Source organism: Balaenoptera physalus (genome assembly GCF_965194825.1).
Source record: "Balaenoptera physalus genome assembly, chromosome: 21".
Classification (NCBI taxonomy): Eukaryota; Metazoa; Chordata; class Mammalia; order Artiodactyla; family Balaenopteridae; genus Balaenoptera; species Balaenoptera physalus.
Genome location: NC_138902.1, coordinates 40,348,664 through 40,420,752, shown reverse-complemented (window position 1 = coordinate 40,420,752; position 72,089 = coordinate 40,348,664). Strand labels below are relative to the sequence as shown.

The 72,089-nt window shown below is 39.1% G+C and overlaps 1 protein-coding gene across 4 annotated transcripts; it reads right to left on the bottom strand.

Annotated features, from left to right (window-relative positions):
• Positions 1–27,407: 27,407 nt before the first annotated feature.
• Positions 27,408–68,644, bottom strand: NEIL3 (nei like DNA glycosylase 3). Of its 4 annotated transcripts, XM_082444099.1 has the most exons (10): positions 68,471–68,644; positions 59,973–60,100; positions 52,382–52,516; positions 51,858–52,071; positions 47,983–48,057; positions 46,234–46,400; positions 36,708–36,877; positions 34,842–35,259; positions 29,024–29,198; positions 27,408–27,618 (listed from the first exon to the last, which is right to left on the bottom strand). In XM_082444099.1, exons 1-10 carry the CDS (start codon positions 68,624–68,626, stop codon positions 27,436–27,438), a joined length of 1,821 nt encoding a protein of 606 aa, XP_082300225.1. In that variant the 5' UTR covers positions 68,627–68,644; the 3' UTR covers positions 27,408–27,435. The 4 variants fall into 4 exon arrangements, with proteins under 4 accessions (XP_082300225.1, XP_082300226.1, XP_082300228.1 ...); XM_082444100.1 differs by lacking the exons at positions 27,408–27,618; positions 29,024–29,198 and adding an exon at positions 32,781–32,899; XM_082444102.1 differs by lacking the exons at positions 27,408–27,618; positions 29,024–29,198 and adding an exon at positions 32,810–33,975.
• Between the last annotated feature and the right edge of the window lie 3,445 nt (positions 68,645–72,089).

Below are 72,089 nucleotides of genomic sequence, written 5' to 3'. Positions count from 1 at the left end.
AATTTGCTTTTATGTTCAATGTTTTATGTTTTATGTTCTTAATTTTGATTAAGAGGAGGACATTCTAAAATCAGTCAGATCTACAAAGACTAACTACAGAAGAAAGTGATAATTTCAAAAAGAAGAAAAAAGCAGGATCACAAAGCTTGCTCTTAGTAACTCCTGTTGCTCTGTGGTCAGCTCAGAGCTTTTTTGTGAATGAAACATGACCTCTGCATAAATGACAGAAAGGATAATGGAGTAAACATCTGTGAAGTTTATATAATCGTTATCAGTTTTTTCCTAATGACAGTTCAGTACCTTTTTCTAAAACTGAGTAGAAAGAAAGTAGCTCCCCTAGTTGGATTTAAAGCATTCCCTCTAACTAATGGTGCTATGCAGTGAATGATAATATTGCCTATCTCAGGATGCTCTGTAGCTGGTTCAACATCTTTCAGACAATGGTACCCACACACGACAGGCCACTCCATGTATCAATTGTTTCTTAAACTCAGTTGACTGCCTAGAAATGATAGGTGGGAAAAGCCATTGCAATTACATTTAAGATAATAATTTTATCCTATGCAACAGTTTACATCTATGTTCTGTGTCAAAGTTTTGAAACGTTTTTGATCAGATTTTGATAATATGATCCTCACAACAACCTTGGAAGGTAAACAGAATCACCATTTGCAGTCCCATTTTAATGCTAGCTATATGAGGTTGGTAAATGTGCACACAAACTCCTGAAAGTAGATGAAGGGAGGACTAGAACTGGGGCCTGACTCCCCCAGTACGCTTTCCAACAAATTACTAACAGAGGAGGCGCCACCGTGACAATGGGAAAGGGGAGTCTGCTGGTTTTGTTATTTGGCCAGAATAGGTCTGAGCTATTTCAAAAGCCCAGGTTATTTGGAAAACCCAAGGTATTTCAGGAAAGAAAACATATAGTGGTTAAAAAAAGGGGGGAGGGGAGCATCAGTCTAAGAATTGAAGAACATGCAAATCATATCTTTTCTGTTATTCTCAAGTTTAGAAGGTAATTTGCTGCATTAACATTCATGGGCTTTGAGAAAGAAATGGAACAGTCAACAATGACTGCAAATATGTGAAATTATGCAAGTGAAAGATAATATGAACAAATAGTTATCGTTGTGGTAGTTAGTACCCTTGGGAGATATTCTGTTGCTTTTTAATGTTGTTAATATATGGTATTTTCAACTTAAAAATAAATCTGATTGATTCCTCAAAGTCTAACTTTTGAGGAAAATGATGATGTTGAAAAGCTGGGGAGGTATAAGACATGCACTGCATCCTAAATAACTATGTGACTTTTGCTCTACTTGATAATTTTGGTGATTTTTACAAGCAGGTGGTGGAAAAGCGGATTGTATGTGGCTCTAAAGTTGTTTCTACTCAAATGAGGATACGTCTGAATCCACAAATGCCTGTGTGCTAAGCAGTGTTGTTTACTTGAAGACAAAATTAGTCTCTGAGCCCCATTCTGACAATCTGGTGGCGAATTCCATTTCAATAACTATTGGTGTCTTTCTGTTCCAAGGTCCTCAAAGTTCCTTGGGTGTGTGGAGACTCACCCAGAGCTGACCACATGGGGATGTTCCACTAGTCACCGATTTTGGATGCCTCAAACACGTTCATGTTCCAGTCCCACATGGTCCCCGAGGGTCAGCTTCAATGCTTCGGAGCCACTCAGCACCTCTGACAAGGTTGCGGACTCTGTGATTACAGTCGGGTATCTCTGCGGCTCTTTCCTTCATGCTCAGAGGCGCTGGTCTCCTGCCCTGGTATAATTTCTCCAGGGGCTCAGGATTCTTGGAAACAAAGGCCAGGTTTTAAAATCTTGCTTCTGCCACTTTGCTTGGAAAAGTTATTTAACTTCTACAAGCTTCAGTTTCCTCATCTGGAAAATGGGGATAATAAAATTGGGTTATTGTGAGGATTAAAGGAGTTAACATGTTAAAAATATTTAGAATGGTCCCCGGTACATGGTAAGCGCTAACTATTGATATTATCATCATCCAAATAAGATAGTTCCTAGAGTTCGAAGGTAGCGAAGCAGATCAGTAAGTTTTGAAATCTCTCTATATAGAATGTGTTTATACGTAATATTTTCAATACCTAAATGTATACTTTGTTCAATTAAGCTTAGAAGAATAAATAGAAAGAAACAGCAGTTTTTAAAGCAGCTCTGCACTCATGCATGATTTGGGGAGAATCAGAATAGAAGTATTATTTGTAATGTCCTCCTTACTGCTGGTTAAGATGGTAGCAATGGATCTAGGGATATATTTAAGTTGACAGGAAATAATAAGACAGCAAGCAGGTGGCTATTAACCCCTCTTGCCCAGTGAGGTAAGTATCTGATACTGAGTAACAGGAAAGTATTTTAGAGAAAAAAATTTTTTTTCTGAGGAAATCCAATCTTTTGTGCAACAAGATAATTCCTCCTCAAGCCAAGGCTCTATCTAAAACACCTCCCATCCCAGGAGCAGTAGAGTCACAGAGGTCCTTGTTAGAAAGTCAATCACAGCAAATGTTGTGGAAAAAGGAATCAGATCCTGTGTTTTAACATTAGAGGAAAAAAATTAGAAAACTAGGACTCTGTCCTAAACTAATGCAGCAAAGGCAAAATAGAATACTGCTTTTGTTTTTCATTGAAGTAAAAAAACATTTACTAGAACTAATGAACTAACACTAATGACATTTTGAAATCCCGCTTGTTAAAGTTTATTGTGTTTTGTCTTTACATACAAATCACAAAAAATTCTACTCAGTGTATAACAGGATCATTGATCAAGTTTTACCAGTTAGATCTTGAGTTACAATATCAAAACAGATCCATGTCTAAAAACTGTTGACCCTTTAATCACATTCAGTTCTCCAGGAGGATCTAGTGTAATTTTTTTCATTTCATTTTTACCCCAATTATAAAATTTATAATGAGAATGAAGGAAAAAATTGTATTAAACAATATATTGGGAACTCTCATTTCCTTAGCATTCTCTTTTCCCGAACTTCTTGGCTCCCCTGCAGACACCAAGTATAGTCGACTTTTTCTCTTGCACTGTGCTTCACATCTCTTTATTTTTATTACCAGAATAGCCACTCTAGCCTAGACCTTTACCATCAACCTCATGACCAAATTATTGCAAATGCTCCCACTTTTTTTCCCATTTCACTCTGTACAGTATGTTGCTCATAGACTATACTTTATAAAACTCATCTCTACTAAAACTCTTCAGTACTTTTCTGTAGGGTTAGATCTAGTTTCTTGAATGACTGGGTCTCATCTCACGTCGTTTCATATTCAAGATCTTACATCAATCTGCCTTCCACTATATAATTTCTTACTGTCCTCAAATTATGGCCTCCATCCAATCAAGTGGGCTTCCTTCCAGCCCTCTGCATATGTGCCGTGGAGACCCCATCTCTGTGCCTTTGCTTGAGTGGTTTTCCCACGCCTAGAACAACTACCTTACTAAACTCACATTTCTTTATGTCTCACTAGCTTCCTAACTGGTGTATGAAAATTATTTGCAGAATTCCAACTCAGAGCAATGTCTTCTTTTTCTGAATTCCTACAGCATTTCTGGTAACAGTCTGTGTTCATATTAAATAATTCTTTACATTGATTTCTAATTGTTTCATTAAAATAAAACATTCTGTATACTGTGAGAGATGAGTAATTACTCCCAGGATGTATCTATACGGTGAAAATGAAAAGATTAGTTCAGATATCTGATGAATTTTAATATTTCTCTACAACCAATTCAGACCTTTCAGAACAAGTTGTCCAAGTAGATCAGAGGAGTGGCTGGAGAGGAAAGGAGAAACAAACTGAAAAGCACAGCCTCAAGCCCACCTACCTGTACTTAACCAGATCACTGCAGGCAGCTCCTGCGGGTGTAGTTTTGGTGCACCTTTGTCTCAGAGGTCTTCTGTTGCTGCTCCCGTCTCCTCTTTCCCCATTTTCAACAATCATGAATGCTCATCAAAGGTATTTTTGTTCTGATAGCAGCAAAAACAGTTCAGTTATAAAAATCAAGCTTTACGTTGGTTATGGTCTATGGTCTAAACTTAGGAATATCTGAATAGTTTTTCATTACAGAATTTTACATATTTATCTCAGAATGACATGATAGGCTTTTTTTTTTTTTTTTAATCTGAGATTGATTGAGAGAATCGGAAGTGCATGCAATAATCTCTCAGGGTTGCAGGGGAAATAGGATAGTGAGGGTAACCTCCAGATGACAGGGAAGAACACAGGTATTTTTGATGTAGCTTACCTTCTAGCTATTGCTTCAGTGTTAGTTAAGGAAGGGAACTTTGAAATAAAGTTATGTAGTAGAAGGAATTGTGGAATCACAAATGATTAAAATTACAATAATTGTAAAATCTGAAGGATGTGATTTCCCTACCAGATACAAATGTATCAGACAACCATAGAGGAGACACAGGGAACAGTAGCCATTTGAATGAAGGAATTTCAGTGGCACAGAGAAGGTGCCCTGCCACTGGAGAGGCTGATGGTCCATTCTGGTTAATAGATTGAAGAATCAAATCCAAGACTTCTGAATGGTATTTCTTAAGACAACATTTAATAAATGCAACCCAAATAAATGCAACCAAAAGTTTTAATGCATGAATGGCAAGCATATTCAGGAAAAATATGTGCTTGCTGTACTAATTAAGGAAAGATGAACTTTGCCTGAAACAAGGTTCAAATTAGCTTCTGATAAAATCAATTAAATATAGGGAAATAATTCTTGAATTAAAAATTCCAGAAAGCCAAATTTTAAAAAAACGTGAGATGTAAGATTTTTAGCTTCCAAGGCTCAGTTGAGAGTAATGCAGGAATTTTATAGAGTATTTTATAGAGTATTTAAGGAAAATAGGAAGGACTAAATTGTTTATTACATTGGCCAATTGAACTGTGGGAGGAAATAGAAAAGCCCAGCTGGGCTGTGTAAATTCTTCAACACCTGTGTTAAAAGCCCTAATGAAAACACATTAGCAAGGGAAAGGAAAGCCTGCATAAAATTTGAATGTCAGATGTTTGGAAGATGAAAGAGGATAGAGAGCATGCCGATTACAAAATCACTAGGAAGGCTACCAAAAGATGGGAGGAGGAATAGCATTGCACGGGGAAAAGCAGAAAGCATCACGGTATTGAAATCTTACTGTGGAAAGTATGTACTTGGTGTTAGGCCATCTACTATTTTTTTTAAATGGCAATGGAATATATGACAGAAATTTGACAAGGATAAATCATTCTAAGCTAGGAATATGAGTACTAACAGGGAGAAATGCAAATTTTAAAACACAGTGATTGTTTATAATGTAAGACTACCCTAGTACTCCATTGGTGAAATTTCTCCATTGGGCAAGAATAATTTAGGGAAGGATAAATGGCTACAGCCTTGAATCTGAGCCGTGAACAGAAGTCCTCGCGGGCAGTATTTGTGAATTAAGCCACAATATAATAGGAATCAATGTCTTCTTGGAGAGCAAGAAGATTTTAAAAAATCTACCACTTGGTTACTCAGCTTTAGGAAACAAACCATGATAAAATACAGGTACTGTAAGGCAGAATCAATAATCAGCAGGAAATCTGTACACTGTTTAAAAACACTCTGGAGCAAACCCAGGAAAAGTGTAAGCTATGCATCAAAAAGAACCGCCTCCTATCTTTCTTCCTCCTACCCCTTTGGCTAACTCTGACTCTTTTTCTCCCACCGGTTACTGCCCCACTTTCCCAACTTCTTACACATAGAAACTCACAGATAGCACAGTTACCTGGCAAATAATAAGCCAGTATTATCAAAAATATATCTTTTCAAAGATGGTTATTTTTCCAAATGAGAACCAAAATCCCATATATTGAGGCAGACTAGGAACAAACTAGAAATCTCGAAGGCCAGAAATAATTCAAGGTGTATTAATATTATCCCAGTCTCTCAGGATGAACATCTTGGAGTTCTTTTTCATTCTTTTTCTCCTTCATTCCCTATATCTCCCTTTTTAACCTAATTGTCCCAAATCTAGATTGTAATAAGTACAACTTCTGGAGTATTTCCTATAAATCTGTATGAATATATTTCCTCTAATGCTCAAAACAATAGGTAAGGTAGACATTACAGCTCTCTTCCTGGAAGTAAAAGAATTAAGGCCCAAAGACCTACAGTGTTTGCCCAAGGCCATTTAGTGGGCAAATGCCAAGAGCTGTGTCTTAAGCAAAATTCCTCTCATTAATTTGAGTTCCTTTTCTTATAACCCATCCCTGTCCCCCCCCAGCAAGGCCTCATCACCTTTTAATTATTGCAAGAGCTTTGTGACTTTTAGATGCGTCTCCCTTTTTCAACCCATCCTTCACAGTAGTTCCCAAGCAAAGCTTTCATATCAGAAATAATTTGTGACATCTGTTTGATCTGTACTTTCAGAAGAATATAATCGATGGGAAAAGGATCCAAAGGAGGGCAATTAGAGACATCAAGAAGAAGTAGAGACAACAGTGTAGTAACAGACTGACTGAATTACGACTCTGAAATGTCAAAGCTTAGACGAGATAGGACAGATACCAATAATATGAGAAGAAAGGAAGGGAGTGAACACAGATAAGGCAGCAAGTCAGAGAAATGCCATGAAGCTCAAAGGAGTGATGAGTGGAGAACTTTTAAAGGTCTAAAAGGAAGAGCAGCTTAATAGAATGAATAATAAACTTCTGAAAATTCTACTCTGTGAGACGCTAAGTATAAAAAGCATGAATGACTTAAAGACGGCTTTGGATAAATCTACAGATAATAGCCTTGTAAAGAATCATTAAGGGAAGCTTCTGCGATTTGGAATACATTTTAATTCTTTTGAGGTTAACATCATCTATATTAGTTAATAACTAATATTAACTTCCTTTTTTAAAGGACACTCTGTGGCTATGGTTAGAGACAGAATCATAGGCAGAGCAGTTAAGAGTCTCATTCTATAGGGAAAGGCAATGTAGCTTGATTCCACCTATGACTCTGCCACCTACTATCTTGGTCAATTCACCTGTTCTTTCTAAGCTTGAGGTTGATATCTGCAAACTGGGGGAAATGATAATTCCTACCTCAGAGTATGATTGTGAAAATGAAAAAGATATCTATATCTATGTCTATATCTATATATCTCCATGCCTAGGACATGGTAAATATTGAAAAATAGTTAGAAATCTATGAACCTTCCCAATAATTTTGAAATAACGATGAGAACCAGGGAGCAGGAAAGGAAGGGGAAGGGAGGGGGAAAAGGGATTGTAAAAATGGAAATAAGCCGGGATATTTCAAAAAGTGAGGAAAGCCAAACAAACTAAACATCAAAATTTCTCAGTTAACAGGAAAAGTGGAGATGAAAAATTAGTAGAAATGATTGAAACAGACAGTAACCAAATAATCTGACAAGTTAATGAATCCGTTAGGTGACCCTCTGCAAGGAGATACCAAATTGTATGCAGATGTAACTTTTTTTTTTCCCATGGTAGTCCCCAAATGGTACTAGGCGCTGTCACAGATAAAAGCGTAGGGAGCTCACATGCACACTGCTTTGAAGTCCCATCTCAGTGGTCCAGTAGGAGAAGAGAGGACCTCAATTCAAGGTAAATGTGGCCCATGAAGGGAGCACCATGGTTGGATTTGTTTAATGTTACTTCCCTATGTCATAGAAATTTGATATACTGATAGTTTAAATAAATAATTTATTTGAAACAATGATAATTTAAAAGAGAGTGAAAATAACAATAAAAGAAAATTGAATATTAAGTCAGTGAAACCTCAGGCCTGACCTTTCGCGATTTGTCCACAAGCATCCAGAGAGTTAATTTAGCAGATTTTAATGGAAACGTTAACTGCTTCGTGGTCATTCAGGCTGTGAAGCTGTTCCCCGTGGCAGCTCTGAAATGCAATGGCGGAAGACGCAAAGGTTGAGACGTTTATTTCTAGCCATTTCCTGTGCCTGCCTGAAATTCCTCTTCATTTCATCAATCTCTTGATAGACTCTTAAAAAGCATTATCCTCTTCTTCTGACCTGGAGGACTTCTCTCCTTCTCTTCCAGACTCTGAGTATCAGTCACTCTTTGGTGTCACATCAATTTGATAACCGTTCAGAGCTACAGTCCGTATGAAGGGAGAAAAATAATTTTTTCCCTCCAATTCCCATCTTAATTTCCATCTAGTAAAGTGTTCAAATGACATTTTGTGAATAGTTTTATCAGCCATGCTAGAGGGCTAGTGTCCTGTGGCCCACAAGCTGGATTCATGGATTTTTGCCATTAGCTCCCTTGGTGTCATTGGTCATCTGAGACTCTCTTGGCCTTTTTAATTTTTTTAAGGAAGGAGAAAAAAAGTGTGCGCAGATGTGGGAGGGTTAGCATAAAAAACGATAAGTTATCTTTAAAAGGGTTTTATATTTTTTCATAGGAGAAGATGTCATAAGCAGAAAATTTATTTTTATAATACTGTTAACCTTTGATTTATGGCCTAATATTTATCAGGAAATACTGTCACTTATAGAGAGCTATCATGTAATTTATATCAACAAGCTCAACTCTTCACCTACTGATGCCAGAGTAGCCTATCCAGTGAAATTCAAAATCGAGTGAAGTGTTATGTATATGAAGGAATTTAATAAATTGCAATATGATTTTATTTGCTTATTAGAAAATACAAAACAAAACAAAACAAAGCTGTGGATTCTTTCCCAAGAACAAGTTCATGTAGTAATCAATAATCATCTGAAAACCCAAAGGAAAGAATAGAATACGTTCTCAATAAACCAAATGGCTTCAAGATAAAGTGTTGTGATGAACTAAGAAGAAAACATTTAAAAATGGATCCATTGTTAGACGTGTTTTAAAATTGTCCTAGTACTTCTCTGGGTATAGTACAGAGAGGGGAATGTACCCTTCTTTGTGATTCAGATACTTTTGTTCTGAGAGAACAGCCTTTTGACCATCATTCCCATCATGGGAGCAATTACAAGAGAATGAGTTAAATCGATACTTACTCTAAACTAGTCCCCTGACTTTTTTTTGAAGAAAAAAGTGAAGGTAAGCTTTTTATTTTGATATTTGTCTTTTAATAAAAAGCAATGAAATACAGTAAAAAAAAAAAAAAATCACCAATTAATTGCACAAGCTAGGTGAAATTTCATTAACGTTTTATTTTTATCACCTTCTTTAAAGTCTGAAAAGTTTTTTTACAGAATATAAGATTTGAATGAGTTGGAAGAGTGATTGGTAAGTATTCTTGGCACATCAAAGAGTGTGGGAAAAGTCAGAATAATAAAGGAGAAAAGAAGAAACATAGACTTGAAAACAGGTTCAAATACCACTGAGGCCAGACTGAAGTTTCTCAACTCTGCTGACAGTAGAAACACCTGGGAAGCTTTTAAAACATACTGATGCCTGAGCCCCACTCTCAATGGTTCTGACTCAATTGGTCTGACTTTGGACCTGAGCATAGGTATTTTTAAAAGCTTTCCCTTCTTTTAATATGCAACCAGTGATGGGCATGCCCTGTATTAGGCCAGCACTTCAGGTGTGGTGCATGGGCCCTGAGGGTTCCTGAGACATTCCCGAATGGTCCATGAAGTCATAACACTTTTCATAATAATATTCAGGCATCATTTGCCTTTTCCACTGTGTTGACACTGGCAATGATGGTGGAAAGGCAATGATGGTGGAAAGGCAATGATGGATAAAACGGCTAGCAAACTAGCATGAATCAAGACAGTGGCACCAAACTATGTTAGCTGTCAACCTATTTTTCACAATCACAAACTTGAGGTTAAAAAAAAAGCCAGTTTCTCTTAAGAATGTCCTTGATGAGGCAGAAAATAGTATTAATTTTTATTAAATGTCAACCCTTGAATATATGTTTTTTTAACATTCTGTGTGACAAAATGGGAATTACACATAAAGTATGTCAGCTCCATAGTGAAGTATGATGTTGTTATGAGGAAAACATTGTGATTGTTTGAATTGTAAGCTAAAATTAGCCAATGTTTTTATAAAAGATGTTTTATTTGAACAAATGATTAATAGGTAAACTATAGTTATACAGATTTGGGTATTTGGCAGACATTATATTGAAAGTGAATAAAGTAAGCCTGGTACATCAAAGGAAAACAACTGTCAGTATGTGTTATCAGTGATAAAGTTTGAATTTTTATGTGAAAATTACATTTTGGAATACTTACCTTCACAACAATGAGATTTAACAGCATCTCACAAGTGCTTGACTTTTCTTATGAGATCGGTAGTTATAATAATAAATATTACTTTTTGATATTGTATAATGAAATCATAAATATTTGTAAGAGCTGCATAAATCAGTTACTCAATATTTTCCAGATGACCAGTGCATGATGTTACAATAGCATGCATGGGTAAAAGATGCTTTCAAGTACAAGATAAGCCAATGAATTTCAATGTAATAGAGTAAAAGAAGTTCATTGATATGGTATCAATTTCTACGTTGCATATAGCATTTAAGAAATTACCACTTGTCAAGATTTGGTGTTGTGTCAAAGAAGAAAATCCCAAATTAGCTGATGAGACAAAATACTCTTCCCTTTTCCAAGGACACAGCTGTGTGAGGCCAGTTTCTTCTGGAACTTCAATTAAAAGAACACATTGCAACACGGAATTCAGAAAGAGAAACAAGAATCCAGCACTCTTTCTCTAAGCCAGCCATTAAAGAGTTTTGCAAAAATGTAAAGTGATACATCACTCTTCTCACTAAATGTGTGTTTGTTTTGAAAAATCTAGTTGTTTTTCACAAAATATTTTATGTTAACATGTAATGGGTTTATTATTTTTTACTTAATAAATAGATGTTTATAATGTCTCCATTTTAAGTTTTCATACGGTAAATATTGATAGATGTAACACGCACCTACATTGTGGTTCTCAGACATTTTTAACAGTGTGTAAGGGGTCCTGAGAACAAAATATTTGAGAACTGCTGCCCTAAACCAGAGGCAGGTATCAAAGCCTGGTCAGACGGCTGCTCTGACTAAACAGAAGGAAACTGAGCAAGCTGATGTGGAATCTGACACTAAAATCCCAGAGAAGCCAGGAGAGTGTTGAGGAACCATGTGACATTGTCAAGGGAAAGTGACAGACCAGAGAGATGGCTTTCACGGTGGAGAAAATGACAGCGATTCAGGCACGAGAAGACTGAGACCTGAACCCGAGCTTTGATTCGGATCTGTGGAAAGGAAGGTGCAAACATTCTGACTGCTCTAGAAGAAATCATTCTGATTTTTCAGGCAAGGAGTCAGAATTCACTCTAAGAGTTTGTCTTGGGGTGACTGCTACTGACACACACACCGCATGGTTGTTTAAGGGGCTGGGAGGCCTGGAGGAAGAGCATTAGAAATTAAGTCCTGCTTTGCTCTGGTGAGGTTTTCCTGCCCCCAAATTCTTTGTGATAATTTAAAATAGCCTGTCTCATTTTTAGGATTTTACTCTCTGTATGAGGCTCTCTGAATACATCCATTCAGTTCTATTTATTGTGTCGGTCTTGAATGTGTTATATGATGTATGTTCACGGGTTTGACATCTCTGGGAGCGGGAAAGAGAAACTGGCCACGGAGCTCTTGAGTGGAGTTTGAGGCCCCTCAACCTGGGGTCTCAGAGCATCAAACCATGCTCCAGGAAGGGCAAAGACTTCAGGAGGTGAGCTAAAGATTACGGAGAATAAGACAAGTTTCGATCTTTGGGATACGATCGGTTTTGCAGAAAGTTGAGAGCGCTCCTTTACTCTGGGATTCTTCCCTGGGTTTGATACAATACATTTTCAAGAGCTGACTGGCTTGCTGCTTGCTTAACCATGCTTCCTATGAAGTGCTCCTTGAGAGTCAAACTGCCATGTTACATTTGCATTGTGTGTTATGCCTGGAGTGTTGTCCTTTGAAATAGATTGGTCAGGGCTGCTATTCACAGAAGAGCAAAAAGCAACCAGCTTGATATTGACACTGAAATTGTGCTCTCGCGGAGAGAATGCCAAAGTAAGTTATCAGAGGCTACTCTTGAAAAATAAAAGAGCTGAGTAGAGCAGGAAACACACACACACAGCCCTCTCTCCTTGACTAAACACGTCTTTATTCAGCGGGAGTACTCACATTCTCAGGCACAGCTGAAGAGCTCTCCTATAACCTCGGAGCGAAGGCGACATCTCCCTGACTTCCCATTTACAGCTTTGCTTCCGACCCTCTTGTGCTAGTCATGTTCACGCATCATCGTCACCTGGCGTTGGATGTGCGGAGGCTGCCTTTACGGCCTCTAGGAAAAGGACATTCACTCCAGTCCCTGAGGGACAGATATAAAAAGTCAGCTTTCAAGAAATTTGCTAACTGACACGGGCTTCTTCATTCTGTAACCCCATTTGGGGGAAAATAATTTCAAACTGGCCTCAGATATTGGAAATATATCAAGTTCCAAGAGGTCAATATTGTCCATCAAATATTTTTCTGAGAAAGGCAATGCTGAAGGCAGTATCATGGACCCAAAAAGCTACTAACACTTTGTAACTTTGTAATATAGCATGATGTTTAATGAATTTATTTACCAGTGGTCTTGAATATCTGAATTAATAGCATTATCGTGAAATAATAAAATTTTATGAAAAGATCTGATCAAAATAAAGGTTTCTTTTCCAACTTATTGCTTGTAAGAGATTTTCTGATCATCAATTAAGACTTTGGAGTTGGTCTCGGGACATGAATCCACCACCTTCTCCTCAGGTTGCCAGCTTTTCTGATTAAAGGACCTTTCCTTTCTACTGACACTTGCTTCTCGAATTATTGGCTTTTGAGTGGCCAGTAGCCAAACCTGAGTTCGGTAACGTTTTGATGATATTTGTGTGAAGAAGGGAAGGAGAAGAATCTGTCCTTCTCAACGATAAGTGCTTTGGTTTTCTTTAGTCTAAAACATCTTCATTTCTTTAAATATTTTACTTGAAATATTTCAAGTTTTCAGTTAACAGAAATGTCTCAAGCATTATGCTGTTGTCATAAATCACTTAAATTGCCAGGTTATATTTTACAGCTTCAGTTGCTTGAATATTTATTGTAAAGCACCAAGTACAATAATTTCCATTTTTGTAATTAATGAAAAGATCTGGGAAAATAATTCTAGTTGGGAAGGCAAGAGTGAATGCAACGTATTCTCAAAATGCTGTCAAAGTTCTGAAGTATCACGCCCTTTCGTGATCACACTTTAATTAGAAGAGCAAAGGGGGTGTACTTACTAAAAGCTGAGTCACCGCCACTTTGACGTTGTGATGAGCCACCAATGACAAGATGCTGCTTGGCCATCTTACGAATGCCCTTCTTTTCAATGCACAACTCTCTTTTTTGGTGCATTTTTCTATAATTTTCGAAATACTTCCTCAGTCTTAACTCATTAAATACTTCCTTCATGAGGGCAATTAAGCCTGAATCTGGATCTCCCAGTGTAATTCTGATGACAGTATTTAACAGCTATACTGGTCTCCCCAAATCTCTCCTAGTCTCCAGCTACCCGGTCCTCACACCACAGCCTTAGATGTAGGAGAGTCATACAAGTAGTTCTCAGCCATGGCGTTCAAATCACTCACTTTGGAAATGCCCCATTTTAACATTCTTTATATACACATTATTCTTGACCTTGTTTTCTCGTCTGTGGAGTGATCATAATAAAATCTATTTGTATATGTATATTATATCAAGTATCATATGGTATACCTCAAATATGTAAAACTTTTATTTGTCAATTATACCTCAATAAAGCTCAGGGGAAATCTTACCAAAAAAAATCAAAATTATACTTGTCTCAGACCTAACCTATCTACATCTTTTATTCTTTAGTTTGACTCTGTTATCTTCCTGAACTTCTATGTCTATTCATTCTTCATTCTTTAAAGAATGCAGTCTACTTCCTTGTTATACGAGACAGCAGTTTGCTTGTGCTCTTTTTCTTCCAAAAGTTCTCCTTTTATATTGCTCCCAAGGCCCCAGATAGTTCAGTTACCCTTGACTTGAACCTACCATTTCCTCCTCTGCCTTTTCACCTGTCATGCACCCTTGTACATTTCTAATACATGCCCTTACCAGAGGCTTGCCTATGCTGAAATTCTTATTTATATCTTAATCATTTTCTATATCAAATACTACCTCTACCTCATTTACAGCCTTCTTAAATCTTTAATCTGTGAGTTTCAGAAGATCTAGGATTCTGCTGCTACACCATGTTACCTCTGCATTTTTCAAAGCTCTATATTCTCGACCTTTTCCTATAATCATTAAAGATTATACCTCAAGGCTTTTTCATCCTTTTTTTTTTTCCCCTAAACTCTCAGTTACCAGCTCACTTGGTTTATTCTGGATATCTTTTAAATTTTCTTATACTCTACTCTTGAAATGGTCCCATAAAAAAAAAAAAAATCCCAATACAATGTACCTAATCTCCATTGTGTTTCTGTGAAGTTTATTTTCACAGTATTATTCAACATACAGCAGTTGAATTCCTACAGTCTGTGCTAGAAAATGTGTAGGGCACTGAATATAAAACGTTATGCTGTATATAGGGCATCTGTCATTACGTGTTTACTGAATTGATTCCTCAGTGTCATCTTTATGAACTTAGATTCCTGTTCGAGGCTATAATAAAGGGTTGACTTTACAGTTGAATGAGACAGTAAGGTCCCTTACATTTTGAATTCTTGATCTCTGCTTTTTGTGGTTTCCTGCATTTCTCTGTGTTTTCTTGCTGTTAACAGTGTGGATACCAAGAAGCAACCTCTCTCCCTAACTCGTATTTCTGCTTTTGTCTCCCAAAGTCTGGAATAATAGACATTTATAACGAAAATAATGCACAAAGAGTAAATAGGCTGAGAAGCTGATCCTCATTTTTAAGATGGTAGGAGTTCACCCCGAAAATAAGTTGTGGAAATTTAGTGCCTAGACTTGGGGAGCTGCACTTTATCTCCTCAAAAGCATGTTTTGCTTATTCCATGGTGTTCTACTTCTGTATGACTGTTGCATACACAGGTTCAAAATACAGATGTCATTAAATCTGTTAGTGAGGTAGCTAAGGGTATGCTAAAAATTTATTCACCCCTAAAATGCACGTGTCATGGCCACTCCTTTAGGTGAAGAGAATAATAATTTAGGGACAGACAGTAGGCAAGGAAGAAAGAGGAGAGTGGTTTCTGGTCTCCACAAGTGCCCCCCCCACCCCCAGTTATTTGCCAGGTGTGGTTAGTCCAGCAGAGGGCAGGAGAGTCACCCCGGGGAGTTTGAGATAAAGTTGTCCTCCAAGAATAAAATCAGGAAGATTCAAAAAGGTAATGGATGAGATTAGTTATCTGTGGAAATGACATACCCTAAGGAATAGCCAGAAAGATTATGTGGAGAAATTTAGAAACACCCTGAGGAATTTGACAATGGCATAAACTTGATTGTATCCGTATATTTCCAGCAACAATCGAATCAAAGTAAATGGATGAAGCTGTAACACAATCAGGCAGGAACCTAATCTGTTATAGTGAATAGATTAAGTGCTCTAATCACAATCAATTGTATTGTAACCCACCTGAAGAACGAATGTACTAGAGGATGCTGGGGGCGTGGAGAGCCCAGGAAGCCAGGATTTGTCTGTGACCAGCTCCCTCCAGCGTGAGAAAGGCAGCCTCAACCTCCACTTCCAAAACTGAACCCGGGGCTGTTTCCATAGCAATTTGTATTTCAAAGGCTTAATTCACATGTAGATTTGCCTATCGGGAAGAGCCAGCTTATCAGCAAAGCAGACTTCCCTATCAGTTTGGAGGCCAAAGGATTGCATTCTTAGAATTAAAATAACAGCCAGTAAATCTAGTAAAGTAAGAGGATAACATTAATTCAACAGCCACTATGGAACACCTACCATATTGAAGCCGCTGGCCTAGGAGCTGGGAATCCCGTGTTGAATAAGAGAAAACCCGTGCCTGTGTAGAGGGTTCCGTGGAGGAAGACAGACATTAAACAGTTAATTATCCAGTACACTATTTTGTTACAATTGTGATTACTTCTAGGAAGAAAATACACAGGATTTACTTGAACAGAAAAAAAACAAAAAAACAAAAAACCCGCAGAGGCCCCTGAACTGATCTGAGGTTTAGAGAAAGCTTTTATGAGGATCCCTTTGGTTGATTTACGCTTGTCTTACAAAGGGGAAAGGGATGGAGGAAGATGAGAATAAACACAAGTTGAGGGAATAAAATTAGATTAATACTGTGCATATAGTGGTGACCTGTGACAAAACAATTATCCACAGAGAGACTACTTAGAGGACTATTGCAAATATTCCTTTAAGAGTGGCTCCAAGAGAGGCTTACAGAGTGATCCACATTCCGGAGATGATGTACTCTTCAGAAATGAACGCCTTCCGAAATATTTAGGCCAGACAACAGCTTTGACGATTTTACACCCCTGGAGTTGACCAGGGATCAGAATTACCTATGCTCGCTCCCGAAACAAAATGAAGAGTTCTGGAGACGTGTTCTGGACGCATGCAGCCCCTTTGCAGAGTGCTGGACAATCAGCTACAGCGGACAAGACCAATCTGAGGATGCAAGACCGGAAGACGTAAAGGTGGAATGACTGCGAAGTGATGCTGAAATAGAGCATTCTCCTGTACTTTCCTATTCGAGGCAGAGAAGGGTTACTGAAAAGTTTTAGATCAACCAAGCACATGCTCTAAGTGGGTCTCAAGGGTGCTCGAGCAGAAGCTGCATTACCCAGGAACGTGTTAGGAGTGGGGTGCCGGGACATAAAACATGGAGTGCCAACATCCTGTGCTGTGTAAGAGAGAGGAGAGAGCCCGCATGTGTCAGCTCCCCAGCCAGAGAGCGCATCAGAAAGGGAGCAGGGGCAGATGAAGTAGCAAATAGATGAATCTTGCAAAAACACAGAGAAAATATTTTGGAGAGATGCTCCAAGGATTGTAAAGGGAACCAATCTTACTGGGGCTAAGATTATAAGGCATTAAGCATTGACTCTTTAAGTCTGTATCCCTTAAACTTTTATTAAGAAATTATTTGTTTAGAGTGTTATGCTAAATGTTATGGGGGGTTTACCAAATCCTGCCTTTTAGAAGTTCACAGTTTCACATATGCAAGATTTGGTGCCAAAGCAGCTCAACAGAAAGCAAATCAGTACAAGACAAGATGGATGGAAGGAAGGAAGGAAGGAAGGAAGGAAGGAAGGAAGGAAGGAAGGAAGGGAAATTCTAATGGACTGTGTACAAAGGGAAGGGTTAAGATTTTTCTCTAGGTCTCTAGCTTCTGAAATCTTAACTTTAGTGAAACATTGTTTTCTTCTTAGTTCCCATCCCCTGTGAATTGTTCACTTGACATTCAAGACAGAATATTTCACACTCCAAGATAAAGACTATTTGTTTTGTTTTCTTCTAAAAGTCTATTGGGGAGTTTTAATCAAGGAGCCTTCAGGGGAGTTTTAATATGTATCAGAGTAAGGGGATCCCATTTTAAATAACTATGTGGTGAATCAATCACTGACCCCAAAGTGGGAAGGTAGAAAGAAAAGGAGGTTTAAAAATGATGGACGGGAAACACAGCAGAGAGCAAGGACTGGACCGCTTTCAAAAGACACAAGAGGAGAACACAACTGAAGATCACCTGCAAAGAGGCTGGCATGTATACGTTATTTAATTATGCAAATAATTAATGTTAAAACCCCTTCAGAACCACAGTATTTTAGACTTGGAAAGGGATTTTAGAAATCTTCCAATATAACCTCTTCGTTTAATGGCTGAAGACCCTGAGGTCCGAGAGAAGTTCAGTATCTTGGCGGAGTGAGACTTTATTTAGCGGCATTTATTGTTACCATTTAGAGGCAGGGCTGGAGTTAGAAACGAGGCGGCCTGACTCCCAGCGCATTCACTGTTTTCTCCAACCTCACGTCCCCATTTCACGTCAGATTAATTTACCTGTTAGAGCACACTTAAAAAAAAAATTGTCACGTGTTTATTCTAGTATATTAGATTAAATGTCTAAAACACACGCAGATACTCTGCTCCAGAACAGCGGTTCACAAGCTTGAGCTTGTAGAGAGGTTACCTGGGGAGCTTGTTGAAGCGGGCCTGCCTGGGCCTGCATCCTGCAGCGGTCACCAAGCTCGAAGGCGACGCTGATGTGGCGGGCTCACATTTTCATCGGCACGTTTCCTAGCACTGGCCCTAGGGGACAGACAGTAGTGACAGTAAACCGTTCTTGGAAATCTGGATGAGAACAATCAACAACTTAACGATGAGTGAACAACACGGGAAGAACGACCAGCGCCAGAGTTACTTGGTTAGCTCTAGCCATCGATCAGAGAGGCGCCATCAATAGCCGCTTTCCAGGCCAAAGCGCCTTGCACAAACCTTTCTCTCTGCCTACAGCCTCCTGCGTTCCGCCTGGCACACTCCTCATCCCCAGCCTTGCCCCCTGGTGTCTTGCAGGTTGTCATGGGAGTTCTCTCCCCTATTTTCTCTTCGAACCCCGTATCTCTGTCACTCTGAACCGAGACTGCGATTGCCGCTTTGAACGCTCACTTCCCTGCGAAGACTTTAAACTCCTTGAGGCACTGTTCTTCATCTACACTTTCAGCCTCGCCCAGCAACAGGCACAGAAATAACATCTGTTGAATGAATGCTTTTATAAATGAGGATAACTCGAGAGAAAACAAATATAAAATACATATGATAGAACTAATTCTCTGTGAATGAAATGCATGGTTCTTAGTTGTATGTTTATTACCTTTTATTTATGTATCTGTCTATCCATCTATCCATCCATTTTATCCTTAGTAGGCCTATAAATAAAATGAAAACTTCTGTCAAAAAACAATAAGCATGTGAACATGTGTAAATGTCATTTCACGTGATATCAAATCTTTAATGCAAGTATTCAGAAAGTACCACCCAAAAGTTTAGCACCATTGATAATATATTCATTTATTGCTGTACTATCTCCTCTAGAGATGGGACTTTACAATGTACCTTCTCCTCTAGGGTCTGAGATTACAGTGGGAAAAAAAAACCTTTGATAGAACCTGAGGTCCTTCTAACCACATCCAGCCTTGCAGGAAGTCAGGCACTGAATTTAGTTGATGACATTCCTGGCAGGACCTAAGCACCTTCCAGTATACTCATTTCCACTTGAAGAACTCTGAAAATTTTTGGAATTTTGCCTTGTTATTAAATCTATCACCTCATGTTTTTCTGGACTTGTACGGAATGAACAGGATTCTTTTTCCCGTCAGTCCCTCAGATTTCTAGATTGTTATCATGGTCCATCCAGCATGTTTCCTTTAGTTAAAAAGGGATAGAAAACAATGAAACTGTGTTTTTTGCATTTTTTAATTTAAGAAATACTTATCAAGTACATTTATTAATTCAAATGCAACTATATATTTACTGCATATATCATCATTCAGATACATATCTGAATATAATCTCATTCAGAAGGGATATATGGGAATGATATACACTCATTAAGAGAACTTTACAAATTGACTTCTGTCTTATCCTATTTCAATTTCCAATTTTACAGGAGCTTTTTGGTCATTGGTAGTATCCTTGCTTCCATATTTCTCATTTATAGAATTATATCCACATGAACATTAGGAATATTATCATCAGAAGAAAATGTAAAGTGGCCATCTGCCATCCAGCCTTAGAATCGTCCTTGATTTTATTTCATGGTGACGGTCCCACCCAGTTCAAGACATAGCTGATACACCTCCCTTCCACTTGAAGTCTCCATGTCTGTTAAAAAATGAGATACTTGAGTTTATGCAGCTGTTCACGAGCTAATTATCTGCAATCACTTCTGATTACTTAATAGGCCATGGTAGGATGTGTGTTTGCTGCTATGCGGAGTTTACACATTAGGCTTTAATGCGCTGATATGGTTAATTGTGCTCACTGCTGCCTGCTAATAGACCATTCCTGAAAACGAGACCATATCTCAATGGAATTTGCTTGTTTATTTAAATAAGTAATAACTACAAACTCAGATCCTAGATCTAGTGTTTACCGTTTTAAGAACACACTTTTCTTTTTTTTAGTGCTGGTCATTCCTAATGCATTCAAATTATTCAAGTTTGGAGAAAACGAGTTATTAAACTAATGAGTCCATAACCAACTCAGATAGATTTAACATTTTTCCTGCTCTGTTCAGTTTCCTAAATTGTTTTCTGCCATTGACAGCAAAATAAATTCTTTTTAAATGGAGCTAAACACTCTGAGTATAATAATATAATGAGAAAGATACATGCATATGAAAAGCAGATGAATATTTATTAATATGTAAACCAAGATGCCAAGGTGAGCGATTGGGAGTGATACAGAGATGTGCACACGGACAGTAGCTGTGAAATTGTTGTAATGAGACTGCTCATTTGCTTTGCAGTTTTGCATTTTATGATAGCATTTAGTCCAAAAGCTAGTGCTTAGTTTTAAAAATTTACAAGGCTGTTCTTTTGTTGACTATCCATATATTTGTGTTTCTGATTGCTAAAAATGGAGGCATAGTGTCTGTATAGATGCTTTAGACATTTCTTTTTGTCTTTCCCTTTCTGTTCATAAGATCTCTTTTTTCCTACCATCACTTTTTCATTTCTTCATCTCTTTTAATTTCCTGTGTTTTCCCCTCCTTCACTACTCTTTTATTAGAGAAGCAAATATGATTTGAATAATAAATAGAAAGTATTTCAAGCCCAAAACCCTTGGCTTTTATTCTGCAACTTCCAAGAACAGTAGGGTTCATCCACTCTCCATGTGTTTGGGGGCCTTGCTCTGCCTTGTCAAGCACTGGATTTACCCCTTTAAAAATAGATTTCAGTGAATGGGACTCTATGCACTGCTGGGGCCCATCACTCTGGGTGAAACTGTGCGACCCAATGACCTGCTTTCCCAGAAACACTATATGCAGTGCTTCCATGCGCTCAAAGCCAGAATCTCTTCTGCAGTCAAAGAAATAGGGAGAGAAGGGGATGCGAGTGATTGTGGTTGATAAAGATTTATACTCATTGTTGGGATATATGATTTCTATCTAGAATAATGGATGCCTGGATTACTATGAACCTTTGGGTCTCTCAATTCTTCATGAATGAAGGCTTTTCATAGTTTTTTCATGTTTTGTATTCCTAAATTTCTGATGCGTCACTGGAAACTTAAAACTGAGTCCACTGTCTTCTTCCTAATACCTTCTTATAAAGTTCCAGGCTCTCGGTTCCCCAAACACAACTGCACTTCCTCCTGCCCCCAAGCTTTCCTCCTATTGCTCCCTTCCATCCCGAGTCCTTCTCTGTCTGGTGAAATCCACATCCTTTTTTAAGGCCACCACCAGTGCTATTTCCTCTCTGAAACCTCCCAGATAACCGTTGTAAGGGGAGGAGGAGGAGTAGGAATAATGAAGATAAAAAAATGAACTCTTGTGTTTTGATGACCAGGGATTGTGCTCAGCCCTTTAAACAGATACAGCACTTTATCCTCAAAACAGCGTTGGAGATGGTACCCTCGCCACCTAACAGGTGAGGTACCTAAGACTCAGCACACAGTATTCCAAACCTAATAAAATATCACGTTCAAGGTCACAGGGTCAAGGTCAGGATCAGGGGTGGGGCAGGCTTTGAACTAGCAGTCTGACTCCAGAACTCAATTGTTTTCTAGAATCTAAGTAATGAAACACTATACATACCATCTTGCACAGCATTGGCAGAATAATTCCTTTTTTCATTTGTTCAGAAGGCCCACTGGTTGCATCATTAACCCAGCACAGGTCCCGGTGTGCACTGGCTTGCTTCTCTGCCATGGGCTCCCTAAGGGGAAAGAGTGACTTTTTATTTTTATATCCTGGGAACAAAGAACTGGCCAATCTTAGGAACTCCATTTGTAGCAGTGAAATGGAATGAATTCTTCCTTTACAGATTTTCCCCCTGTATTCTCCTTCATATTCCCTATAATCTAGCCAAACAGGACTCTTTGCTATTCCTCACACATTCCCTGTGCTCTGAGATTCTTTGCTTACGCTGCACATACACTCTGAAATGCCCTTGCACATATGCAAATCTTCACCAAGGTGAAATTCCAGCTGCTGTCTCTCCTGAGGCATCTCCAGCTCCTGAATCAGGCATGGGCTCTCCTTCCACACTCTGCTTACAGAGCTGCTATCCCTTATTATCTCTCCCTCATTTAGGCATTGGCAAGATCTACTTTAAAAATACGTATCATTGAATTTTTCACATAGTAGGTGCTCAATAGAGATTACTTGAATTAAACACTAAGAAGTAATTTAAACCAGTTGACTTGGTTTCCTACAAAATGAAGAGGTTAAAACTCATGGGCGTTGTAAGGGGTACTCACATTTTTTTTCGTCTCTATATGTTATGAAACACAGGGTAGCACTAAGGCAGCCTTATGCTTTCTTTCCTTTCCAGTGAATGCATACCCTTTGATCTGATTAGTTTGGGCCTGTCCGTGAAGACTTTCATTTAAATTACCAGGAAGATTTAACAGCTTTTAGACACCAAGGAATTTCTTTCTCTTTTATAATAAACCGGTGACACTCTTTTCAATGACATTTAAGTGACTTCATGTTTGAATAGTGGTAACAAGGTTAACAATGTTCAAAAGACTGACATGATATTAAACCTTTATCTATTAGATTCATCAAATGTTTACCAAGTTTCTATTGTGTACAAGGCACAGTCTTTGGTAAGAGTCTGTGAAGAACAAAGAAGGGTTACATACAATCCCTTAGGTGAACATCAGGAAACGCAGACAGGACAAGTAATACAACACAAGGCAAACACTAGCATAAGCTCCAGAAGAGATATAAGTGCTGGAAAGATATACCAAGAAAAAGGAGGTTAAATTTTTTGGAAACTCATTGGAACATTTGTTCCTTCATCCCACACCCCAACTTGCTAATAATGGTGGTCTAGCGTATACGATGGCAGGTACCTTTAGAAAGTACATGAAAATAACAGATTTTTAAAAAGAATTTTAATAGAAATTAAATAAATAAAAGCAATGGAAAGTAATGGAGATTTCAAATAAATTTATAGAAATTTTAACATGACAAATTTTAGAGAAAAAAAATGGCCACCATCTTATTGTCATCTGACAATTATTTTCGTTTGTGTACGTTAGATATTTGTACATATCAACAACACGCAATTCTGGGTACAGCCAATTTTCTTTAATACATGGAGAGGGGAGAAGCTTATTCAGAGCATGCAAACTTCATTCAAACCACAGGCTGCGTGACACATATTTCTGACTTAACCTACAGCAAGCCAGCTTTCTTAAAGTGTAAAATGAGAAATAACAGTAATAGATGTCACAGGGCAGTCAAGAGGATGAAATGAAAGAATCTATGGAAAGTGACAGCAGCTGTCACCAAATAAGGGCTCAGAAACAGTGGCTCTTAAAATCATCTTCCTCATTTTTACCCTCTCATTGTTTTCCCCCAATCATGAAAAGCCTTTATATTCATATGCTATGGTTTGAAGTACCAAGAAATAGGCAGGTAAACTCCAGAGAGATGAATACCAGCAGACCACACGGCAGCTTCCAAAGGTTCAGACAGTGATGAACAGATGCAGCTCTGAAGGCTGACAGCCCGGTCCTGGTTCTGCTTCGGTGGTAACCAATGTTGTTGATGCGGAAGATAACAATACCAGTTCCCCCACCCGGTGGCATAAGGAGACACAGCACAGTGGCTTCTGCCCACACCCCTCTGCAGAAGATGTCCTAGAAGCACCAGGCAGCCCAGGGAATCACCTTCTGTGTCTGCAGACAGCACCAGAGGGCTTGATGAGGACCCACAGCTAAACCAGAACAAAGCAGACCAGAACTGGATTGCAAAGGCTCTGAAAACTAAGCTGTCACTGGAAATAAAGCCCACAATGTAAGTCAGAGCCTACACACTTAACTAATCTGGACGACTGCATGCTAAAATATAATATTTACATAGGACCTAGAGCCTCCTAACATAATAACAAACATCCAGGATACAATCAAAAAATCACCTGTCCTGCCCCAAACTGAAGAAACCACATCTGAAGGAGAAAAGACACTCAACTGATAAAGATACTGAGATAAATCAGATATTAGAATTATCCGATAAGGATTTTAAAGCCGACATCATAAAAGTGCTTCTGGAATCAACTATAAATTATCTTGAAACCAATGGAAAAAATGGAAAATCTCACTAAAGAAATAGAAATTATAAAAAAAGGACGAGGTGGAAGTTATAGGTATGAAAAATACAATTATTGAAATAAAAAATTAGCTGGATGATCTCAATAGTAGAGTGACGAAGACAAACAACAGAGTCAGTGAACTTGAAGACAGATCAATAAAATTTACTCAATTTGAATGAGAGTGGGAAAAATAGACAGGGAAAAATAAATAGAGCCCAGAAATCTGTGGGACAATAACGACCTAATGATCTAATATTTGTATCACTGGAATCTCAGAGAGGAGGAAGCGTGTGGAACTAAAAAAGTACTCAAAGAAATAGTGGTTGAAAACTCCCCAAGTCTGGTAATAGATATCACAAGCAGACACTTAACTTTTTACAATTAGAGTTAATATAGAACCACTTCACACAAAATGTAGAAAACTTGCAACTGTACATAGCTCCTTTGACCTCTTTATGCTACAGTTCTCATATCTACATGCATTATAAATCTCACAAGACTATGTTGTAACTTTTTTTTGCTTTGAATAGTCCCATGTATTATAGTGAAACTAAGAGACAAAAATAATATTTTATATTTATTTAGGTATTTGCCATTTGAGGGTTTCTCTATTGCTTCTTGAAGATCTGAATTTCCATTTGGTATCATCTCCATTTAGCATTTACTTCAGTGAGCACAGTTATAATGGCTGCTTTAAGATCCTTGGTAGATTCCAACATCGTGGTCATCTTGGAGTCGGTCTTGGGTGTTAGTCTTTTCTCTGAATCTGGGTCACATTACTCTGGATCTTATGTTGCATAATTCCCGACGGAACCCTGAACATGTGAATATGATGTGGTGGAGACTCTGGATTTGGCATATTCCTCTAGACAGGAATATGATCTTGTCTAGAGGAATGTTGATCCTTTTGTCTAGAGGAATGTTGATCCTTTTTTCCTAGAGGAATGTTGATCGACTTTTGTCTAAGGACAAGTGGATTCAAAGTGCAAATTCTCTTGGTTCAGTTCTTTTATCTATCCAGTTCTTTCAGCTGCTCTGTGCTGTCTGCCCCACGCCTGTGTGTGTGGTCCAGGGGTCATTCAAGGTCATGGGCAGTTTAGACACAGAACTTGGGCTCCCCATCTTGGAATCTCTTCTGAGATTTCCCCCTTCCCAGTGGCTGTGGTTGGCCAGACTGTCTGCTGGCTCTTCAGCCCAGGAAGACTCTGGGTTGAAACCGACTTTGTGCTGCCCTCAGGATAAATACTGTAAAACCTGGGAAATTACCTCCAGGCAGTCCCTTCTTCCACATTTTACACGCCTCCAGAATCTGCCTGCTTTTGTTCACTCTCCAGTATTGTTTATTTGTCCAGAATCTGAAGCTGGGTTCAGCTGGAGCTTACTCCACAATGGAAGCAGAAACCTCCTTAAGATTTTGATGGGAAGTTTCCTTAAAACTCAAAATTAAGTTTGGAAGAATGACATTTTTTAAACATCCATTCTTTCCAGTCAAGATCCTGCTTTGTCTATCCATCTGATTCTTTGATGTTTGTTAGTAAAATTTTCTTTGTTTCTTAGTAGATAAGTCTCTAAACTTATTATATTGACATCTATTGTTTCACTTGCCTATATTTCCTTGTAATTAATTTGCTAATTTTTGGAGACTGGAATTTATGGAAGCTTGATTTGCAGTAGGCCTTCTCCCTTGTTGTTGTACAATTAATTTGTAGTTGTCTTCTGAATACACACTATGTGTACTTCACATCATGTCACTAAGACCATCAATGGTCCAGTCTCATTCCTGGTTTGCTCTGTAGTTATTACCCTGTTGAGCAATTTAGGTGAAGACCACTGGTCTTAGGTTGGTTCTAATTGTGTCTCTTCAGGGTAGAGTTCAAACACAGGACGATGAAATGCGCTCTGTCCCTGCTGGTAATTTCGTATGCTGTTAACTTCTGGAGCTCTGCATGGGCCATTTAGTTTTAGAAGGGGGGAGGGTTCCAGCCATCTTCCATGTTGTCTTTTTTTTTTTTTTTTTAAATAGATTGAACCACCTCTGAATGGAATTTTCCACCAACATGCAGAAATGCATTGATTAACGTTTTTCTTTTCTTTTGGGAAATAATAATACCTGAACTAAATTTTTAAAAAAAGGAGAGGAGTTAAAATAGAACTAGAAATAAAAAAATAATATCACATTAAGCTTTTGAAATGAACCTACTTTAAAAAATTAATTAATAGGTATTAAAATCAAGATCAGAAAAGTTTAAACCAACTTCTCTTTTAAAGATATACAGATGACTTCTTTTCTTAAATGTTACTTTTATATTCTGAATCCCCACAGCTTTTCACAAAAATGTATTTGAAGTTATACAAGTGTTTGGCATGTCTCTAGCATCTAGAGGAACTTGATGTTTTTATTTATTTATTTGTTTGTTTAATTTATTACTTTTGGCTGCGTTGGGTCTTCGTTGCTGCATGCGGGCTTTCTCTAGTTGCGGCGAGCCGGGGCTGCTCTTCGTTGTGGTGCACGGGCTTCTCATTGCGGTGGCTTCTCTTGTTGCAGAGCACAGGCTCTAGGTGCACGGGCTTCGGTAGTTGTGGTGCGTGAGCTCAGTAGTTATGGCTCGCGGGCTCTAGAGCGCAGGCTCAGTAGTTGTGGCGCACGGGCTTAGTTGCTCTGCGGCATGTGGGATCTTCCCGGACCAGGGCTTGAACCCGTGTCCCCTGCACTGGCAGGCGGATTCTTAACCACTGCGCCACCAGGGAAGCCCTAGAGGAACTTGACGTTTGTTAAATAGAAAAAAAGAAGAAAATATGATTTTCTATAACGAAGATCCCATTTCTTACATTTCATTTAGGAAAACAAGAAATTTCTTTAATCATATGTTATGAATAGTGGTGATACCTGAGAAATTATTCATTTCAGACAGAATACCTTATTATGTTATTGTACTGCATACTCCACTCCTAAAAAAAAAAATCACTGCTTCCCCAAAGAAGTTACAAGAGACCAAGAGCATACTAAAAATACTTTATTGTCATAACTAAATGCATTAAATATACATTCTAAATGGAATATATTGTATATTTGATAAAACACATATAGCATTCATCAAGGCAAAAAAAAAATTGAATGAAAAGATGGCACACAAATAAAATGAAGAGTTCTCCAATATTGCAATAACTTTAGCATCCTGGAATAATGTTTATTCCTGGCCCATTTTCTGCCCATTGGAAAAAATTGCACTGTTTTTCCTTCCCAAGAGGGCACACAAAAAAATTCTTTCCATTATTAGGTCCAATCTTCAACACTGTTCTCATGATGGAGCGTTTGCCATGGCTGCAGAATGGGAAGGACAAATCTGCCCACTGGGGGGGAAAAATATTGTAGAGTTTAGATGGAAGGTAGAATGACAGACAGGCTGAGCCTCGGCGCATTTGATTAGTACTGTACTGTCTTCACTGCTGTTCCTATTAATTTGACATTGTAAGATACACGTAAGTCATTAGTTGTTGCCCCTAAAAAACCTTATATCCTATAAGAAGCATCTCTAACAAATTTGCTTGAATCACACAGAAAATTGTCATAATTCTGAGTTTCCCTCTATCCAAAGGCATACTTACAGAAGTTCCTTCACTTTATTGAAAATATCTCTGTAAAGCAAATCACCAGTGTTCCTGCTATAGCTCTGTTTAAGCTATTAAAGTCAAAGATTTGTTATGATTTTAATATTAAACTTCCTTAGTCTCCTAGGAAAAGAAAGCATCCAATACAGAATTACCAGGACTAATTCACGCAAATTCCATTGTATTATTCTTATCCTTATTAATTTTGGCCTCAAGAGAGCTACCAAGAAGGCTGTGATATTAATATTGCTAATAATATTTCCTCCATTACATCTATACAAGCTTTGAGGGGAGGAGATCAGGAAGTTGAGTAGGAGGGAGCCACATCTCGGGCAGGGGTTATGCTCTAAGATCATGATCAAATTTTCCCTGGGGAATTTCTTAGGAAGGTATCACACTGAAGACAGATCATTTCTCTCTCAGCAAGCCCAACCAGAAAACTTTTGCTCCCGTGCTGAAACAGATCCATATTTTCTTCCTCTAGTTAGGCACCAGATGAAGCAGCTGGGAAAAATATGTATCTTTAAACCTTCGGATCACAGTCAGAAGTGAGAGGCTCTCGTTCTGTGGAAGGCAGAACGACTGACCAAAAGCACCCAGATTCCTGTCTTGTATCTCACACTCATTTGCAGGGACAAACTCATAGACTGAAAGGTTGGGGAATCACCTACATCTAAACTGTTATTGTGCCATCACTTTTTTTGGTTAAGCCTGTGCAGTAGGATTTGCTAAGTTTACTGTAAATCCAGGGCATGTAAATTATTTCTCTGGGTTCTTCTATCCAATGCATAAACCAAAGGTTTGGATGTCACACTGAAGTCAGGAAGAGCAAGTATCTATTTTGGATTATCAGTCACCTGGGTGACTCAACACCTCTCTCTTTGTAAACCAAGGGGGCAACACTTCTACCCTGTGGTTACAAATATGATATACTCTAATAATGGAATACCTGTCATTTGATTAATTTTTCTTTTTGGGATGAACCTCTTTGAATTTTCAGTTATTCAACATTCAGGTTTAAGACTAAATGTCAGTCAGCATGGCTTTTAAATTTAAAGGTAAAACCAGAAACGGACTGCTATTTGTGACATTTTAATAACTGAAGTATTCAAGGACACTATCATTAAGCTTGAGGTCGTACACGTACTTCGAAAAATCCACATTGTGCTTCTCTCGGTAGAGGACAAGCATAAAAGTGCCTGCCCTTGTTTTCTCCATCCTTCCTCACCACTCGGAGAACGCAGGGGCGGTCATGTTTACTGCAGCGGGGACTGCTGGCATTTAATGAACGAGGACCATCTGTCGTGTTACTTTGCAGTTCCCTGTAATGACAAGTTACAGAATAACTGCAGCATGATAGTGCTAAAAGGGGTCATTCACACCACCTCACCCCTGCATCGGAATCCCGCCCGTACAAAGAAATGGTACCAGAAAGTGACCACGGTCAACTTCCCGCAATTACTGGGTTGGCCAAAAAGTTCGTTCGGTTTTAAGTAAAAATAAAAGACATCTTTCATTTTCACCACGAATTTTATTGAACAATGTATTCACTAACTGAACGATCTTTTTGGCCAACCCAATACATAGACTCCTACATCTTTCTAATTCTTGGTTTTCCCAGGTAATTTCCTTCCAAAGCTACCTATTTATGTAAATTAAATTTAAATTAGACATATCATTTAAATTTCTCAAGAATAAAAGCAGCTGAATTGCACATCCAATCTTCTTAGTTTTCATTTGTGACACTTGGTTCTTTTCTTACCCAACATGACAGGGTGGCCACTTTTATTTCTCCTAAAATATTCTCAAGTCCAGCTGTCCCCTGACCCCCAAAGGAACTAGAGTCACAGTCTTCTCCAATTATTTCTCATCGGTAGCAAACTCTCATCAATGGCTCTGACAAGGCCAAAGAGATCTACTGTCCAATTTAAAGACAATTTTCTATGCTTTTCTTTGATCAAGTCTACCATAATAGTTGCAATCATGTTTCAGCAAGTAACAGGCTGCCTGGCAGAGCAGAAATGTGTATTTTGTAAAGCTAGCAAGGAAGCTTTAGTCTCCCCCCATGATTAGATCAAGAGTGTCTATTCAGGAGGTTACCCCTGAACACAGTGTATAAAGGCCAGAAGCCGGGCTTCCACTGTAGCTGTCTAGGTGGAATGTTTTCTTTGAAAAGGAGCTTCATGATTATTTTTAATTTTTTTATATTTTGCATATTTTAATAATGCCTTTATAAAAGTCTTTTTAATAAACCAATTGAAGAGAAAAAGAGCTCTTATTAAAACCAGAAGTCCTTCCCCTTAATAGCCCCATTTTTAACTTTTTAATGATAAAGTTCTTCCTTTCTTTTTTTGTTAACTTCTAAAGAACAAAATACCATTCTTAAATGATTTTTTAAAAACACTTATAAATCAGAGGTTGGTTCCCTCTTCCTTGCTTCCTAAACCACATTCTTCCCATACTTGTTCCTATAATGATGCCTTGAAGCGTCATATCTAATCGAAATGTTCAGAGTGTGAGATATTGTTTCCAGTCTTATTGAGATAGAATTGACATACAAGGGATCTTTTAGTTGCGGTGAAATTGGCTTACACTCGTTTATAAAATAGATGCTTAAATATATTTCTTTAAATGGACTCAAGCATCCTGATATCTGGGATGGACTCAAACATCCTGAAGTTTCTGCAGCTGCTTGGGCAGCGGGCGTCTGCAAGATGAAAGCAGCTGTGGCCACTGCTAAGGAAACTGTTATAATTAAATATTTCTCCAGCAGCTATTTTGTTGGTAGCATTTTCAGGGTAGGGGATAGTGGCTTACATTTTAGCATCACGGGGGATGTTAACCAGAAATAGGGAGGGTGAGGGGCAACAGACTTCTCTTTTCCAAACCCCCTTCACTTCAACAGCCCCCCTCCCCAAAAGGGGCAATATTAAAACGTTAACTTCAAGAGAAGCTGAACATCTGGGTGGTTGTAGAGAAGTTGAGTGATTTCAAAATTGAAGCAAGTGGGTCATAAACAGTGCTTAAAAAAAATTTAGAGGAGGAACACAGAAGGTTAAGAATCTTAACGGAAAGAAAGAAACTGATGCTTTCGTAAAAAAAAAAGTACACCCATGCAAACAGTTTTATATATTATTTGGAAGGCTGTCTGAGGTAACAATTAGTGAAACATTTGCAAACCCACTTGCTTCAACCCAGAAATCTCCAGAGTTTTGCAAATCCAGGGAGATGTTCACATTTTCTTACTAGTAAAGCTTTTCTGGAGAGGAGCACAGTGGAAGGCAGGATGAAGGCAGAAAGGAGAGATCCCAGTGTTTCCTCCAGGTTCCTCATTTCTGTCTGCAATCTGTTTCCTCCTTGGTACAGAGGTGAAGGAGAAGAGAGCCACCTGCTGTCTGATCCCGGCCCTCAGAGTGCGGTCCACCTGACCAGCAGCGGCAGCATCACCGGGCAGCTCCTCACAAGCACGGAGTTACCCTCCCCTACTCCAGCCCCTCCCCTACTCCAGCTCGCTGGCAGAATCAGCATCTGCATGTTAACAGGACACCCAGGTGATTCGTATACGCATTAAGTACAGAAGCACTGAGTTAATGTAACCAAGACACTGATGCCATCTGTGAACACATCAGCTCTAAAGATGTACAGGGAATCTTAATTTTATGAGAGCAAACATTATCCAGGGTAATTAAATGTTCTGATTAATTGAGGACATCTTGGTTCCTCTTTGTTTCAATCATTACTTTAAAAACTTCCGAAAATGTAGCAGAGCATCTTCTTGGGTAAACTTAGTATATGGGATAGTTTAACTTATTTTGATAACTAGGACCATCATTTTGAATACTAATACTGGATTATAAATGGTCAATATAATAGATCAGGGTTGGAAAATCTTTTTCAGAAGGGACATACGTTTAGGCTTGTGGGTCTTATGGTCTCTGTTGCAAAATACTCAAATCTGCTGTTTTAGCATGAAAAGCAGCCAGAGGGAATATGTAAACCAATGGGAATGGGATGTGTCCCAATAAAACTTTATTTATAAAAACAGGGGGTGGGCTGACTTTGGCCCTGCTGGCTGTAGTTTACTGAGGTAGAGGTCGTCATTAGAACCAAGAGTAATGCTTAATGTATAATAGGTTCTTAATAAATACTTATTAATAAATAAACACTGAACATGTTCAATAAGCATTGTTCAAGTAACACTGAACAGAGATCAGATAAAAACTATTATCAAGAAGGAAGACATTACCAAGCACAGGTTTGTAATTTTTAAAACGGGTATTTTTTCAGTGATCAATTTATCATGGTTTAACTTATTTTACAGATAGGGTGATTCATTATAATAAAAACATTGAACTGATCAGTCTCACTGAATGTAGATTTTGTAGTTCAGCAGTATTTCAAGGATCGTAACAAACAAACAGAGGTTAAATGACTCATCCTGGATGGTCCCAGGTGGTTCTGACATCCTTGGGGACTGAAAACACCAAAAGGTGAACCAGAAGCATGAATGAGAGGTGAGGGCTTCACTGGTGATTAGAGGTAGAATTTGGCAACCCTGATGGCGGCAGACCTGAGAAAATGTTAGTGATTTTATTTGTTTCATTTCACTCATCTACGTGAACCTTTGCATCAGCTCAGGAAAAACTTCAACCCAAAACACATTATGCTTCTTTGAAGCGGTATCACTGTGTTTTGCTCTGCATTTACAATAATTGGATCAAAGACTTAAAACTGTCTAACAGTCATTCTTAACTGCTTAAAAATTGGTTCAAGGATCTAATTTATAATCCAGTAGCTGGATAAAATTCAAGTCTATCTAAAGACCAATCTGAAAATATGCCCCAGCAACATAGCACGTATCATGTGGGGATGAGAGCAGTAATTAAGAGAACAAAAGGCAAATTAATTAGCATACCATTATTAAAGAAACAATGAGCTGGCTTTGAATTCTCTGAGTGGACCACCTGCTTTAACCCTATTATGTTGTGAGCTTCTGCTCGGCATCTTGTCCGCAAGATGAACACTGTAGCAGCCAGACAAGGAGAAAAATGAAATAAATGACAGTAATTTGCAATTTATTCCTTGTAAAGTAGCTGGGTGCAGAAGGGCTGCTGGGTGAATGTATTTCATCACTTGACATTTATTCTGCTAGTTGATGTTGATTGATTTTGGAGTCTCATTCCTGGGGTTCTTATATTCAACACATATGCACGCTGCAGTGTTTCTAAGTAAAGCTGTGTGCTGTGATTAATCATATGACCCTATTCCTAATGGCTTATGAAGAAATCTTTAAAATTTAAGGTTACATTAATGTTTTTTTAAATCCATAATTCATTAGTTAAATTGTCTGAGATTTTCTACAAAGCACTAAGGAAATAAAAATATGCCAAGATACTTCATTTGAGTACAACAAAAGCCACAATATTTTTAAATGATCACATCTGCTTCTTCCCACTTAAGCTACACAACAGAAAAGGCTGTTCAAAAATGATTTTCCTACAGCATAGCCTCCCAACTCAGACACTCTTAACTAGCTTCTTCATGAACTTTCGTCATGACACATTAATTAGTGTTCAGTGAAAAGGTGGTGTACTGATCAAGTCAGTTAAAAGTTTGCCCTCCATAGCTTAACTCAAATGTCTATATTTTGTGAGTATTATGGACAAAAGTCAAACCAGTTATTATAAATGATTATGAACAACAACAACAACAAAAATCAGCCAAGGATAAATGGTCAAGATTAACTGATGGTAAAATTAGAGTCAGTACAAGAAACTCGAGATTAAAGCATCTATTGACCAAAAACCGTCTCAGAATTCTGTTATTAAAGGATTCCCAGAGGTCGGTCTAGGTTTGTGCAATGGTGGTCCTTGATCTCACTGCCCAAAGAATCTTTCCATCAGCAAAGACATAGCTCATCAGATGAGAAGTTGGAAGTCAGAATCCCTCCTGAGATTATTTTAGATCCCATCCACAGCAACTCTTCCTCTTCTCATCCCCCGTTGGCAAGAAAAGGCACAGGGGAAGAAAACTCACCTTCACTCCATTTAAAATAGTCTTCCTTTCATTTAAAGATGCTGGATATACAGTGTCTGCTTTCTGAAGGAAAAGAAAATTGTGGAGAGATCTGTCTCCCTGACGGAGGCATAATATCAGGTGTGATAGGAGCCCCAGATAAGAAATTAAACAAGGTTGGGGAAGAATAGTTCCAGGATCTGCCAATAATCATTAAGGAACAAGGATGACATTGTTTATGAAAATTTCTCTATCTCTGATGACAGCAACTGGCGGTGGGGTGGGGGTTGGTCCTTCTCCTGAATGTGTAGCTGGTAGTCTCATAAAACATATCTGATCTGGTAGCATTCATTAATTGGAATTCCAACTTTTTAATTTCAGGTCCAAAAGTAGTACTCACGCTCTTTGAGCCTCTTTGGTTGAAACAAAGACCACCCTCCCTGCCCCCTGGCTGTTTGAAATACAGTCACTTTCTTTAGCAGAAATGTCACTAAAAATATCTCAGATCCCTCTCTTTAGAACAGAAGACATTTACTAAACGTTATGAATGATAGTTTCCCTTCTAGAAGAACTATCTTTCATTGGAAGAAAAGCTTAAACAAAACTGCTAACAGTGGAGACTGCTAACCGGTAAGATTATGGGGGATTTAATCATTATTCTTTATACTTTCCAATATTTTCCAAACATTCTGTATTAAGCATGTATATGGTTACAGTCAGAGAAAAGCAAAACAAAACTTTCTACAGATGGAGGAAATTCTGTTTTTCATTCCCTTCCCTTCTCTAATATTATAAGCTAGAGGAGGCAAGGGATGCAAATTACTGTAATAGTCTTTCAGGGTTTGACTGACATTTCCAAGATCAATTCAGCTTCCTCAGCAATGGATGATCTTTCTGCATTCTTAAAACTTAAGCAAATACCTTAAAGAGCAAGGTTAGAAGCATCATACCTGTTAGATAATCCAGGGTTGCCACTTTTGAGATCCCGTGATGAGTAGTGGGTTGTTTTAAATTTTTTATATGCTGGACTAAATAATTTAGATGGAGAGCAGACCACAGATGATATGCTTACTTTGTTAGATAGTTGAGTTCTATAGTTTGTTCTCTCCTTGGAGGGGTGCACTGTATCACTAAAACAAATGTTAGTAGGATGGTTTAGAAATTCCCCATCTAGTATCTGGTTTTGGCTTTCTTCTCTTTCCAAAGCACTGGATTTATTGCTGAAATCCGTCAAAACAAGGGTTGCAGTTCCAAATGCAGTTTTCCTGTTGATCTTCACTTCCGTCCTTGGCTTTCCAAAGCTATTACAAGGGTATTTCACTAAACTGTTAAAGGCAATAGGATTTTCTTCATTCTTGGGTACCGAATCTGGAAGGAGAGACCAGTAATTCTGCATTATTCCTATAAATACATTGACTGTTTGAAACATCTTTTCATTTGATTAAAACATTTAGTTCATTTATTACAGTGACCTCATGTATAGAACTAATAATACAAAGTTAGCTTGAGCAATTCAGAATTAACCACCTTCAGATTAGGAAATAAAGTACCATATGAAGTGCAAAATTTCCAGGGACTCAGAGGTGGGTTTAATAAAGATTTCTACTTGTTGTGCTTTATGTTATGTTTAAGCATTTAAAGGTTACTGAGCTATCAATTTTGTTGCTATTAGGCCAAATATTAAAGCAGTGTAAATAAGGGGTGACACCCCACAAAGCTTTAGATCAGCAGTTAAAGCCTATATCTAGATTATCAGGAATGCTTCTGTGAATGACAAGACCAAGTGAAAGGCCTATTAAAATTAAGTAAAGATGAATTACAAAGATTTACATTTATTAAATATGTTTCAAAAAAGCATCCTAGGATTTTGGAATCTGTAATTTATTCTAAATTGCAGTTATCTGCCTTTCATACTCAGAAAAAAATAACAAGAAAATAATTAAGATGTGTAAAGGCATTTCAGAATGTCAGAATAAATGTGGAAACCTAAGACTGGGGTTTTCTGAGGGCTCTCTGTTGAATGATACTGCAGAGGGAGGGACAGAAATAGGAGACACAGTCCCTTCTGCTACCAGCAAAGCTGTATAAGGGGGGTGATGCCTGCATTTCTGGCCCAGCGAACAAAACACAATATGACAGCTCACACAATGGGGGGTCCAGAAGTCAAGAATGAACTTTCTCCTCTCTAATTGAAGAAAGAAAGAACACTTTGAGAACACAATAGAAGCTGCATCAATGAGATGGTTCTTAATCACAGGTTTCCTCTGAGGTTCTACATCCTCTGAACGCATGAAATTGTGAGCTATAAAGAGTTATTCTGAAGGATTTCAATGAAATCAGTACAATTGTCTGGGTAAAGATTTTAATAACAAGGGGTAGGAGGGATAAAGAAGAGAAAAAATTCAGCATTTTTCTCTTCCACCTGCAAAGATATTCTTACAGAAATCCTCCCTTCCAATTTTTGAAACACTTGGACTGAATAACAAACTCAAAAGTTGCTGAAATCTGCATAAAACAAAGCTTTATTGAATAATTCATTAGAAACAGTAGAGAACAGATGTGATCATCTCAGTTTTTTGAGATACAATGGCACATACTCTTTTAGCACAAGCGTGTTTTCCCCCCGTTAAAAAAAAAGTGCTCAACAGAATGTCAGCACGGTTTACATGCAAAGGCTGGCAATTCCTTTAAACCTTCCAGAAAGAGAGCATTTTACTTCATTATGAAATATCAAGATGGAACAAGATATGTACCTGACTTTGTATAATTAACCCTCTTTGAAATGGAAGGAACTCGGAATCAAAATTCAGTCTTACCCGCAGGCCTTGAAGTCAGGCAAGCATCACATGCTCTAGAAGACGGCTGATTTATTAGCGTACAGACCTCACATGTCCACTGCTCTTCAGACTTCCGGGCCACCGAGTCCGTAAGATGACCCCCTCTGCTAGATGGCCAACTGACTGTAGTATTTCTAGCTGGCAGCCTGCTATAAGAGAACTTCTAAAGTTAATCATTAACACTTTCATTATTGTCTTGTTCTTATACATTCTGGGTATCTTAGAAACAATTACAGAACCATTAATACCCAAATGCTACATGTTTACCATTGCTTAGAAGTTCTATCTCTCTGGGAATAAAATGTTTTTACTTGGGCCCTGCTGATTGCTTTTAAAGACAGAAATAACAAAAGTTTTAGAGTCAAAGAGTTGTGTGCGTGTGTTTTTTAAACTAGCTAAAAATATTTGACATAACCACTAGGGAGCATTTCTCAACTAGTTTTTTAAGTAAGTGGGACTCTTCCCAAAGCAAAACTAAAATATCTTTATTCAAATTAGGGAGGAAAAAAGTCATGTAGAAATGAGAGCACTGAACGTAAGATGAGAAAAGTTTCACACTTACTTCGTGTGCCTCTGGAATTCCTCAGTATCTACTGGGCACTAAATCACCTGATCTATAATCTATAACGACGGAATTCCTAATTGACTCTTTACTCTTACAGGAAACGCCTTTCTAAAGCTCTGATACAGTCCTGCTCTTCAGCACATGGCTCTGGGCCTACAGAGCACATCACGTGCCTCAGCAGCCAATGCAGTGTCATGGATTCCTTTCATGATTCCAAACATTAATACCGAAAAAAAGCTCTTTCAGGAAAGGCTTTATACCTTACGTTTCAGAACATGAGTTCTTTGACTTTCAAAGGTAGCCTTGTCTTCTGTAACATTTTGCTCCTACGCATAATTATAACAGGTTTAAAATTCAGACTTGTCTGGAAAAATCATAAATAGCATAAGAAAATCTGAAAGTAAGACACATTTCATTATGGTTTTTTTATCTTTACTTACCTTGACTTTTAATGCCATTCAATATTTCTTATCCCTGTAAATCAACTATACTTAGATTAAAATAAATTTTAAAAAATCTTTCTTATTCCTATGGAACAGCAGACCTTCTATAGAATTTACTTGACCTAATCCCTGCCCTCTAATAACTTACTCTGAGAGGCAGCATCATACATTGACTCATAATTAAGTAAACACCATTTAAATAACCTTCAGATTTTCAATGTGCTCCAACTTTTAACCCTTTCATCTTCTATCCTATAAATTTCATTAACCATGAGGGGATATTTGTTGTTACATAAAGAAGCTTTGGAAGCATTCTCTCCTTACTGCTCCATTTCTTAATCGCCTACTAATAAATTCTTTCCAATCTCCAGTTGGACGTTTAACAGGAATTTCAACCTTAACCTGTCTGTAGTAGGCTGAATGATGGCCTCCTAAAGATAGCAGGTCACAAAACCAGGAACCTGTAGATGTTACTTTATAAAGAGGATCTTTGCAGATGTCATTAAGGATCTTGACATGGGGAGATGATTCTGGGTTATCAGGGTGACCTCTTAATCCAAACACAAGTGTCCTTATGAGAGAGAGGCAGAGGGAGATATGATACACACAGAAGGGGAGAAGGCAATGTGACCGCACACGCAGAGATGTGAGGAGTCGTGTAGCCACAAATGAAGAACGCTGGCAGCCACCGGAAGCTTGAAAAGGCAAGAAATGGATTCTCCCCTAGAGCCTCCGGGGGAGCACAGACCTGCCCACACCTTGACTTTGGCCCAATGAAACGGATGCTGAGCTTCTGGCATCCAGAACCGTGAGAGAATAAACTTCTGTTGCTTTAAGCTATCAGGTTAGTGGTAATGTGTTATGGCAGCCATGGGAAACTGGTACAAATAAGTCAGGACCCCCTGCCCCCATCCGCGACTCCGCTAGTTTGTCACATCTCAGTAAATGGCATCACCATCACTCAGTTGATCAGGCCAGAAGCCTGTGAACCGTCCTTAACACTTCTTACCCTCACACCTGGTCCACCAGCCAACCCTGCAGGCTCTGCTGCAGAGGCAGATCTACTAGAAGCTCACGAAGCTTCCACGGCTTGCTGTGCTGTCCTCTGCGGATTGGAGAGGGAGCGTGCAGAGCGGGAGCAGCCCCTCCAGCTGCACGGACGTTGAGGACACTGCCGCTGGTGCCAGTACTGGGGTTCTTTCCGGGCAAGGCCCTCGTGCTGCCAGCACCAGCGCACACCTGCTCAGTGCCCAGGGGCAGTGGGCCCTGGTGACGTCAGGGAGCAGGTGGACCGTCTTAAACTTCCAGGACGACAGGTGCTGCTCCATTCCTCACTTAGGGGACGTTATGACCTGGGCTGCAAGCCCACTCGGCACAGGCGCCACCCGCCTCCGACCCACGAACAGCCCGGTAGAGGCGCGAGTCAGAGACAGCTGAGGGAGACCCAAAGGCTGGTGGCTCTCAGAGAAAGGTCCCTGGGCTCACAGCGCCAGCACCACGTGGGAACTTGTTAGTCATACAGCTCAGGCCTCTCCCCAGACCGGTGGATCGCACACTCTGGGGGTAAAGCCCAGCAATCCGTCCAAATTCTACTTCAACTGAATCAATTGCCACAGTCTACTCCGATCCCTTAGTCGGGGAGCCACAGTACTTCCTAGAAGCCCCCCAGAATGTGTTTCTCCTGCTGAAACCAGAGAGAATCTGCTACCATGAGACTTGAAATGAGAGGGTTAAGCGGGAAGCAGCTTAGACCTGCCTGTATTCTTTCCACTTGTTCCATCTGTGGACAGCCCAGGCAAGGTCACCTTCAGGCGTTCCAGTCCCTGAGACGTGGGTTTTCATAGTTTTTCCATTGATGCTATGAAACCACCCCAATATTTATTTTGGCTCCATGACCCATAAATCCCCATTTTAATTTAAGATAATTTGCACTGGGTATCTTTCGTTGTAGTCAAAAGAATCCTTTGTAAATTATGGTTTTAAACATGACAACTATGTAATCAAACTCTCTTCCCCAAACAGGGCTATCCTGTCAAGATTAACCCATCACAGATTTTCTTCACGTCTCCCAAATGCCCTGTAATTGCTCCATCCCTCTGAAAACTCTCTGCCAGGTCAGGTCGGCCTTAAGGACTGGTTTGCAGACAACACTAAATTCTCATTAACTGGCAACCAACCCTCAACACGTTTCCAAACTAGACGGTTTCTAGGGACGTAAATACGTCTTCATACAGGAGCAAAACATCCCCCTCTCCGGCAGCTCCCCGAATGCACAGGGCGTTTCCCCGGGCACCTTGTCAGGGGCTGTGTTCTCTTCCAGGAAATCCCTTTCCTGCCTCTTGTCTTTGATGAGTTCCTATTTCTTCCCACGCTAAGCTCAAACTTCACCTCCCCAGAGAGGTTTCTTTGTTCTTCCCAGGTGGATTTCAGGGTTTCCTCATCCATACTATAGCTCCATTGCCATTAGCACAAATGTGCCCTTTTGCAGCATTTCCATCAAGGGGTTCTAGTGATCTATTTACTCCCCACATTAGACCCTGAGCACTTCGAGTGACTGTATTGTTTTCTCTTTGTTTTCCCAGTACCTGGCATATAGTAGACCCTAAGAAAGAAAGTAAATAGTACAGAAATGAAAAAGTGAAACAGAAAATTATAAAGACTCTAGTAAAAAACAAAGAAAAATGCAGTTTCCCCTTAGGGAAACAATACTCACTGTAAATTAATGTAAATGTAAATTATGCTAGTCTATAAAGGAGAGCCAACAATAACGGGTATATAGGTATTCAAAGTGTGGTGTGATCAATGAAAACTGGAAAATCTGGGGAGGACTTCGGGAAGGGGTGAAGTAAACTTTTAGTGACTGAAGGAACACAAGAATTTAGATCATTACTACTGGGCTTCTCATATTTCGATTTAATTTGAAATGACTTTAAAGTGAAAAAATTTAGTCAATATAAAAAGTGCTCAAATGCTCATCCAGAAAATGAATTGAATATACTTAATTACAGAAATCTCTAAGAGTGGGGCAAATATTACTGGTTTTCAAATGTTTTATTTTGTATACACTTATTTTGCAATGTGTCTTGAGCTGGATGCCAATATAGAGAACAGAACTAGGTCAGGAGGGAGGAGGGAATGCAGGGCCCAGGACATTTCCAGTACAGCACGGCCTCCCTAACTCATAGTAACTCCCAAGTCTCTTTCAGGGAACCCTTGAGGTTTTGAATCCTAGTTTCAAAAAACCTTTGGAATTGACAATGATCTTATTTATATGATAAATAACATGTTTACTTGATAATCTGGAAGAATTTTTTAAAAATTCAAAAGCTATCAATTCACAGGAAACAAATACATATGGAACATTAATCACTTATTCAGTAGACAAATATATATTGAATGTACTCTATCTTCCAGATCCAGTGTTATACACTTTTGATCAAATAAATGTACACCTATAACATTAAAAATAAGAATCCCACAAATCTGTGTAATATAACATATTATTTAAACATATTTCAGATCTCTATGATAGTAAAATGGGATGAGGAAGCTTAGAAAAAGGGGATATGGTGTGGCTTAGAGAAAAGTAATCGATAACGAAAGGTGAGGAAGAAAATGAAACACAGGAACAAGGAGAAAAAAAAAAAAAAGATAGCTGCAAATATATTTATGAAGACATAATGGGGATCTGGACCACATCATCTCCATCCCAGGGCCCTGAGCTCTCCACAGACAAGATGGCAACTCCCTCCTCCTTTGTTCTTTTCTATACACTTTTTCAGTGAACTGATCCTGCTTTAATACTTCAACTAAGAACACAGGCAGTAACACTCAAGCCATCATCTCCCACCCCCTTCCCACCCTATGTGGACTATCTAGTCCACACATCCAAAACTTAATTTATCTCTTCCATTCTACCCATCTTTCCCACGTCTATAAAGTGAAAATTTCTGTTTTTGGGCCTGGAACTTTTTGCTTTATCCTCCATAGCAAACCTCTCACAATACTTGCTGGCATTAAAATTTTCTTAAAGTACCTATTTTTTCCTCCATTTCCAGTGTCTTGACCTCAGGACTGGAAACCATCTCTCGCCCATTACACAAGTTTCACGTCTGTTTCTTCATTTCCCATCCTAATTATGCTATAATTAATTAAAAAGTCCTTAATCTACTGATTCAGGTAAGACATTAGCCATCTCCAGAACTACTACTGATTCCTTCTAGTTGATCCCATCCTACCTGCAAAACTAGCTTTTGCTATTTAACAAACTTGGAGACTTCGTTTGGCTCTGCCACTGTTATCATCAATGATTCAAGGTTTGTGGCAATGCTTCTTCTTTCCAAATAAATAATGTCTGTTTGCTCATTTATTTAGCCAAAATTCTTTTTTTTTTTAAACATCTTTATTGGAGTATAATTGCTTTACAAACTTGTTAGTTCCTGCTGGATAACAAAGTGAATCAGCTATACGCATACATATATCCCCACATCCCCTCCCTCTTGCATCTCCCTCCCACCCTCCCTATCCCACCCCTCTAGGTGGTCACAAAGCACCAAGCTGATCTCCCTGTGCTATGTGGCTGCTTCCCACTAGCCATCCATTTTACATTTGGTAGTGTATATATGTCAATGCTACACTCTCACTTCGTCCCAGCTTACCCTTCCCCGTCCCCGTGTCCTCAAGTCCATTCTCTACGTCTGTATCTTTATTCCTGTCCTGCCCCTAAGTTCATCAGAACCATGCTTTTTTTTTTTTTAAGATTCCATATATATGTGTTAGCATACAGTATGTTTTTCTCTTTCTGACTTACTTCACCCTGTATGACAGACTCTAGGTCCATCCACCTCAATACAAATAACTCAATTTTGTTTCTTTTTATGGTCAAGTACTATTCCATTGCATATACGTGCCACATCTTCTTTATCCATTCATCTGTCAATGGACACTTAGGTTACTTCCATGTCCTGGCTAGTGTAAATAGAGCTGAAATGAACATTGTGGCACATGACTCTTTTTGATTATGATTTTCTCAGGGTATATGCCCAGTAGCGGGATTGCTGGGTTTAGTTAAGGAACCTCCATACTGTTCTCCACAGTGGCTGTATCAATTTACACTCCCACCAACAATGCAAGAGGGTTCCCTTTTCTCCACACCCTCTCCAGAATTTATGGTTTGTAGATTTTTTGATGATGGCCATTCTGACTGGTGTGAGGTGATACCTCATTGTAGTTTTGATTTGCATTTCTCTAATGATCAGTGATGTTGAGCATACTTTCATGTGTTTGTTGGCAATCTGTATATCTTCTTTGGAGAAATGCCTATTTAGGTCTTCTGCCTATTTTGGATTGGGTTGTTTGTTTTTTGATATTGAGCTGCATGAGCTGCTTGTAAATTTTGGAGATTAATCCTTTCTCAGTTGCTTCGTTTGCACATATTTTCTCCCATTCTGAGGGTTGTCTTTGGTCTTGTTTATGGTTTCCTTTGCTGTGCGAAAGCTTTTAAGTTTCATTAGGTCCCATTTGTTTATTTTTGTTTTTATTTCCATTTCTCTAGGAGGTGGGTCAAAAAGGATCTTCCTGTGATGTATGTCATAGAGTGTTCTGCCTATGTTTTCCTCTGAGAATTTTATAGGGTCTGGCCTTACATTTAGGTCTTTAATCCATTTTGAGTTTATTTTTGTGTATGGTGTTAGGAGGTGTTCTAATTTCATTCTTTTACATGTAGCTGTCCAGTTTTCCCAGCATCACTTACTGAAGAGGCTTTCTTTTCTCCTTTGTATACTCTTGCCTCCTTTATCAAACATAAGGTGACAATATGTGCATGGGTTTATCTCTGAGCTTTCTATAATGTTCCATTGATCTATATTTCTGTTTTTGTGCCAGTACCATACTGTCTTGATTACTGTAGCTGTGTAGTATAGTCTGAAGTCCGGGAGCCTGATTCCTCCAGCTCCATTTTTCGTTCTCAAGATTGCTTTGGCTATTCAGGGTCTTTTGTGTTTCCATGCAAATTGTGAAATTTTTTGTCCTAGTTCTGTGAAAAATGCCATTGGTAATTTGATAGGGATTGCATTGAATCTGTAGATTGCTTTGGGTAGTAGAGTCATTTTCACAGTGCTGACTCTTCCAATCCAAGAACATGGTATATCTCTCCATCTGTTTGTATCATCTTTAATTACTTTCATCAGTGTCTTGTAGATTTCTGCATACAGGTCTTTTGTCTCCTTAGGTAGGTTTATTCCTAGGTATTTTATTCTTTCTGTTGCAGTGGTAAATGGGAGTGTTTCCTTAATTTCTCTTTCAGATTTTTCATCATTAGTGTATAGGAATGCAAAAGATTTCTGTGCATTAATTTTGTATCCTGCTACTCTACCAAATTCATTGATTAGCTCTAATAGTTTGTATGTTATTTGCTGCTTTTCCCTTGCTGCTTTCAATATTTTTTTCTTCGTATTTAATTTTTGAGTTTCATTAGTATGTGTCTCAGTGTGTTTCTCTTTGGGTTTATCCTGTATGGTACTCTATGTGTTTCCTGGACTCGATTGACTATTTCCTTTCCCATGTTAGGGAAGTTTTTGACTACAATCTCTTCAAATATTTTCTCAACCCCCCCTTTTCTTCTCTTATTCTTCTGGGACCGCTATAATTTGAATGTTGGTTCGTTTAATGTTGTCCCAGAGGTCTCTTGAGACTGTCCTCAATTCTTTTCATTGTTTTTTCTTTTCTGCTCTCTGGCAGTTATTTCCACCGTTTTATCTTCCAGCTCACGTATCTGTTCTTCTGCCTCAGTTATTCTGCTACTGGTTCCTTCTAGAATATTTTTAATTTCAGTAATTGTGTTGTTCATCTCTGTCTGTTTGCTCTTTAGTTCTTCTAGATCCTTGGTAAGTGTTTCTTGCATTTTATCTATTCTGTCTCCCAGATTTCGGATCATCTTTACTATCAATACTCTGAACTCTTTTTCAGTTAGGTTGCCTATTTCATCTTCATTTATTTGGTCTTGTAGGTTTTTACCTTGCTCCTTCACCTGTAACATATTTTTCCGTGGTTTCATCTTTTTTTTTTGTTTGTTTCCTCTTTTTGATAGGTGGTGCTGTATTCCTGTCTTACTGGTTGTTTGGCCTGAGATGTCCAGCACTGGAGTTTGCAGGCAGTTGGATAGATCCAGGTCTTGGTGCTGAGATGAGGACCTCCGGGAGGCCTTACTCTGATTAATATTCCCTGGGGTCTGAGGTTCTCTGTTAGTCCAGTGGTTTGGACTCGGAGCTTCCACCACAGGAGCTTGGTCCCGACCTCTGGCCTGAGAACCAACATCTTGCAAGCTTCGTGGTGTAGTTAAAAAAAAAAAAAGAAAGAAAAAAAGGAGCAGTACAATATCAAAGAATAAAAAACAAAATAAAATTAGAATGATAAAAAATACATTAAGAGAAATAAAAGTATAATTGAAACAACCAGTCACTGGAGGTTCCTCCCATCCCCTTAGGTGTCTGTGGTCTCCCACCGGTGCCTGGTAGGTGCCCTAGTTGTGCGGGGCCGCAAATTCCGCATCCTCGTAGTACGCCATCTTGACCCCGTCCCCCTATCTCTTTAAAATAAACTTCAAATTACACTTTTTCTATGAGATTTTTCCCAACCTTTTGTATACCTATAAACTTCTAACATCCCCCAAACTTTTGTAGCACTTTATGTGCTTCATGTCTGTACTGGTTATTTTGGCTTGTAATCACATATAGTTCAGCTCCTTTATATTGTTAATATTTCAGCCAGCCATCCCCAAAGGGACCTATGGCCTCTTACTGGGGTAAGTGTACACTGCGGAAAAGGAAAGCGTCAAAGCATTGAGGCCTACTGGACACTGGTTCTGCACTGACACTAATTCCAGGAGACCCAGGAGCGCCACTGTGCTCCGCCAGTCAGAGCAGGGGCTTGTGGAGGTCAGGTGATCAATGGGGTTTTAGTTCAAGTTCATCCCACAGCGGGTCCAGTAGGGCCCTGAGCCCATCCTGTGGTTACTTCCCCAGCTCTGGAATGCAGAATGGGAACAGCCTTACTCAGCCACTGGCTGAATCACCACACAAGTGCTTAGTAAGTAGTCGGCTGTTTCACCAAGCAAGACTGCAATTTTGTAAAGAGAGCTTGCTAATGTTTTATAATATTATTTCAAAAGCAAGAACTTTTGAAAATACTTGCATTTTTCCAATTACTGACAAAACTACATCTCCTGGTAATCACTTTACAAATGAGATGAAAGTCAAAGCCTGGATATTAACATCAAAGTTAGAGATTTTCTACTGAATTCAGAAGAGGCTCATAAATCATCTTCAGCTCATTCTGGTTTTTGGATGATATTATTTACTATTTCCTTCCAAGGGTTCAAATACTTGTGAGTTATGTTCTGTTCTTAATAGCCTGATAGCTATTCAACTATGTTCTCTTATTAATAGCATTTCTGTTAGAGAATTAGGGCAAACAGTACACTTTAAATTAGACTTCTCACCATATGTCAGCATGTTGAGGATTTTCCTTCTGACAGTGAGGACAGAAATATGTCATTCTCTTATTCTCCCCTAAGCGACACACAGTTATTTTGCAGCAGCACTGACCACAATTAGGACGCTTGTAAACCTTATAGTGGTTAGAGACAGCAGATCCTGCTTTGTGGCACTAAAAACAAACAAACAAACAAACATTACAATGTTATCTACAAAATAGTATTGAAAGATACATTCTTAAAAGTCATTTCTAAAAATAATTTGTTAAAAATGTACATATGTTTATACATATGTCCTCATAATCTTTTCTTTCATCTGAGAAGAAGGTATTGACAAGATTCAGCAACATTTGTCAAATAAGATTTGTGTGAAATAATTAAGTCATTATTTTATAACTTATTAGTATTTAAAATTGTTCTTTGCATGGCTTTACCCTCCTATCTAAATGGGATATAAAAGTTCTATAATTTAAAATGTCTTTCATGCTTGTAAGGTTTTTATAATTAAACATAATTATGTGGTTATATGAAAAAGACTAGATTAGCTTTAAATCTGATTACTTTTAGAACACTGAAGCTGCTCACTTTGTTTCAACAGTCAATTACTCCTAGGGAGAAACACTTAACAAGATCATCTTTTTTGTTGACCTGAAAAGGGACAGTTTTTTGTTTTTAATCTTACAGATTCACTGAAAAAGAAAAATTTAAATGCCATCTTAGCAGCGAACATGTTCTGTTTTGGCATAAGTTCTATTTCAAAAGACACTGATATTCTCTGTCACAGTTTTATTCTACTCACATACAGTTAAAGCTCCTACAAAGAGAACGTTAGGGATTTACATCAGCAGTGTGAAAATATAAAAGCCCAGAAATATGGTGGATCATATTACAAGCTGAAAATTACAGGAACAACTCATATTAATTTAAGCAAAGTATTGAAATACCCATCTTAATCTGAGCAGAAAATGGGTAGGTATCTGTAATCATCTTTCCCTAGAAGAATAAGTGAGCATATGTAATATTAAAATAGCCATTGATACTCAGGACAAGTATGTAAAGCAAGAGGCTCATTAACACTTTAGGCCAATTAATGAAGAAGCCTACAATACCTGACTTTCTAACAGTAGTAAAAACAAACATTTTGAATACAGGAAATGGACTGTAGAGAAAAAGGCAAATTTATGATACTTCGTTTAAAGACAAAATGTGTTTACTTAACTCTATATATGCATATATATGTGTATATATATACAACACTCAAAATTTACAGTTTAGTGAGGACTTATTCTCAAAACAGTCTCTGTGGTAGATAGAGAAGTATTATTATCCTATTTTACAGATAAAGAAACTAAATCTAAATTAAGTTACCTAAATATTAACCACACTGATGGTAAGTGGCAAAATCTGATTGAACTGAAGTCTATATTTATCCCAAAGTATTGAATCTCTCTCTAGGCTACCTATATGTTACTTTTATATATCCAAAATTAGAACAAGAGTCTAAGTAAGTAAAATGCTAACATAGCTGTCCCCCAACTTAGTGTAAAGATAATTTAATATAATTAGAGTTAGACAAGTTTGGACCGCCCTGTGACCTAAAATTTCAAGGTGTTAATTATGCCCATAACATGTCACTCTCCCCTATTGCACCTCTATGCTCTTACCACTAGATGGCTACACACAGCCTTGACATTGCTGGTGCAATCAAAGGGAAATAACTGACATTTTATATAGTTGAAAAATTTTTGCTCTTACCCTGTAAAAAAGAAGGCTGAAATCACGTATCATTTTCACAAGGTGATGTATCTGTTCATGTGTTAACTGACAAACCTTAAAATAGAAAAACAACTCAGGAGAGTTTCGTAATTTGTTCATTATTGTAGAAAAACAATACCACTTGCCAGTTCTACCTAAGAGAACTTGAAATAGATTTGAAATATATGCATCTCTTCTAAAACTCATGTATCTATTCAGTGTTATTAACAGTGTATATTTTTAAGTGATGGTACTACAGATAAAAAATACCATTCTCGAACTTATTTACAAAACAGAACTAGACCCACAGACACAGAAAACAAACTTATGGTTACCAAAGGGGCAAGCCAGGGGTGGGGTGGGAGACAAATTAGGACTTTGGGCTTAATGGATACACACGACTATATAGAAAATAGATAAACAACAAGGACCTACTGTATAGCATGGGGAACTATACTCAGTATCTTTTTTTTTTTTAAGATTTATTTTTTTTTGATGTGGACCATTTTTATAGTCTTCATTGAATTTTTTACAATATTGCTTCTGTTTGATGTTTTGGTTTTTTGGCCATGAGGCATGTGGGATCTTAGCTCCCCAACCAGGGATCGAACCCGCACCCCCTGCATTGGAAGGCGAAGTCTTAACCACTGGCCCGCCATGGAAGTCCCCTCAGTATCTTTTAATAACCTATAATGGAAAAGATTCTGAAAAAGAATACATATATGTGTATAACTGAATCACTCCGCTGTACAGTTGAAACTAACACAACATTGCCAATTAACTATATCTCAATTTTAGAAAAATTCAAAAAAGGAAAAATACCAGTCTTATAAACTTTAATTCTAAATTCAAATATTTCTTGAATATCTATTCTGTACTGGACATCTTCAAAGTCCCAGCATTGCCTATCAGCCACCTTGAAAAGTCTTGCAGGAGAAAAAGGAAAGGAAAAAAAAAAAGACCAGAAAGAAGGGATAAACAGGTACAGGAGCAGATGATCACCAAGGTCACTATCAAGCTTTAAAAAGATATGAATTTATAGACATGCTTTAATATTAAAGTACTTGTTAACACATGGAAGAACTCAGAAACAAACCTTACTGAAGAATTTTTTTGTGACACAGCCTAGCATAAACCTCAGGGTCACCCTTTGCAGAATTCATTATCATTTGGCACATGTAGTTTCAATAGTAATTCCAGAAGAAATTCTAAAGACTCATTTTTGTTGTGTGTATATGAATACATATGTATATTTTTATACAACAGAAACAAATTTATCAGTGCCTATAAAATCTAAAACCATCTAATCAACATAATCCTTCTAAAAGTATTATCTATTTTTTCATTTATTTAAAGTTTAAAACATATGCACTTCTCAAATTCATTTATTTCTTACCACATCTTATGTACTATGTTCAGTCACATCTTAAAAGGCTAGATTATACTTTTTCAATCATTGCCCGTGTGCTTTTAGGGGGTTAATAGCTAAGCTTCAGAAATATTAATTTTTAACCCCCTCACGCATTACGGCCAAACGATCTTTACTAGATGAACGGCCGGCTGGACGTACTGATAAAAAGTAAATTGTTGGGCTTCCCTGGTGGTGCAGTGGTTGAGAATCCGCCTGCCAATGCAGGGGACATGGGTTCGAGCCCTGGTCTGGGAAGATCCCACATGCCGCGGAGCAACTGGGCCCGTGAGCCACAATTACTGAGCCTGCGCGTCTGGAGCCTGTGCTCCGCAACGAGAGGCCGCGATAGTGAGAGGCAGCGCACCGCGATGAAGAGTGGCCCCCGGGCTTCCCTGGTGGCGCAGTGGTTGGGAGTCTGCCTGCCGGTGCAGGGGACGCGGGTTCGAGCCCTGGTCTGGGAGGATCCCGCATGCCGCGGAGCGACTGGGTCCGTGAGCCACAGCTGCTGAGCCTGCGCGTCTGGAGCCTGTGCTCCGCAACAAGAGAGGCCGCGATAGTGAAGAGGCCCCCGCACCGCGATGAGGAGTGGCCCCCGCTTGCCGCAACTAGGGGAAGCCCTCGCACAGAGACAGAGGCCCAGCACAGCCAGAAATAAATATTTAAAAAAATAAATAAATAAATAAAAGATTACTATTAAAAAAAAAAATAGGAAAAAAAAAAAAAGAGTGGCCCCCGCTCACCGCAACTAGAGAAAGCCCTCGCACAGAAACGAAGACCCAACACAGCCAAAAATAAATAAATAAATAAATTAATTAATTTAAAAAAAAAGTAAATTGTCAGTTTATCAAAGATAATAACAGGGCTTCCTTGGTGGCGCAGTGGTTGAGAATCTGCTTGCCAATGCAGGGGACACGGGTTCAAGCCCTGGTCTGGGAAGATCCCACATGCCACGGAGCAACTGGGCCCGTGAGCCACAATTACTGAGCCTGCGCATCTGGAGCCTGTGCTCCGCAACAAGAGAGGCCGCGACAGTGAGAGGCCCGCGCACCGCGATGAAGAGTGGCCCCCGCTTGCCACAACTAGAGAAAGCCCTCGCACAGAAACGAAGACCCAACACAGCCAAAAATAAAAAATAAATAAATAAATAAATAAATAAAAGATTACTATTTAAAAAAAAAAAAAAACTCAGTGTGTAGACACTACATTAAAAAAAAAAAAGATAATAACAGTGTTCTGGTCAACAACACTCTGGGTACTTTTTTCAAAAACATTTTCCATAGAGTTCTAGATGATTTTAAAAAGCTCATAAGCTCATTCGTGTTAAAATTCTGTTTCATTATTCCCATATTACAGAAATTTGACTAGCTTGCTCCAAGCGTCAAAAAACAGAACCAAATCTACAACAATTATTAACTGGTTTCTTCGAAAACTTATTTCCTACTGATTTGAATTTTATAAAAACTCTCTGGGAAGCAGTTACACAAAATAAATAGGTACCTTTGGAATCACGTAAAAGATGGTTTAGTTAATAGAGACTATCTGGGTCTGGATAAAAGCCCTAATGTAGCTTTCTTCCCTGGAAACTAAAATATATGTATCCTTTCACCTGGGTTTGAGTTCTAACTGCTCTGACCTTCTTACAACTTGGTCCTATTAATCACCATCCCTTTTTTTTTTTTCAATTTTAACCTCTCCCTCTTGACCAGTTTGTGTTTTTTTCCCCAACATGTAAATAAGTTCATGTCACTCCAGTTGAAGAACAAGAAAAAAAACCCCTAAAAATCCAGTTCTTGTCCCAACTTCTCCATCCAGCAGTCTAATATTTTCCCTTTGCTCCAATCTAAGCTATTTTAACAATTACTCTAAGTTTTGTTTCCATTTCCTCACCAATCACTTATTCCTTATTCTCTGCTACCTGACTTCCATTCTTACCATTCCACCAAAACAGCATCTTCTAATGTCATGAATAGGTACAAACAGGAATATATGAGTGTGTGTAGAGTGTGAATTTAATATGCCAGACAGTAAAAGAAAGTTGTGAGCTTAGCTCATTCATACATTCAACAAATATTTCTTTAATGCCTTCCAAATGCCAGACACTGTATTCTAGATACTTGGATACATCAACGAGCCAAACAGACACCTTCCTCCTAAGTCAGATCCTAAACAATATATGTAACAGGTAAGGATCAGGCTACATCTGAAGGTGATCAGTGGTGTGGAGAAAAATAAAAAGAAAGCAAGTTATGGAAGCCTGGGAGGAAGAAGTGGGTGGCAGGGATGCACACAGCAATTATAAAAAGAGAGGCCAGGGTTGGCCTCACGGAGAAGCTGACGTGAGCGAAGACCCCGGAAGTCTGTCTGGGGAGAATGTGTTACTGTCATGCCGATTTAAGTGTTCCACGTTGGTCCCTTCACAGTATTTAAAAATACAGAAATCATTTAAAAACTACTTAAAACCTACTTTAACAGCGGGATGAAGACCACTGTCAAAGAGAGCTTCATTTTTGATGATGTTCCCCACCCCGGGCAACACTTTCTGATCCATTAACACGTCACATAGCATCCGTCCTCTCTGCTTTTTCACTTCACTTTCTGCTCTTGAGAAACTAAAGTTAGGTGAACATACATCTAATTCTTCCATCATTCTTACTCTCTCTTGGCTTTCTGCTGAGTTTCTATAGAAAGGAATAGAAAACACATTAATCATGTGCCTGGTTACAATTCACAAAGTGTCATTTAAAATGATCTTTGATAAAAACATAAACACTTTATGTTAACCAGCTTATAAGAGTTACATAGCCAAACAATGACGACCCTAACAAAACATGTTATTTGAAGAATCTTTTAAAATGACGTTTTATCAGTTATAAACTACTTTTAAAATGTTTGTTTATTTATTTATTTTCACATGTGACATCCCAAACCCAACTGCAGAGTCAACTTTGCAGTTTTGCAGCTGAAGCAATTTTTAATTCAATCTTTTACCTGATTTCTACTGATGAGTCAAAGAAACAAATCAGATCTTTGGTGAGCTGTACTTCAAAAACAGGAGAAAGTCCATTTTTATTTTTAGACTTAACTGGATTAATCACGAGGGAGCCTTTCATTCCAAAATGAATCCTAGAACAAAAGCAAACCCATCTTTGAGCGGCAGTAAGTATATCATGCATGAAATTTTTGTTCCTTCACTTTTTGGAATATAAGCAAACAAATGTTAGTCACAATAGACACTTCAAGGGCATAAAATGATAGCTAATATCATATTTTTCTGTTAATGGCTTTGTATCCTTATAAAACTAGATATGGCAATCACTTTTTCAACTCACAAAGAAAATAAGTTCCTAGAGAAATAATAAGGCCCTGACAATAAGCCCAAGAAAACACACCCCTGGTTCTCTTTTCTTGTCAGATGAGGTATCTTTTATTCACTCAACAGTCTACTGTCTCTCAGCTTTTTCTCTGATTCAAAGGCTTGGGGTGAGACAAGGCTAAATTTAAATTGCCTATAGTCGGTGTTTTTATGAATTCTACAAAGCCACCAACATTCATGTTCCTTATTTCTAGCCACAGTAGACTGGAAATGTTTACCTATTCCAAAATGAGATCTATAGTTTAAGACACTTACTCTTTTCTACCCCCGTGCTTTGGGATAACACAGTGAAACAATTTTTTGCAAAATCTTTCATATTAAAAGAAAAGAGAACAAGTCAAAATGCTATTGTCTTCAATTCTTCTAGTTTCCTTCTACCTTTATATGTATTGGGAAGAGGGGATTTATAAATATTTACGGTTATCTTGAAAGCCACAATGCAGTGATGAAAAATTCATAGCCTTTCAGTTTTTATAGGATTGATTAGCATGTCCAGTTTAAAAAAGAGGAAAAAAAAAAGTGGTTTTACGAGACTTCTGATGATGAAGATCAGAAATGATTCTCAAGATGAAATACTGTTTTCTGCCTTTCAAATCCTCCTCCTTATAGCTTTGTTGAGTTAATAAATATGGCTCTCTTGGCAGCAAATGTTACTGCTCTGTGCTTCTAATTCCAAAGCACCATGTTATAGTATTGTACAAGGTTAACCAGTCTAACTTTAAAGATGTGGGTTTTAAACTCTGTGTGCCCTACTATCAATCATAAATGCATTTTACATGCCCCATAGCTCTTGACAGGAAAAATGTGTGCCTGTAAGTACTCCATAATTTAGCTTATGGAGGTTCAACGCCAGTGAAAGGTGTACAACTGTCATGCCCAGAGGCCATCATACCTAAAATCTTTTCAGCTGCGTGGCCCCTAAAGTGGATTCTAAATCCCTTTCTATAATGAAACTGCATCTACATATAAAATCTCAAAGGTTAAGACCCAATTCAAATGCAGGAGTAACCCCAGTAAGAACCCCAAATCAAATAAGTATGCCTTTTTTTGGTCTTATAAATCTATTCAGGTGGAAATGTGCATAAAAATAACTATTTTTATAATAAATAAATTTTATTTTTATGAATTTTTATGAAATAGAAAAGTGTTATGATAACTGAGCCCCAATAAACCAATAAATATTGTGTTTATTATTAAGTACCCTTTATCTTAAACTAAGAAAAACATATCAGTACCACGAAAATTTTCAAGGCACAGTAAATACCTGTACTGTTATAACAATTTTCATACTGATGTTTTATAAACTTGGACATATGCGTCTATTAACATTTGCATTCCAGAGTCAGATTTGCTTTCCAAGATTCCTCATTATTATCAAGCCAGTTTAGGAGAATTTTATTAGATCCTTATTTCTATCTCTTGATCCTCTCAAGCTCCATCCACTCACAACCCAACTGGCTACCTGAGACCATTCACTCTGCATAGCATGACTGCCTGCCTGCCCGCGCGGGGCTTTAGGCCCGACCGGGAGTGCTCTCTGTCCCCCCCTCTGATCCCATGCCTTTCACACAGCTGATTCGGGAATGGACACCTGGATCAAGCTGGATTCATCAGCGTTTTCCTGAGGAATTTATCTGCGACACAGAGAGATCAGTTTCTCGTTAGGATTGGGAGATCGATCATGGGAGCTGTCTATGGTAATGTGTCCTGACGTGGGCACCAGAAAAGCCGAGAGGCCTGTCTGCAGAGACACAGACGACAGTAGATGTCAGCGGGGAACAGAATCAAGAAATGCAGACAGTCCTCATGGCGCTTAGTCTTTGCTCCCAGTTCTACCTGAAGCCGGACTGCATTATCTTCCGCTATCAAAAGACACCCATATTCTTATAATAAATCATCAGTAAACTTGTTTAAGTTGGGCTTCTGTCGCTTGCAACCAAAATTCTAATATAAAAATTATGTTCAAACTAAAAATTGAAGTGATAGTAAGAAAATTCCTCTAGTTAGAAATAACTGCCTGAAACAAATCAATAAATAAGACCCGATACTATTTTAACCACCAGCCACATTCTTCCTGGTTATCACTAGCAGAATAATCTGAACATCCTTAACCAAACATAAATAGCATCAACAACAGTATTGTCACAGGTTCAGACTAATGACAACTACACATGCAGATGAAGCAGTTGCTTATGAAAATTATCAAGTGGTCAAAAGTGTCATACGGATACTAGCGCGTGTAAAATAGTTGAATATGAAGATTGTAAAACTTATGCTGGGAATTCAAGGAAAGAGGTTATAAAAAGAAAGGTATGGTCTTAACCACGTTGAAAAGGAAAAAGGGAGTTCTGCTTCTACTTAGGATATAGACGCTAAAAGTGAATATGGATCCTACCCTAACAAGGAGAGAAAAATCACCGTATTTACAAAATCCTAAATTTTCTTGAGCCCACCAGAGACAGGACATTGCAGGCAGCCAGGTGAAATAAATTCCAAAGAGTGACAAGCCCCTCTGTGGAAAGACATCACACACAAATTATTCCATCTGGGGAAGAGTACGGGAGAAAGAGACAGCTACTGTAGAAATGGATAAGAAGAAAACAGCTAATATTTTCAACAAACTTTTAAATAGTGTGGCTAGTATGACGGTTTAGAATCTCTGGAGCCCCAGACACAAGGAGAGTGTGCCCTCACTTGTAAGCTCTTTCCCACGGGCATCCACAAGTTAGCTGCCCACAAGTGAGATGTGAGTCATGGCAGGGGACCTGAAAGAACCACCCTTGGTGACATGGGACCTGCCTGCATGAAACCCTGTCTCCTTGCTTCTTGAACATGCCTCTTATATGAAGCAGAAGTCTTAGAAAGTTTTAAGATGCCCTAGCCAATAGAGAGGTACAAACAAAAAGCCGTCTGTCCCTGAAGGAGTAACAGGAAACTTCCTGCAGGCAGAGGAAGTCTTGTGCCAGGTAACAAGGATAAGCAAGCAGTCTGCCACTGGGGAGGGCAAGAAACCCTTCTGCCTCCAGGCCCAGGCCAAGTGCACTGCTGTTAAGAACTAGCGGAAGCAAAAGCTATCTGCCTCTAGGCATGAGGCAGGGAATCAACTCTGCCGCAGACTCCTACAGTGATACAACGAGGCACCAGTCCCATGGGAGAGAGCAAGGAAACGCTCTCTGACCTAAGGCCACCTACACAGCGGAGGAAGCTCGGCTGCCTTAGGGAGGAGAGGGGCAGCAGCCTTGAGAAAACTGCAACCCTGAGGCCCACATGCTCAGGGCCTGCCCCAAATTAAAGCTGGTCTGGAAGAAACCAGAACCTCTGTCTCCCCATCACGAACCTCTCACTGAGTAACAGGCAACAGCAGTCTGCCACCGGGGGGTGGGCTGGGGGACCTGAGTGTGGGGGCTCCCTTAGGACAGGAATATGCAGGGTAGGTAGTCAGTAGGTAGCTGACTAAAAAAATGATGATACAGCCATAGAGTAGAACACTTTGTGCACATTAAAAATAATAATGTACGTTTTGGCATTGACCAATGCAATACGCATGTTCTGTAAAAGGGAAAAATATAAATTAAAATTCCTGTTTATATAAAAATCACAACATGCAATATATTATAATTCATGCATATGTAATATAAACTATATATGGTACATATACAATTTATATTTTATCTATGACATTTACAAAAACTGTTGAGTGGTTTTTTTTTTAACAGTAGTAATTATGGGTGGTATTTACTTTTTCCTTTAGATATTTTGGAACTATCTTAAGGTTTTACAATTGGCTTATATATGATTTTAAAATATGGGAAAAACTGCAATAAAATGACGTGTACTGTGAAAAGAAGCAAGAAAAGGAAAGCGGCGGAACTAGTGACCCTGTAGGCTGTCAGGTGCAGAAGGGAACGTAAATGACTGCGGTAAAGATTTCCATATTTTCTCCAGTTACACATGAAAGCATTATGGTAATTGAAATACAAAATAAAAGCTACTATTTAAAAAATTAAAAATATGTATTTTTCTACCTGTAGATTACTTTAATGGTCAGTTTTCTTAAATTGCAAGTGACAGAGACCCAAGTCAAAAAGTTTAGGCATTAAGGGATATTTGGTAGTTTATGGAGTCTTAGGAAGGCTGAAGAATCACACTGCAGGAAAGGCAAGAATGTGGCTGGATCTTAGGAACAGAGGGAATTAGGGGCTAAAATGCCTCTGGGATTCTCTCTGCTTTATGGAGGCTGGCTGTATTTTCCATCACCTTGTCTTTCTGGACAAGCCAATGGCCACCTACAAGTCTTAAGGCCTCACATCCCCAGCTTTCCTCCAACACAGAGAGCCTAACCCACCTCAGCTCCTGCTGAGAAAGTTCACAGAAGAACTCGGGTTGACCCAATCGACTACGTAGGAGAGAAAGTTAAGTAAGATTATGCGAAATTCAACTTGAATTCTTTGGTTATTGCGACCAGATGATCAGTTTCCAGAGGAAATGCTGTCCTCAAAAGATAAGTGGGCATGTTGGACAAACAGTAGGTATTCACTACTCTAAAGTACAAAATTTCATTTAGAGTCCTTATCACACTCCAACTTTTCCTAAGATGTTATGTGACAGATTACAAAACTATGTTTAAGCTCTAAAACCCTCTTATAAGTAGCGTATCATGGATTCCTTAAAGACTTTTCAGCAAACCAGAAAGAACTGTCACATTATCTTTTGCATTTCTCTTTAGAGGATCATATCACTCAAGCTCCAATAAATTACAAAATTGATTATGTATAATGCTTCACTAAAATGGCAAAGCCTCCAAAATATTTCAGATACAGTTTCTGGTCTCTGAGTATGCACGTAATTGCAAACAATTGGAGTCACATAAACCATAAGTTGGAAACACCAAAGTGTTTTAGAAAAGATACTCATTTAAAATATATATATATAAGTTCACGATATAAGCTGCATTCATTTTGATTGAAAATAGCAGCTTGTAGGATGGGCATGTCTGGGTGAATAGAGTTACAAATATATGCGCACATAGTACCGGCAATACATGCACTCATGGTTAATAGAGATGCTATTCGGTAGTGGGATTGTGAAGGTATAAATTTATTCTTGTTTGTTCATTGTTTCTCAGTTTGCTCTAAGGAGTATTTGATACATATTTAACAAAAAATTAAACATGACTTTTTTTTTGTTACAGATGAAGAGCTTCTGTAAAGTGTTCAGAAAGAGTATAGGTATTAATCACAACTAACACCAGATCTGCGCTCCTAAAATAAGCGTATATCAAGTCATTTTTATTGTTTTCTGGCACTATTCCAGAGCACTTTGATACATCTTTTAGCAACAGAAACAGTCACTGTCTAATTTGTATCTTTCTGAAGTGTGGATTTTACATGGCAGATTCTCTTCCACAGGGCTAGGCCTGTAGTCTACTTTCATAACAAATGAATCCCAGGAAGATTCATGGCCCGGCCTATAAGATGTACTAAATCCATGAGCAATTTTAGTTGTGAGAAGCTGCCTATTGAGGGAAAACTGTGATCATTAAGCATGTTTCCTGCTATCGGCTTTCTAAAGAGCAGACCAGCCTGGTGGGGAGGAAACAGAGGTCAGAAATGAAGACTACATTTCTATCTCACGCTCACAGACCTGCAGGCTTACACAGGACCCCATTTCGCTGACACTGCCATCCATCCTCCCAAGAAGCACAGGTTAGGAGAGCATTTTCGTAACTTATGTTAAACTGTGAAAGGGCATACAGGTGATTTTAGGTGGTTCACTTCATATTCAAACAGCTGACCTGCCAGTGACCTTGAACTGTTACGTCACACAGTGGTCACGGCGGTAGGAATCGCACTGCTCCCCAGCCATATGCTGAGACACGTGGTCGCCAGGGGCGGTACTAGTTCACTTAGTTTGAGGAAACAACTGCCTTTGTTTAGAACTTCATGGAACACTTGCTGACAGCTCTGCACTGAGAAATGATTCCCCCCTTTATCAGTCTGGTGGAGAACACTTGATAAAAACCTCCCTCTCGTGCTATAGAAATAAATCTGCACCTCACAACAGAGAATCAATAACATATCAATGTTTTCAACTATCTTACATGGATCCCATTGTGTCCTACTGTTTGGAGCAAAGAATTTTCAATCACATCAATCAATCTATTACCACAATAATGTAGCCTGCGGTAGATCACTGCTGCCTGAACCAGGAGGCGTGTGCTGATGCTATCAATTCCAGACTAAGAAAAACCACGGAGGGACAACGAAGGGACAACGCTGTCCAAGGGCAGCAGCTACTGACAATGAAGAGACCACGTCAAAGGAAAAGCAATCACGTAAAGTCTGAAGTACTCTAAACATGCAATAGATGAGAAGCAATAAATAACAATCATAGAGTCATATTATCTCTTTGCAACCATTATTCATCTTCACTTAGAAGCATGGGGTCCAGTAACAGAACTTTTAAGAAGGGGAAAACTGTTTAATATCTTAAGGAAACATTAAAAAAAGATTCAAATTTACAGTTTGCAATAGATTAGGCTAAACTCCGAGAAGACAGATTTGACAGACATATTAATCCACAGGCCTTTTTTTGTATTTTTGGCAAAAATTAGATAGGTGATTACATACATTTTGACATTTTTATCATTAAGTCAACCAGTGTGTTAGCAATGAATTTCCATAAGCACTGTGAAACAGCAGAGAACCGGTTACTTCTGTGCAAAGTTTTGAAATCTATAAATAAGTTTCCATTTCCGTACGAGGCTTCAGAGAAAGAAGAGAGAAAAATGTAAAAATCTAGAGACATTCACACCAAACGAGGAGCTGTCATAAATATAAAGAGAATAATGTCGCTAAATGCAATAAATATTTGGTGAAAGTGAGAGGGGAAAAGAGCGCCCTAGGGAGTGTGAGGAGGAGCAAAACAGAGCTGTAGAGCTCTAGCATCCCCTGGGAGGCCCTGCCAGACTAGCATCCTTTTTTAAGAGAAATAAATTGACTAACCCTCCAAGGAACGATGACATCACAATCTGTTCTTCTTCTGCTTATTGCTTTCCATGATAGAATCTCAACCTCTTGTATGAGAGCTCTCTTAAAAACAGAGTACTTTCTACGTATTTCAACGTGACATGCAGCAAACTGCAAGAAAAGCCTTCTACACATCTTTAAACACAGAGGTACGACGTACTGTACAGATTTACCTTACCGTAAAGCTTTTGGCCCAAAGTACATAAAGAGCTCCTTCCCCAAAGTTTCCACGCCACTGTAAATGTGTCCATTAAACAGTCTCGAGAAATTCTGGCTGGAATCTTTATTATTATTCAGTGCAGCAGCCTAGGAGAAAATACATACACATATGTAAACACACACAAACTCGAAACAAAAATCATAATTTAATTCTTAATTTTTTATATTACTTCATGCCCAGGTACATCCAATGAGAAGAATAATCTCCAACAAGTCAAGTAACGTAATCAGCTGTTTACATACATTTTGTCAAATTACTAGGCAGTCATTTGAAAAGAGAGAGGCCAAATAAAAATTAAGTGGAAAAAAAGTCACTGGCACACAATCAAAACGAATTTTCTTCCAGGACCATATCGCTCTGTGCATATGAAAAGCACAGAAAAATGATGTGAATGTTTTAAAGCTAAAAACTAGGGCACAGAGTCTTTCATTTCCAACGTGCAGCCAAGGTCCTCGGAAGAGCATTCAGATAGAAACAGCTAAAAATGGTGGATAAAATATGAAAACAAGACATTTTGACTTGTAAGCCAGTAAGGAAGAATAAGAGGTCACAAGCCCAGTAAAAGTGAGAGAGAACCCGAAAGGTAAGAAGGCAGCTTTTATCAGAAAGGCATTTTACCAGATGTAAGGATGAGAGCTTCAATGTCATGGTCTTGTGGGATACGGGGGGTCAGAGATAAAGCCTGGGGTCCCCCTGAGGAGGAGAATCTGATCTGAGGTCTGCGCCCCTCTCCCTCCCCAACTGCAGTGTTCAGAATAAAGGAAAAAGAAACCCACTATTCCTTCTCCCTATCAGCATGCAAAACCAAACAACATATTGTTAGAATTACAACATATGAACTGAACATTATCAAGAAGATCAAGGAAATTATAAACATAAAATCTCAGTTCTTCTGTGGGTGAAGGAAAGGAATGGGTTGAGTTTAGATATCCCTTGAGAAGCCCTGCCAACCTATCATTTTTTTTTTAAAAGAAATCAATTGACTAGACTTCCAAGTAACAATGACATAATGACATAGAAAATGATGACATAGATAATGCTCTTTTTCTTAAGCTGGGCAGTATGGATACTGGTATCATAAAACTATAAAACAGTTTTAGATACTGTCTGTGAGCAAATCACAACTTTCCTTCCACTTATGTTAGGATGTTACCATTCAGTGATTCTCAGACTTTTGGTTTACAGACATCTGTCATCCTACATATTTAAGATGATATGTTCATTCTATTCTTTGACTAAATTGGTCCTTGTTTAAAAAAAAAAAAAAGACACAACTGTAGTATTTAGCTCAAAGGGATAAAGGAATAAGAGATGTTAAAAAGAAGAAAAAAAGATTGCAAATTGCTAGGGACTAAATTGTGTCCCCTCCAACACTCTTTACGTTGAAATTCTTACCCCCATTGTGACTGTATTTGAAAACAGGGCCTTTAAGAGGTAATTAAGGTTTAATCGGGTCATAAGGGTGGGACCCTGATCCAATAGGATTAGTATCTTTATAAGAAGAGACACCAGAGAACACACTCTCTTCCTCCTGTATACCCAGAGGAAAGGCCATGTGAAAAGAAAGTGGTATCAGCAAACTAGGAAGAGAGTTTCACCAGAAACAACTGGCTGGAACCCTGGTCTTAAACTTCTAGCCTCCAGAACTGTAAGGAAATTAACTTCTGTTGTCTAAGCCACCCAGTCTGTGGTATTTTGTTATAGCAGCCCAAGCAGATGAAGGCATGAACAGACACTATTCTTCCACTAAATCCATTCACAGTTGTAATGGCTACAGCCAATGCCAAACTTTCCCAACTGCCTGAAGTTCAGAGAACTGGCTTTACATCTCTCCTTTGCAAAATAATAACTGTGGAATCAATCACAGACTTAGAGAGACCAATGAACGAATGCACAGGAGTAATTAACAGTGACAGCCTTGCAGTTCTGCACGAACCAAAAAACAAAAAACAAACAAAAAAAACAAACAAAAACCTGTGGGAGAGTCTAGCATCAGGAACTACAGACACGTGCCACCATGTCCTCAGAACATTTGCCTCCGATTTCTCTTCTCTTTCTTGGATGAACTCTAGTGCCAATCCACTGGCCCACCAGGGAATTCCCAGAATTCGTTTTTTAATACTTGATGAGGTGCTTGGGTTTAAAATGACATGTTAGTATAACCTCTTCCTTGCTCACATGTACTGTGTGTCCCTCTCTCTGGTTCTGGAATTTCCCCACTGGAAAGAGGAATCATCTTGAGGTTTTCAACCTGCCAAACCCAGGACAGTGCTTTCACCAACCACTATGATGGGACTGAACAAACTGAATGATGATCTGTCTTGTGTTTCTCTCTTATTTGTCCATAAGCTCCTGGGGAAAAGTAGCTCTGGTGTTTAATATCCCTGGGAGCCTCACACGATGCCTGGAATTCAGGAAACATCTGTGGGATTAATCAGATTCCTCCTTCTTTCCCTCTTAAAAATGAGTGTGGCTTTAAAATACAGGGTTGCTGTCTTCCCCACCCATCACCCTCATCTTGCTTTACCTTTCCCAAGGTTTCTTGGCAAAAACTTCTACTCTACCACCTGTTTTATCTCCTTTGAAAATTATTAACACCCTAGTCTCTTATTTTCTAATTATCTTCAATGGAGTGAGGCTTAAATGTAGGAGGACCAAATTCTCATGACTACCAAAAGCTAGATGGATGTAAAATACTATATTTACCAGAGCTTCCCATAAAGTAAAAAGAACTTTATGGGAAGGTTTAGGAAAAGATTAATGTATTTTCAGCAACCAGTCCCAGCCTGTCCTGGTTTTTATTTAAGATGTTTACTTAGCATTTAAATGGCTGCTTTGAAAACATCTATTCCAATACCTTATTTGGGTTTTGAGAGAGGTGATACAAAAAGATCTTTTTATCCAGTTGTCTATCATGTGAGCACTTGACCAAATCACCTGATTCCCAGTACACTATCATTTCTAAAATAATCAGCTTCAGATAATATACTCAGGGCAAAATAAAAATTTCAACTTATAATCGCCCATCTCAAGCACCGGCATGTATTTTTACTGTTTTTTAAAAACTCCATTTAGGGGAAATTCTGGTGTACCAGTGATGGTTTGTTCCATTTATTTTGAGAGCGCCTGTGTACAAACTGGGTAAGGCTTTTGCAATAAACCATAGATTTACAAGATATTCACTTGTCCTACTGTGGAATCTGGGGTTATCACCTCTTTGTATAAGCTTCAGCTGTCCAAATTCAAAAATTAATTTCCACAAGCCTTATTTTTGCTGTAACTATACACAATGGCCCAATATATACTTGACTTTCTCATTTTGGCCCTTATAATCCTATTACAGTATTATTTGAACATTTCATCCTTTTTTTTTTTTTTTCCTGAAATAGAGAGGAAAATCTCCTTTGCCACAATTTTAAGTATGACTGAGAAGGGTTCACCTTCCCATTTTCAAGTGGCTTAATATGAAATCGTCAAAACAACATATATCTTCAGAGACAGCACATGATTTATTGTGCTGATTACCATTTATCCTGCCTATCCATGGGTGAACAAGGAAGATGAACTTTTCAGAACAGAATAAGGCTTTTCCATAGATAAATGTTTCAGCTCTATTGCAGTTACATATTTTCCCCAGAGAGGAAGAAAATAATACCATATTTACATTCATAGTCTGTCCTCCTTTTTGTCTCCCACATGCTTTACTTTCCTAATACGACAACACTTTCAGTAATCAGAAGTCACTTCTCTACCAATTTAAACCATCAAAGAACCTAATTTTAAAATGGTCTCTAAGCCCCCAAACAGAGGTCTTTAGGCCCTTTCATCAAAATATATTCTACAATTTTGTAAGAGCAGAGGTTATAAGCGCTTACTCAGAGGCTAAATGCTTTTATACACAATATGAGGGCACCAAAAGATTACACCCCTTCATAAGGGAATAGGTCATGCCTCTGATAAATGGGTCTGGTGAGACAGCCCTGATGTGGGAGAAAAAGGAACAAACAATTACCAGGACGTTTACTTTACACTGCTAGGCACTAAGCTCAGAGTTTTATATGTCCTCTAATCTAATCCTTACCAAATAAGCAAAGATGTAAGTATAAGCACCTCCAGCTGAGGAAGTAACAAAGGAGCTGGAATTCAAAATCAAGATAGTCATATGTTCTTTTCTCTACATCACCCCCAATACTTTGTTGTTTGGTGAAAGCTCCAATGGCCATGGAAAGTCATCTCCCTGAGTTTCCTCATCCGTAAGACTGTTATCTGTTCTCTGTTGACCCTTGTTCCATGACTCCATATAATGCTGAGTGCTGATAATAATGATCCTGAGTCATTAAGGTGAAACCATTATCAGTATCCACTGAAGAAGGTAAGCAAGTACTATAATGCAATTTTAAAACCCCTTTTTGGATTTAAACAAGTAAGCTTCATTTAGCTGGAAAACGAATCTCTGTGGATTAGCTCCTTCCTTTACATAATGGCAATAAAAATGAGCTATGATTCTTTCCCCCCACTATGAAGAAGAGAAAGGAGGGAGGAAAACCTTTACTATGTGGCTTCACGATTTTCTTGTCATAGGAATTTCCATTTAACATACATAACAAAATACATACTCATAAAGAAAGATTCTGAACTGAATCGATTTTTAAATCCTTCATCAAAACTACTTTGCACTATTCAAAACTTCGCTCTTCTCCATCCAAATGTTTACTAAACGCCTACTCTGTTCAAGGCCCGTGAAGGGCAGATCAAGATGAGGAAGAGCTCGCTACATGTATCAATGCCTAAGGAGTGATGGAGTAGCCAGAGGATCGCGTTTCACATGAAAGGAATACTTATAAATAAACTGTTTCATATCCTGTTTTGTGAAAGGAGATTGAAAACTCATGCAGATTACACACCAATTTCACTAAAATATTGTATACACCCAACAATTAACATCAGAGGATTGACTCTTCACAGCTCATTAACCAGACATGTTCATTTATATTCCAATGTTGTTTCGTACCATAAGGTTCCAAAGCTCCAACAGAGTTTTATGCAGTGTACTTACAGAGTTGCATAATTTTATGCTGACAAGACAGTGGATCAAAACTCAGAGAAATAATATAGTGCATGCAGGACTAGCAAATGCCGGGACCTTCTATGGCGAGCCTTTCTTCTTCAAAATGAGGATCACTTGTCACAGGGAGACATGCCTTAAAACGTGTTCTCTATGAACTTCAAACTGCAGCAAAGAGGAAGGCTATATGCCACAGTAACTGGTTCATTACGGCGGTAGCTACAGAGGTGTTTTTTTTGGTACAATGATTATCTGGAGTTTAAATCATTTATTTTAAATAGCCAATATTTCTTTAACTCTCTTTTGTATTTTTTCCTGTTTACTGCAATATAAAGAAGATTGTATGCAGTTATTTTTCAACTGCTGCCTTGTGAAAACTAATGACTTCAAGCCAGTAGCAGACACCTTTAAATAGCTTTAACTCTGGCATAAAGGCCTAGAAAACACGGGATCATTACCTGTTACAGTAATGATCATGCCAGAGACCTGTGACAAGCTACCATGTTTTGATGCAATTTACTATGGATCTAACAACCCTCTAAAATGCAAAGAACCCTTCATGTTGATAAAGATATTATTTTTTTAGATCAAAGGCCCAGAAAGTGAAGCCATGGCAAAATATTTAGAATATTCCCAATAACCACAAAGGGATTATTCATTCCACATTGATTTTCACAAAGGGATTATTCATTCCACATTGATTTTCAAAGCCAGTTCCCACAGAACCAGATTCCTGATCCCAATCATAAAGACATCTTCTAACTTTTAATACCTCTTTACGTCAAGGTATTAAGCATAACAGCTTTATGTTCAAGGCTTTTTATTTAAGGGGTATAGAGCTCATTTAGTAATGCTTCCAAGTGATATTAATAATTGCCCAACCATTGACTAAGCGTTTGTATTATATTACCAGGCTGCACTGTGAACAGGGGAATGGAAGCCATTAGGATTATCAAATTAGGTAAGAGAATCAACCAAACTGAACAAAACTAAAAATGGTGGCAGACACAGCCAAAAACCTACGGTCTCACTTCTCTGGTTAATCAGTAATCACCACTATATGCTGAGCAATATGGTGTTCCTGACAGTGAATTAGCCATTTTCCTACTGCACCGTTTATAACTGAGGGGATCTATGGTTAGGAGTGTAGGCTTTGGAGTCTGAAAGCAGGGAGGCCAAACCCTGGTTCACCCCCTCCTAGTCACGTGATCTTGATTATTTAAATTATTAACTTAATTATTTAAACTCACTCTGAGCTTCACATTCCTCATCTGTAGAATCAGGTTAATCCTTTATCATGGGGTTATTATCTATAGTGATGAAATGAAATGGAACAGTTCTTCAAAAGCACTTTACGCCTTGCTACTAAGGACAATCACAAACCAAAGGGAATGTGCATGCTGTTTGGGCCTAAATACCAATGAGGTGATGTCCAGTTAAAACACTAAGTGGGATTCTCACAGAAGGAAGTTTATCTAACTCATCTTTGTATCCTCGGGAGCAAGCTTAGGACCTAATACAAAATGTATTATTGTTGAATGATGTCAATGATGATATCTGTAACATATTCATGCCACAGTTACCAAGCCCTGCTGCCTTTACTTCCGAAATAGCGACTCTGTTCCCTTCTCTTCATCTCCGCCACCAGCACCCTCCTCCAAGGTCCAGGCGCGCCTCCCTGGATTCCTACAGTCCTCGTGTAACCGAGGGAGCTGCGTCTACCCTGCCTTTCCTCCACTCTTTTTATTTTACCTTTGCAAGGTAGAGTGACCTTTTCAAAGTGTCAGTGGATCTTATCACCCTTCAAAGACCCCCATTACTCCTAAAATGAATAGAGTCCCTACCCAGGTCTACAAAGATCCGCAGCGTCTGACTCCGACCCACCCATCCCTATCCTGTCTTATTTCAAACCACCTTCCTTCTATCTCATCCTCCCTTTTCCAGCCACACCAGGTTTCTTTCGACCCCTCATACATTCGCAGCTCTCTTCCTTTGCTATTCTTCTGCCTGAAGCGTTCCGCCCGCCAACCTTCAGTTCAGGTCTGCATATCTCCTCATCCTTCATACCTCAGCTTAATTGTTACTTTCTCAGCAAAGCTTTCCCTGAACTTCCTGTAAGTTCTTATGGAACCGTGTATCTCTTCTTTAGAGAAGTTATCAATTTATATTTCTTTCTGTTCTTACTTAATGTCTGTGTATCTTCCCAACTAAAGAATAGACTCCATAAGATGAAGTGTTAGTTTCTGTTCCCCAGGTTCCTTGAGTATTCAAAATTTTGTTGAATGAGTGATTTTTCTAAACGTTAATATTCCTAAGAGGCCACTCAAGAGCCATCTCTGTGGCACCCTGAAATGATTTTGAGAGAAACGCTACAATAAAAGAACAGGTGCAGAGTACTAACTGACATATAAAGTCAAAAATAAATTAAATACAAGGGCAACTGCAAGGAGATGCAAAACTTACTCTTTTTCCAAGTTTGAAAATGTATTTTCTCAGACTCAGAACCTCATTTCTTTCAAGTTGTAAGCATATGCTGATTTCATAGCAGGCAACTTTTTCTTCCAGGACCAAAGGCTATGGTGAAGCTTTGCAGGAGAAACTGAAGTACAGCGCAGCGTGCACGCATCCATGAAATACAACCATCCGTACATCTAAAGGGCTTTTAAGGCACGATGGCTTAACCAGAATATTTTTAGTTCTAAATTCTAAATTCTCATTTAGTTCTAAGTTCTAAATTCTTACCAAATGACTACCCCACCATCTGGAATGCATGCCTGAGTGGCAAGAAGCTGTGCTACAATTTCCTTTAAAAAGCAATAAATTCACTTAAGGGAACCAGAATGGGTTTCACTGCCCCTTCATTAGTCGGCAATATTAATTTGAGGGGAAGGTTGGTGCTAAATCTTCTATGTGAAATTTCAGAATTATATATTAGTTATGATACATTTTCAATTGCAGAATATTAGGCAAGCGAGAAGCTAGAATTGTATCCTACAAAGCTCATTGTCTTAAAAATGTGAAGAAAAAAACACGTCAGGGGGCGCGGAGATCTGAGAACATTAACAGCAGAAAATGCAGCTCTAGACAGAAGGAACCACCTTTCGCTGGGCTGTAAAGAAGTGACGTGACCTGGAATAAAACACCATCCGTCACTCCCCGCCCGGGCGTCTCCACCGCACCCTTAGCCCAGCGGCCCAGCAGCTCTCAACTGCGCAGGCGCAATAGCACGGCCTTCTCCCTCCGGTGAAGTCAAGGTCAGCTTTCGGGAACGCGGGGCCCCAGGGAGCCTGGACCAGAGCAAAGAGATGACACTTTGGACCCTGGAAACCCGATGGGGTTTTTAATCCACTTCGCACAGCTGGTCCCCTCGCAAGATATAGGAGCGTCTCACCTGTGAGGAGCCCGCAGCCCCAGAGGCCGAGGGCGGCGAGCCGGGCCCCCCCGGGCTCTGCAGCGCTCGGCCCCGCATGTCCGTCACCGCCTGGCCCGGGCGCACTCGCGCCCGAATCTTCTCTCCATTGAGAGTACAGCCCGGTCCTTCCACCATCTCCCAGGCCGCCCTGTGCCCCACTAGGCTGCACGGCCCTGCTGAGAACACTGTCGCGCAACCTCACCCCTGCGCGGGCGCGTAACTCGGCCCCGAGAAGATTCAAATCTCGCGCGCGTCCGGCCCCGCCCCGGAAGCCCCGCCCCCGTCCGCGGGCCGGGCTCCGGGGCGCGGGCGCAGGCGCAGTGGCTCAGCGCCCCGGGCCCGGACGCGGGATTACAGGCAGCGAAACGTGAGATCTGGCGCAGCCCGCCTACCACCCACCGGGGCCGAATCGTGAAAGCGGAGGCAATTGGAACCTCAGAAGCTCCAACTTGTTCTTTGCTTTGAGGTTTTGCCTTTGTCTTTGAGCTGCTCCGTACACCATTTTGGACCTTATCCTCTCATTCTGTCCTAAAATCCGAGGTTGCCTGGCAGGCCTTTGCTTGCCCTCTTTGGACGTGGGTGGGCGCAGAGGGAGTCGGAGGAGGGTTTTAGAGCAAGCAGCTTTTGCTTTTTCTCTTACAGGTTTAGCATGTCTTAGGAAACGTGGCCTCATATGCCAGATATATTTTAGTGTGTATATTAAAATCCTCTTCATTTTTTGATAGCTGAACTAAGCGAGACCCTACCCAAATTCATGCAACCGTTCTATTTTGGGATGAACGCTATTTGAAATTGCTTTGTAACAGTCAGGGCTCTATATAAATTTGAGGGCAATGCATAGCTTTTCAAATTTACACAAGGATGTGTGCATGTAAATACATAAAGATAAGGACTCCATACAATTTTTTAGAAAATGAAAAAATCTAATCATTTTTGAAAATTAAAACAGCACATTAAAACAGTGTCAATTTATAAGTGATTTAATAACCAAACCACTGCTGTCCTTAACCAGAAAAATATATGTAGTAGAGACTTGAATTAGAATATATTACTGGGCTTCCCTGGTTGTGCAGTGGTTGAGAATCTGCCTGCCAATGCAGGGGATACGGGTTCGAGCCCTGGACTGGGAAGATCCCACATGCTGCGGAGCAACTAGGCCCGTGAGCCACAACTACTGAGCCTGCGCGTCTGGAGCCTGTGCTCCGCAACAAGAGGCCGCGATAGTGAGAGGCCCGCCCACCGCGATGAAGAGTGGCCCCTGCCTGGGCTTCCCTGGTGGCGCAGTGGTTGGGAGTCTGCCTGCTAATGCAGGGGACACGGGTTCGAGCCCTGGTCTGGGAAGATCCCACATGCCGCAGAGCAACTAGGCCCGTGAGCCACAACTACTGAGCCTGCGCGTCTGGAGCCTGTGCTCCGCAGCAAGAGAGGCCGCGACAGTGAGAGGCCTGCGCACAGCGATGAAGGGTGGCCCCCGCTTGCCGCAACTGGAGAGAGCCCTCGCACAGAAACGAAGACCCAACACAGCCAAAAAAGAAATTAATTAATTAATATTAAAAAAAAAAGTATATTACTAAAGACTTGAATTCAAAAATTTGAAAACTAATAAGTCTTTCTGTAGGGAGAGATCAGTGGTCAAAAGTTAGATGGATCAGGTTCAGAATTCTTTGTACTTCCTTGCTTAATTGTTTTTTGTTTTTTTAATAAATTTATTTTATTTATTTTTGGTTGCGTTGGGTCTTCATTGCTGCATTGCGGGCTTTCTCTAGTTGCAGTGAGGTGTGCGGGTTTCTCATTGCGGTGGCTTTCTTGTTGCAGAGCAGGGACTCTAGGCACATGGGCTTCAGCATTTGTGGCTCGTGGGCTCTAGAGCGCAGCCTCAGTAGTTGTGGCCCACGGGCTTAGTTGCTCTGAGGCATGTGGGATCTTCCCAGACCAGGGCTCGAACCCGTGTCGTCTGTATGGGCAGGCAGATTCTTAACCACTGCGCCACCAGGGAAGCCCTTCTTGTTTAGTTGTTGTTTACTCTTCTAGGTCAAGTTACTAACTAATCAAGGAAGAATCCTATTCCCTACAACCCAGATTCAGTCATAATCTCTGCACTTTGATGGAAGACAATCCTCATACACCTTATTCACGTTTACCTTTTTATTCATTAGTTTTTGCTACCTAACAAATTATCCCATTTGTTATTTCAAAGTTTCTGCAGGTCAAAAATTGGGCAGGGGTCTGGCTCAGTGGTGCTGGCTCAGTGCTTGTCAAGCAGTTGCAGCCAAGACATTGGCCAGGGCTGCAGTCATCTAAAGGTTTGATTGTAGCCGGAAGATCCACTTCTGAGATGGCTCTCTTGCATAGCCCTTGGCAGAAGGCTTTGGTTTCTCATTCTATGGGTCTCTCCATAGGGTGGCTTGGCTGTTTTCCTGACATGGCAGGCGCCATCCCCACCGTGTGTGATACAAGCGGGAAGGCAAGGAGGAAGCTGTACTGTAATGGCCTTTACTACCTTGTCTCTGAAGTGGCGCGCTCACACCTTCACTCCTTCAGTTCCTTAGAATCCAGTTATTCAGTACAGCCCACAACGGGTAAAGGAGGGGAATTAAGCTTTATCCCTGGAAGGGAGGAGTATCAAATAACTTGTGAACATATTTTAACGCCATCACAATCTTCATTCATCTGACTGATTCATCGTGAACTTATTCTCTAGCTGTTGTGTACTGGGGCACATTTGGATCAAATAAAATCTTGAACTTGAATTAGGTTTACCATTCTCCAGAGAGCTGAGTAAGAGCTGGGGAGTAACACTGAAGACACTGAGAGACGTCACTGATGTGCCCCTGCAAGGCCAAGCCAGATTTTGTTTATCTGTGACGAGACTCTGAGTCTTTGGATACTTCTCTTTTTTATCCTTCCTTACGTGCAATTAAGAGCGAAATCGCATGCACTCTGCATCTGCAGTGTTTATAGACAGTCATCCCACCATTGCAAGCAAACCTTCCCTCGTATAGACTCGATTTCTTCCTAAGCATTATTTATTACTTGATGACTTTATGAAAGTCATTCATTTTCTCTAAAACACACTTTTTTCTTATGTAAAATAAAATATACCTTTCCTATAAACCTCCACATGATTTTTTTGTTTTTAATTCCCAAGTAGCATAACATATGTGAAAGCACTTTGAAAACACACACCACAAATTCAAGGAATTAAGATAAATTCTATTTGCTCTGCCCAGAACATGCTCTGTACTTTCTGTTTCTTGGCTCATGCTGTTATTCTCACCTTTTTGTAACCTTGTCTTCATCCCAGTTTATTGAAATTCTCCCAATTTTTAAGTCCTAATTGAATGCACATCCTCTAAGAAAACTTCCAGGTACACTTTACAAAGGAAGGAACGGAGAGGGGCACGGAGAGGTTAGGTAACATGCTCAAGGTCACAGAGTTGGGATTCAACCAGGCAAGCCAAGGTCTTAGCCAAATGTTTTCACCAACATCACTTACATGACACTAGCCCTCAATCAAATATTTTTAGGAACAACTTATGAAATGGTGGTTTAGAGGAAAAGCACCTTTTAGTCAGCCTTATATGGGAATTAAAGGCAA

Coding starts and splice junctions, on each gene's coding strand:
- NEIL3 (XM_082444099.1), bottom strand. CDS start 68,626: ATGGTGGAAGGACCGGGCTGTACTCTCAATGGAGAGAAGATTCGGGCG. Junction 52,072..52,381: donor GACTCATCAGTAGAAATCAG/GTAAAAGATTGA, acceptor TCCTTTCTATAG/AAACTCAGCAGAAAGCCAAG. Junction 46,401..47,982: donor TCAGCCTTCTTTTTTACAGG/GTAAGAGCAAAA, acceptor GTTTGTTTTTAG/TGCCACAAAGCAGGATCTGC.